The sequence below is a fragment of the Camellia sinensis genome, chromosome 9 (assembly GCF_055761805.1).
Source record: "Camellia sinensis isolate YWXY chromosome 9, ASM5576180v1, whole genome shotgun sequence".
NCBI classification, from domain to species: Eukaryota; Viridiplantae; Streptophyta; class Magnoliopsida; order Ericales; family Theaceae; genus Camellia; species Camellia sinensis.
Window position 1 is genome coordinate 181,285,149 of NC_138969.1, and position 72,089 is coordinate 181,357,237.

Sequence of the window (72,089 nt, forward strand, 5' to 3'; positions counted from 1 at the left end):
ACACTCGAAGACCTATACGGATTCTCCTGCACAGTGGCAGATATGTAAATACGGCATTTACTTACCATTTCTCATGCATTACGGTTCGAACACTCGAACACCTATACGGATTCTTCTGCACAGTGGCAGATATGTAAATACAACGTTTACTTACTATTTCTCATGCATTATGGTTCGAACACTCGAACACCTGTACAGATTCTCCTGCACAGTGGCAGATATGTAAATACATCGTTTCCTTACCATTTCTGACGCATTACGGTTCGAACACTGGAACACCTATACGGATTCTCCTGCACAGCGGCAGATATGTAAATACAACGTTTACTTACTATTTCTCAGGCATTACGGTTTGAACACTCGAACACCTATACGAATTCTCCTGCACAGTGGCAGATATGTAAATACGGCGTTTGCTTACCATTTCGCATGCATTACGGTTCGAACACTCGAACACTTACACGGATTCTCCTACACAGTGGCAGATATGTAAATACATCATTTACATACGATTTCTGACGCATTAGGGTTCGGACACTCGAACACCTATACGGATTCTCCTGCATAGTGGCAGATATATAAATACGATGTTTACTTACCATTTCTCATGGATTACGGTTCGAACACTCGGACACCTATACGGATTCTCCTGCACAGTGGCAGATATGTAAATACGACGTTTACTTACATTTCTCACGCATTACGGTTCGAACACTCGGACACCTATACGGAATCTCCTGTACAGTGGCAGATATGTAAATACGGCGTTTACTTACCATTTCTCATGCATTGCGGTTCGAACACTCGAACACCTATACGGATTCTCCTGCACGGTAGCAGATATGTAAATACGATGTTTACTTACCATTTCCCAGGCATTACGGTTCGAACACTCGAACACCTATACGGATCCTCCTGCACAGTGGCAGATATGTAAATAAGACGTTTATTTACCATTTCTCACGCATTATGGTTCGAACACTCGAACACCTATACGGATTCTCCTGCACAGTGGCAGATATGTAAATACGGCGTTTACTTACCATTTCGCATGCATTACGGTTCGAACACTCGAACACCTACACGGATTCTTCTACACAGTGGCAAATATTTAAATACATCATTTACATACCATTTCTGACGCATTAGGGTTCGGACACTCGAACACCTATACGATTCTCCTGCACAGTGGCAGATATATAAATACGATGTTTACTTACCATTTCTCATGCATTACGGTTCGAACACTCGGACACCTATACGGAATCTCCTGCACAGTGGCAGATATGTAAATACGGCGTTTACTTACCATTTCTCATGCATTACGGTTCGAACACTCGAACACCTATACGGATTCTCCTGCACGGTAACAGATATGTAAATACGATGTTTACTTACCATTTCCCAGGCATTACGGTTCGAACACTCGAACACCTATACGGATTCTCCTGCACAGTGGCAGATATGTAAATACGACGTTTATTTACCATTTCTCACGCATTACGGTTCGAACCCTCGAACACCTATACGGATTCTCCTGCACACTGGCAGATATGTAAATACGGCGTTTACTTACCATTTCTCATGCATTACGGTTCGAACACTCGAACACCTATACGGATTCTCCAGCACAGTGGCAGATATGTAAATACAACGTTTACTTACTCTTTCTTATGCATTATGGTTCGAACACTCGAACACCTGTACGGCTTCACCTGCACAGTGGCAGACATATAAATACGGCGTTTACTTACCATTTCGCATGCATTACGGTTCGAACACTCGAACACCTATACGGATCCTCCTGCACAGTGGCAGATATGTAAATACGGCATTTATTTACCATTTCAAATGCAATACGGTTTGAATACTCGAACACCTATACGGATTCCCCTACACAGTGGCAGATATGTAAATACGGCGTTCACTTATAATTTCTCACGCATTACGGTTCGAACACTCGAGCACCTATACGGATTCTCCTGCACAGTGGCAGATATGTAAATACGGCGTTTACTTACCATTTCTGATGCATTACGGTTCGAACACTCGAACACCTATACGGATTCTCCTGCACAGTGGCAGATATGTAAATACAACATTTACTTACTATTTCTCATGCATTATGGTTCGAACACTCGAACACCTGTACGGATTCTCCTGCACAGTGGCAGATATGTAAATACATCGTTTCCTTACCATTTCTGACGCATTACGGTTCGAACACTGGAACACCTATACGGATTCTCCTGCACAGCGGCAGATATGTAAATACAACGTTTACTTACTATTTCTCAGGCATTACGGTTTGAACACTCGAACACCTATACGGATTCTACTGCACAGCGGCAGATATGTAAATACGGCGTTTACTTACCATTTCGCATGCATTACGGTTCGAACACTCGAACACCTACACGGAATCTCCTACACAGTGGCAGATATGTAAATACATCTTTTACATACCATTTCTGACGCATTAGGGTTCGGACACTCGAACACCTATACGGATTCTCCTGCACAGTGGCAGATATATAAATACGACGTTTACTTACCATTTCTCATGCATTTCGGTTCGAACACTCGGACACCTATACGGATTCTCCTGCACAGTGGCAGATATGTAAATACGACGTTTACTTACCATTTCTCACGCATTACGGTTCGAACACTCGAACACCTATACGGATTCTCCTGCACAGTGGCAGATATGTAAATACGGCGTTTACTTACCATTTCTCTTGCATTACGGTTCGAACACTCGAACACCTATACGGATTGTCCTGCACAGTGGCAGATATGTAAGTACGGCGTTTTCTTACTATTTCTCATGCATTATGGTTCGAGCACTCGAACACCTATACGGATTCTTCTGCACAGTGGCAGATATGTAAATACGGCATTTATTTACAATTTCTCATGCATTACGGTTCGAATACTCGAACACCTATACGGATTCCCCTGCACAGTGGCAGATATGTAAATACGGCGTTCACTTACAATTTCTCACGCATTACGGTTCGAACACTCGAACACCTGTACGGCTTCTCCTGCACAGTGGTAGATATGTAAATATGGCATTTATTTACCATTTCGCATGCATTACGGTTCGAACACTCGAACACCTATACGGATTCTCCTGCACAGTGGCAGATATGTAAATACGGCATTTATTTACCATTTCAAATGCATTACGGTTCGAATACTCGGACACCTATACGGATTCCCCTGCACAGTGGCAGATATGTAAATACGGCGTTCACTTACAATTTCTCACGCATTACGGTTCGAACACTCGAACACCTATACGGATTCTCCTGCACGGTGGCAGATATGTAAATACGGCGTTTACTTACCATTTCTCATGCATTACGGTTCGAAGACTCGAACACCTATACGGATTCTCCTGCACAGTGGCAGATATGTAAATACGACGTTTACTTACCATTTCTCACGCATTACGGTTCGAACCCTCGAACCCCCATACGGATTCTCCTGCACAGTGGCAGATATGTAAATACGGCGTTTACTTACCATTTCTCATGCATTACGGTTCGAACACTCGAACACCTATACGGATTCTCCTGCACAGTGGCAGATATGTAAATACAACGTTTACTTACTATTTCTCAGGCATTACGGTTTGAACACTCGAACACCTATACGGATTCTCCTGCACAGTGGCAGATATGTAAATACGGCGTTTACTTACCATTTCGCATGCATTAAGGTTCGAACACTCGAACACCTACGCGGATTCTCCTACACAGTGGAAGATATGTAAATACATCATTTACATACCATTTCTGACGCATTAGGGTTCGGACACTCGAACACCTATACGGATTCTCCTGCACAGTGACAGATATGAAAATACGGCATTCATTTACCATTTCAAATGCATTACGGTTTGAATACTCGAACACCTATACGGATTCCCCTGCACAGTGGCAGATATGTAAATACGGCGTTCACTTACAATTTCTCACGAATTACGGTTCGAACACTCGAACACCTATACGGATTCTCCTGCACAGTGGCAGATATGTAAATACGGCGTTTACTTACCATTTCTCATGCATTACGGTTCGAACACTCGAACACCTATACGGATTCTCCTGCACAGTGGCAGATATGTAAATACAACGTTTACTTACTATTTCTCATGCATTATGGTTCGAACACTCGAACACCTGTACGGATTCTCCTGCACAGTGGCAGATATGTAAATACATCGTTTCCTTACCATTTCTGACGCATTACGGTTCGAACACTGGAACACCTATACGGATTCTCCTGCACAGTGGCAGATATGTAAATACAACGTTTACTTACTATTTCTCAGGCATTACGGTTTGAACACTCGAACACCTATACGGATTCTTCTGCACAGTGGCAGATATGTAAATACGGCGTTTACTTACCATTTCGCATGCATTACGGTTCGAACACTCGAACACCTACACGGATTCTCCTACACAGTGGTAGATATGTAAATACATCATTTACATACCATTTCTGACGCATTAGGGTTCGGACACTCGAACACCTATACGGATTCTCCTGTACAGTGGCAGATATGTAAATACGATGTTTACTTACCATTTCTCATGCATTACGGTTCGAACACTCGGACACCTATACGGATTCTCCTGCACAGTGGCAGATATGAAAATACGACGTTTACTTACCATTTCTCACGCATTACGGTTCGAACACTCGAACACCTATACGGATTCTCCTGCTCAGTGGCAGATATGTAAGTACGGCGTTTCCTTACCATTTCTCATGCATTACGGTTCGAACACTCGAACACCTATACGGATTCTCCTGCACAGTGGCAGATATGTGAATACAACGTTTACTTACTATTTCTCATGCATTATGGTTTGAACACTCGAACACCTATACGGATTCTCCTGCACAGTGGCAGATATGTAAATACGACATTTATTTACCATTTCCCATGCATTACGGTTCGAATACTCGAACACCTATACGGATTTCCCTGCACAGTGGCAGATATGTAAATACGGCGTTCACATACAATTTCTCACGCATTACGGTTCGAACAATCGAACACCTATACGGATTCTCCTCCACAGTGGCAGATATGTAAATACGGCGTTTACTTACCATTTCTCATGCATTAAGGTTCGAACACTCGAACACCTATACGGATTCTCCTGCACAGTGGCAGATATGTAAATAGAACGTTTACTTACTATTTCTCATGCATTATGGTTCGAACACTCGAACACCTGTACGGATTCTCCTGCACAGTGGCAGATATGTAAATACATCGTTGCCTTACCATTTCTGACACATTGCGGTTCGAACACTGGAACACCTATACGGATTCTCCTGCACAGTGGCAGATATGTAAATACAACGTTTACTTACTATTTTTCAGGCATTACGGTTCGAACACTCGAACACCTATACGGATTCTCCTGCACAGTGGCAGATATGTAAATACGGCGTTTACTTACCATTTCGCATGCATTACGGTTCGAACACTCGAACACCTATACGGATTCTCCTGCACAGTGGCAGATATGTAAATACGGCATTTATTTACCATTTCTCATGCATTACGGTTTGAATACTCGAACACCTATACGGATTCCCCTGCATAGTGGCAGATATGTAAATACGGCGTTCACTTACAATTTCTCACGCATTACGGTTCGAACACTCGAACACCTATACGGATTCTCCTGCACAGTGGCAGATATGTAAATACAACATTTACTTACGATTTCTCAGGCATTACGGTTCGAACACTCGAACACCTATACGGATTCTCCTGCACAGTGGCAGATATGTAAATACGACGTTTACTTACCATTTCTCACGCATTACGGTTCGAACACTCGAACACCTATACGGATTCTCCTGCACAGTGGCAGATATGTAAATACAACGTTTACTTACTATTTCTCATGCATTATGGTTCGAACACTCGAACACCTGTACGGATTCTCCTGCACAGTGGCAGATATGTAAATACATCGTTTCCTTACCATTTCTGACGCATTACGGTTCGAACACTGGAACACCTATACGGATTCTCCTGCACAGTGGCAGATATGTAAATACAACGTTCACTTACTATTTCTAAGGCATTACGGTTTGAACACTCGAACACCTATACGGATTCTTCTGCACAGTGGCAGATATGTAAATACGGCGTTTACTTACCATTTCGCATGCATTACGGTTCGAACACTCGAACACCTACACGGATTCTCCTACACAGTGGTAGATATGTAAATACATCATTTACATACCATTTCTGACGCATTAGGGTTCGGACACTCGAACACCTATACGGATTCTCCTGCACAGTGGCAGATATGTAAATACGATGTTTACTTACCATTTCTCATGCATTACGGTTCGAACACTCGGACACCTATACGGATTCTCCTGCACAGTGGCAGATATGAAAATACGACGTTTACTTACCATTTCTCACGCATTACGGTTCGAACACTCGAACACCTATACGGATTCTCCTGCTCAGTGGCAGATATGTAAGTACGGCGTTTCCTTACCATTTCTCATGCATTACGGTTCGAACACTCGAACACCTATACGGATTCTCCTGCACAGTGGCAGATATGTGAATACAACGTTTACTTACTATTTCTCATGCATTATGGTTTGAACACTCGAACACCTATACGGATTCTCCTGCACAGTGGCAGATATGTAAATACGACATTTGTTTACCATTTCCCATGCATTACGGTTCGAATACTCGAACACCTATACGGATTTCCCTGCACAGTGGCAGATATGTAAATACGGCGTTCACATACAATTTCTTACGCATTACGGTTCGAACAATCGAACACCTATACGGATTCTCCTCCACAGTGGCAGATATGTAAATACGGCGTTTACTTACCATTTCTCATGCATTAAGGTTCGAACACTCGAACACCTATACGGATTCTCCTGCACAGTGGCAGATATGTAAATAGAACGTTTACTTACTATTTCTCATGCATTATGGTTCGAACACTCGAACACCTGTACGGATTCTCCTGCACAGTGGCAGATATGTAAATACATCGTTGCCTTACCATTTCTGACACATTGCGGTTCGAACACTGGAACACCTATACGGATTCTCCTACACAGTGGCAGATATGTAAATACAACGTTTACTTACTATTTTTCAGGCATTACGGTTCGAACACTCGAACACCTATACGGATTCTCCTGCACAGTGGCAGATATGTAAATACGGCGTTTACTTACCATTTCGCATGCATTACGGTTCGAACACTCGAACACCTATACGGATTCTCCTGCACAGTGGCAGATATGTAAATACGGCATTTATTTACCATTTCTCATGCATTACGGTTTGAATACTCGAACACCTATACGGATTCCCCTGCATAGTGGCAGATATGTAAATACGGCGTTCACTTACAATTTCTCACGCATTACGGTTCGAACACTCGAACACCTATACGGATTCTCCTGCACAGTGGCAGATATGTAAATACAACATTTACTTACGATTTCTCAGGCATTACGGTTCGTACACTCGAACACCTATACGGATTCTCCTGCACAGTGGCAGATATGTAAATACGACGTTTACTTACCATTTCTCACGCATTACGGTTCGAACACTCGAACACCTATACGGATTCTCCTGCACAGTGGCAGATATGTAAATACAACGTTTACTTACTATTTCTCATGCATTATGGTTCGAACACTCGAACACCTGTACGGATTCTCCTGCACAGTGGCAGATATGTAAATACATCGTTTCCTTACCATTTCTGACGCATTACGGTTCGAACACTGGAACACCTATACGGATTCTCCTGCACAGTGGCAGATATGTAAATACAACGTTCACTTACTATTTCTAAGGCATTACGGTTTGAACACTCGAACACCTATACGGATTCTCCTGCACAGTGGCAGATATATAAATACGGCGTTTACTTACCATTTCGCATGCATTACGGTTCGAACATTCGAACACCTACACGGATTCTCCTACACAGTGGCAGATATGTAAATACATCATTTTCATACCATTTCTCACGCATTACGGTTCGAACCCTTGAACCCCTATACGGATTCTCCTGCACAGTGGCAGATATGTAAATACGGCGTTTACTTACCATTTCTCATGCATTACGGTTCGAACACTCGAACACCTATACGGATTCTCCTGCACAGTGGCAGATATGTAAATACGGCGTTTACTTACCATTTCGCATGCATTACGGTTCGAACACTCGAACACCTATACGGATTCTCCTGCACAGTGGCAGATATGTAAATACGGCATTTATTTACCATTTCTCATGCATTACGGTTTGAATACTCGAACACCTATACGGATTCCCCTGCATAGTGGCAGATATGTAAATACGGCGTTCACTTACAATTTCTCACGCATTACGGTTCGAACACTCGAACACCTATACGGATTCTCCTGCACAGTGGCAGATATGTAAATACAACATTTACTTACGATTTCTCAGGCATTACGGTTCGAACACTCGAACACCTATACGGATTCTCCTGCACAGTGGCAGATATGTAAATACAACGTTTACTTACTATTTCTCAGGCATTACGGTTCGGACACTCGAACACCTATACGGATTCTCCTGCACAGTGGCAGGCATGTAACTACGATGTTTACTTACCATTTCTCATGCATTACGGTTCGAACACTCGAACACCTATACGGATTCTCCTGCACAGTGGCAGATATGTAAATACGGCGTTTACTTACCATTTAGCATGCATTACGGTTCGAACACTCGAACACCTACACGGATTCTCCTACACAGTGGCAGATATGTAAATACATCATTTACATACCATTTCTGACGCATTAGGGTTTGGACACTCGAACACCTATACGGATTCTCCTGTACAGTGGCAGATATCTAAATGCGATGTTTACTTACCATTTCTCATGCATTACGGTTCGAACACTCGAACACCAATACGGATTCTCCTGCACAGTGGCAGATATGTAAATATGACGTTTACTTACCATTTCTCACGCATTACGGTTCGAACACTCGAACACCTATACGGATTCTCCTGCACAGTGGCAGATATGTGAATACAACGTTTACTTACTATTTCTCATGCATTATCGTTCGAACACTCGAACACCTGTACGGATTCTCCTGCACAGTGGCAGATATGTAAATACATCGTTTCCTTACCATTTCTGACGCATTACGGTTCGAACACTGGAACACCTATACGGATTCTCCTGCACAGTGGCAGATATGTAAATACAACGTTCACTTACTATTTCTAAGGCATTACGGTTTGAACACCCGAACACCTATACGGATTCTCCTGCACAGTGGCAGATATATAAATACGGCGTTTACTTACCATTTCGCATGCATTACGGTTCGAACATTCGAACACCTACACGGATTCTCCTACACAGTGGCAGATATGTAAATACATCATTTTCATACCATTTCTCACGCATTACGGTTCGAACCCTTGAACCCCTATACGGATTCTCCTGCACAGTGGCAGATATGTAAATACGGCGTTTACTTACCATTTCTCATGCATTACGGTTCGAACACTCGAACACCTATACGGATTCTCCTGCACAGTGGCAGATATGTAAATACGGCGTTTACTTACCATTTCGCATGCATTACGGTTCGAACACTCGAACACCTACACGGATTCTCCTACACAGTGGCAGATATGTAAATACATCATTTTCATACCATTTCTGACGCATTAGGGTTCGGACACTCGAACACCTATACGGATTATCCTGCACAGTGGCAGATATGTAAATACGGCGTTTACTTACCATTTCGCATGCATTACGGTTCGAACATTCGAACACCTACACGGATTCTCCTACACAGTGGCAGATATGTAAATACATCATTTTCATACCATTTCTCATGCATTACGGTTCGAACACTCGGACACCTATACGGATTCTCCTGCACAGTGGCAGATATGTAAATACGACGTTTACTTAACATTTCTCACGCATTACGGTTCGAACACTCGAACACCTATACGGATTCTCCTGCATAGTGGCAGATATGTAAATACGGCGTTTACTTACCATTTCTCATGCATTACGGTTCGAACACTCGAACACCGATACGGATTCTCCTGCACAGTCGCAGATATGTAAATACGATGTTTACTTACCATTTCTCATGCATTACGGTTCGAACACTCGGACACCTATACGGATTCTCCTGCACAGTGGCAGATATGTAAATACGGCGTTTACTTACCATTTCTCATGCATTACGGTTCGAACACTCGAACACCTATACGGATTCTCCTGCACAGTGGCAGATATGTAAATACGACGTTTACTTACCATTTCTCATGCATTACGGTTCGAACACTCGGACACCTATACGGATTCTCCTGCACAGTGGCAGATATGTAAATACGGCGTTTACTTACCATTTCTCATGCATTACGGTTCGAACACTCGAACACCTATACGAATTCTCCAGCAGAGTGGCAGATATGTAAATACAACGTTTACTTACTATTTCTTATGCATTATGGTTCGAACACTCGAACACCTGTACGGCTTCTCCTGTACAGTGGCAGATATGTAAACACGGCGTTTACTTTCCATTTCGCATGCATTACGGTTCGAACACTCGAACACCTATACGGATTCTCTTGCATAGTGGCAGATATGTAAATACGGCGTTTACTTACCATTTCTCATGCATTACGGTTCGAACACTCGAACACCTATACGGATTCTCCTGCACAGTGGCAGATATGTAAATACGACGTTTACTTACCATTTCTCATGCATTACGGTTCGAAGACTCGGACACCTATACGGATTCTCCTGCACAGTGGCAGATATTTAAATACGGCGTTTACTTACCATTTCTCATGCATTACGGTTCGAACACTCGAACACCTATACGAATTCTCCAGCACAGTGGCAGATATGTAAATACAACGTTCACTTACTATTTCTTATGCATTATGGTTCGAACACTCGAACACCTGTACGGCTTCTCCTGCACAGTGGCAGATATGTAAACACGGCGTTTACTTTCCATTTCGCATGCATTACGGTTCGAACACTCGAACACCTATACAGATTCTCTTGCACAGTGGCAGATATGTAAATACGGCGTTTACTTACCATTTCTCATGCATTACGGTTCGAACACTCGAACACCTATACGGATTCTCCTGCACAGTGGCAGAAATGTAAATACGGCGTTTACTTACCATTTCTCATGCATTACGGTTCGAACACTCGAACACCTATACGAATTCTCCAGCACAGTGGCAGATATGTAAATACAACGTTTACTTACTATTTCTTATGCATTATGGTTCGAACACTCGAACACCTGTACGGCTTCTCCTGCACAGTGGCAGATATGTAAACAAGGCGTTTATTTTCCATTTCACATGCATTACGGTTCGAACACTCGAACACCTATACGGATTCTCTTGCACAGTGGCAGATATGTAAATACGGCGTTTACTTACCATTTCTCATGCATTACGGTTCGAACATTCGAACACCTATACGGATTCTCCTGCACAGTGGCAGATATGTAAATACGATGTTTACTTACCATTTCTCATGCATTACGGTTCGAAAACTTGGACACCTATACGGATTCTCCTGCACAGTGGCAGATATGTGAATACGACGTTTACTTAACATTTCTCACGCATTACGGTTCGAACACTCGAACATCTATACGGATTCTCCTACACAGTGGCAGATATGTAAATACGGCGTTTACTTACCATTTCTCATGCATTACGGTTCGAACACTCGAACACCTATACGGATTCTCCTGCACAGTCGCAGATATGTAAATACGATGTTTACTTACCATTTCTCATGCATTACGGTTCGAACACTCGGACACCTATACGGATTCTCCTGCACAGTGGCAGATATGTAATTACGACGTTTACTTACCATTTCTCACGCATTACGGTTCGAACACTCGAACACCTATACGGATTCTCCTGCACAGTGGCAGATATGTAAATACGGCGTTTACTTACCATTTCTCATGCATTACGGTTCGAACACTCGAACACCTATACGAATTCTCCAGCACAGTGGCAGATATGTAAATACAACGTTTACTTACTATTTCTTATGCATTATGGTTCGAACACTCGAACACCTGTACGGCTTCTCCTGCACAGTGGCAGATATGTAAACACGGCGTTTACTTTCCATTTCGCATGCATTACGGTTCCAACACTCGAACACCTACACGGATTCTCCTACACAGTGGCAGATATGTAAATACATCATTTTCATACCATTTCTGACGCATTAGGGTTCGGACACTCGAACACCTATACGGATTCTCCTGCACAGTGGCAGATATGTAAATACGGCGTTTACTTACCATTTCGCATGCATTACGGTTCGAACATTCGAACACCTACACGGATTCTCCTACACAGTGGCAGATATGTAAATACATCATTTTCATACCATTTCTCATGCATTAAGGTTCGAACACTCGGACAACTATACGGATTCTCCTGCACAGTGGCAGATATGTAAATACGACGTTTACTTAACATTTCTCACGCATTACGGTTCGAACACTCGAACACCTATACGGATTCTCCTGCATAGTGGCAGATATGTAAATACGACGTTTACTTACCATTTCTCATGCATTACGGTTCGAACACTCGAACACCTATACGGATTCTCCTGCACAGTCGCAGATATGTAAATACGATGTTTACTTACCATTTCTCATGCATTACGGTTCGAACACTCGGACACCTATACGGATTCTCCTGCACAGTGGCAGATATGTAAATACGGCGTTTACTTACCATTTCTCATGCATTACGGTTCGAACACTCGAACACCTATACGGATTCTCCTGCACAGTGGCAGATATGTAAATACGACGTTTACTTACCATTTCTCATGCATTACGGTTCGAACACTCGGACACCTATACGGATTCTCCTGCACAGTGGCAGATATGTAAATACGGCGTTTACTTACCATTTCTCATGCATTACGGTTCGAACACTCGAACACCTATACGAATTCTCCAGCACAGTGGCAGATATGTAAATACAACGTTTACATACTATTTCTTATGCATTATGGTTCGAACACTCGAACACCTGTACGGCTTCTCCTGCACAGTGGCAGATATGTAAACACGGCGTTTACTTTCCATTTCGCATGCATTACGGTTCGAACACTCGAACACCTATACGGATTCTCTTGCATAGTGGCAGATATGTAAATACGGCGTTTACTTACCATTTCTCATCCATTACGGTTCGAACACTCGAACACCTATACGGATTCTCCTGCACAGTGGCAGATATGTAAATACGACGTTTACTTACCATTTCTCATGCATTACGGTTCGAACACTCGGACACCTATACGGATTCTCCTGCACAGTGGCAGATATTTAAATACGGCGTTTACTTACCATTTCTCATGCATTACGGTTCGAACACTCGAACACCTATACGAATTCTCCAGCACAGTGGCAGATATGTAAATACAACGTTCACTTACTATTTCTTATGCATTATGGTTCGAACACTCGAACACCTGTACGGCTTCTCCTGCACAGTGGCAGATATGTAAACACGGCGTTTACTTTCCATTTCGCATGCATTACGGTTCGAACACTCGAACACCTATACGGATTCTCTTGCACAGTGGCAGATATGTAAATACGGCGTTTACTTACCATTTCTCATGCATTACGGTTCGAACACTCGAACACCTATACGGATTCTCCTGCACAGTGGCAGAAATGTAAATACGGCGTTTACTTACCATTTCTCATGCATTACGGTTCGAACACTCGAACACCTATACGAATTCTCCAGCACAGTGGCAGATATGTAAATACAACGTTTACTTACTATTTCTTATGCATTATGGTTCGAACACTCGAACACATGTACGGCTTCTCCTGCACAGTGGCAGATATGTAAACAAGGCGTTTATTTTCCATTTCGCATGCATTACGGTTCGAACACTCGAACACCTATACGGATTCTCTTGCACAGTGGCAGATATGTAAATACGGCGTTTACTTACCATTTCTCATGCATTACGGTTCGAACATTCGAACACCTATACGGATTCTCCTGCACAGTGGCAGATATGTAAATACGATGTTTACTTACCATTTCTCATGCATTACGGTTCGAAAACTTGGACACCTATACGGGTTCTCCTGCACAGTGGCAGATATGTGAATACGACGTTTACTTAACATTTCTCACGCATTACGGTTCGAACACTCGAACATCTATACGGATTCTCCTACACAGTGGCAGATATGTAAATACGGCGTTTACATACCATTTCTCATGCATTACGGTTCGAACACTCGAACACCTATACGGATTCTCCTGCACAGTCGCAGATATGTAAATACGATGTTTACTTACCATTTCTCATGCATTACGGTTCGAACACTCGGACACCTATACGGATTCTCCTGCACAGTGGCAGATATGTAATTACGACGTTTACTTACCATTTCTCACGCATTACGGTTCGAACACTCGAACACCTATACGGATTCTCCTGCACAGTGGCAGATATGTAAATACGGCGTTTACTTACCATTTCTCATGCATTACGGTTCGAACACTCGAACACCTATACGAATTCTCCAGCACAGTGGCAGATATGTAAATACAACGTTTACTTACTATTTCTTATGCATTATGGTTCGAACACTCGAACACCTGTACGGCTTCTCCTGCACAATGGCAGATATGTAAACACGGCGTTTACTTTCCATTTCGCATGCATTACGGTTCCAACACTCGAACACCTATACGGATTCTCTTGCACAGTGGCAGATATGTAAATACGGCATTTATTTACCATTTCAAATGCATTACGGTTCGAATACTCGAACACCTATACGGATTCCCCTGCACAGTGGCAGATATGTAAATACGGCGTTCACTTACAATTTCTCACGCATTACGGTTCGAACACTCGAACACCTATACGGATTCTCCTGCACAGTGGCAGATATGTAAATACGGCGTTTACTTACCAATTCTCATGCATTACGGTTCGAACACTCGAACACCTATACGGATTCTCCTGCACAGTGGCAGATATGTAAATACAATGTTTACTTACTATTTCTCATGCATTATGGTTCGAACACTCGAACACCTGTACGGATTCTCCTGCACAGTGGCAGATATGTAAATACATCGTTTCCTTACCATTTCTGACGCATTACGGTTCGAACACTGGAACACCTATACGGATTCTCCTGCACGGTGGCAGATATGTAAATACAACGTTTACTTACTATTTCTCAGGCATTACGGTTCGAGCACTCGAACACCTATACGGATTCTCCTGCACAGTGGCAGATATGTAAATACGGCGTTTACTTACCATTTCGCATGCATTACTGTTCGAACACTCGAACACCTACACGGATTCTCCTACACAGTGGCAGATATGTAAATACATCATTTATGTACCATTTCTGACGCATTAGGGTTCGGACACTCGAACCCCTATTCGGATTCTCCTGCACAGTGGCAGATATGTAAATACGATGTTTACTTACCATTTCTCATGCATTACGGTTCGAACACTCGAACACCTATACGGATTCTCCTGCACAGTGGCAGATATGTAAATACAACGTTTACTTACTATTTCTCATGCATTATGGTTCGAACACTCGAACACCTGTACAGATTCTCCTGCACAGTGGCAGATATGTAAATACATCGTTTCCTTACCATTTCTGACGCATTAGGGTTCGGACACTCGAACACCTATTCGGATTCTCCTGCACAGTGGCAGATATGTAAATACGATGTTTACTTACCATTTCTCATGCATTACGGTTCGAACACTCGAACACCTATACAGATTCTCCTGCACAGTGGCAGATATGTAAATACGACGTTTACTTACCATTTCTCGCGCATTACGGTTCGAACACACGAACACCTATACGGATTCTCCTGCACAGTGGCAGATATGTAAATACGGCGTTTACTTACCATTTCTCATGCATTACGGTTCGAACACTCGAACACCTATACGGATTCTCCAGCACAATGGCAGATATGTAAATACGATGTTTACTTACCATTTCTCATGCATTACGGTTCGAACACTCAGACACCTATACGGATTCTCCTGCACAGTGGCAGATATGTAAATACGACGTTTACTTACCATTTCTCACGCATTACGGTTCGAACACTCGAACACCTACACGGATTCTCCTGCACGGTGGCAGATATGCAAATACGGCGTTTACTTACCATTTCTCATGCATTACGGTTCAAACACTCGAACACCTATACGGATTCTCCGGCACCGTGGCAGATATGTAAATACGACGTTTACTTACCATTTCTCACGCATTACGGTTCGAACCCTCGAACACCTATACGGATTCTCCTGCACAGTGGCAGATATGTAAATACGACGTTTACTTACCATTTCTCACGCATTACGGTTCGAACACACGAACACCTATACGGATTCTCCTGCACAGTTGCAGATATGTAAATACGACGTTTACTTACCATTTCTCACGCATTACGGTTCGAACACTCGAACACCTATACGGATTCTCCTGCACGGTGGCAGATATGTAAATACAGCGTTTACTTACCATTTCTCATGCATTACGGTTCGAACACTCGAACACCTACACGGATTCTCCTGCACAGTGGCAGATATGTAAATACAACGTTTACTTACTATTTCTCATGCATTATGGTTCGAACACTCGAACACCTATACGGATTCTCCTGCACAGTGGCAGATATGTAAATACGGCATTTATTTACCATTTCTCATGCATTACGGTTCGAATACTCGAACACCTATACGGATTCCCCTGCACAGTGGCAGATATGTAAATACGGCGTTCACTTACAATTTCTCACGCATTACGGTTCGAACACTCGAACACCTATACGAATTCTCCTGCACAGTGGCAGATATGTAAATACGGCGTTTACTTACCATTTCTCATGCATTACGGTTCGAACACTCGAACACCTATACGGATTCTCCTGCACAGTGGCAGATATGTAAATACGATGATTACTTACCATTTCTCATGCATTACGGTTCGAACACTCGGACACCTATACGGATTCTCCTGCACAGTGGCAGATATGTAAATACGACGTTTACTTACCATTTCTCACGCATTACGGTTCGAACACTCGAACACCTATACGGATTCTCCTGCACGGTGGCAGATATGTAAATACGGCGTTTACTTACCATTTCTCATGCATTACGGTTCAAACACTCGAACACCTATACGGATTCTCCTGCACAGTGGCAGATATGTAAATACGACGTTTACTTACCATTTCTCACGCATTACGGTTCAAACCCTCGAACACCTATACGGATTCTCCTGCACAGTGGCAGATATGTAAATACGGCGTTTACTTACCATTTCTCATGCATTGCTGTTCGAACACTCGAACACCTATACGGATTCTCCAGCACAGTGGCAGATATGTAAATACAACGTTTACTTACTCTTTATTATGCATTATGGTTCGAACACTCGAACACCTGTACGACTTCTCCTGCACAGTGGCAGATATGTAAATACGGCGTTTACTTACCATTTCTCATGCATTACGCTTCGAACACTCGAACACCTATACGGATTCTCCTGCACAGTGGCAGATATGTAAATCCAACGTTTACTTACTATTTCTCATGCATTATGGTTCGAACACTCGAACACCTATCCGGATTCTCCTGCACAGTGGAAGATATGTAAATACGACATTTATTTACCATTTCTCATGCATTACGGTTCGAATACTCGAACACCTATACGGATTCCCCTGCACAGTGGCAGATATGTAAATACGGCGTTCACTTACAATTTCTCACGCATTACGGTTCGAACACTCGAACACCTATACGGATTCTCCTGCACAGTGGCAGATATGTGAATAAAACGTTTACTTACTATTTCTCATGCGTTACGGTTCGAACACTCGAACACCTATACGGATTCTCCTGCACAGTGGCAGATATTTAAATACGGCATTTATTTACCATTTCTCATGCATTACGGTTCAAACGCTCGAACACCTACACGGATTCTCCTCCACAGTGGCAGATATGTAAATACGGCGTTTACTTACCATTTCTCATGCATTACGGTTCGAACACTCGAACACCTATACGGATTCTCCAACACAGTGGCAGATATGTAAATACAACGTTTACTTACTCTTTCTTATGCATTATGGTTCGAACACTCGAACACTTATACGGATTCTCCTGCACAGTGGCAGATATGTAAACACGGCGTTTACTTTCCATTTCGCATGCATTACGGTTCGAACACTCGAACACCTATACGGATTCTCTTGCACAGTGGCAGATATGTAAATACGGCATTTATTTACCATTTCAAATGCATTATGGTTCGAACACTCGAACACCTGTACGACTTCTCCTGCACAGTGGCAGATATGTAAATACGGCGTTTACTTACCATTTCTCATGCATTACGCTTCGAACACTCGAACACCTATACGGATTCTCCTGCACAGTGGCAGATATGTAAATCCAACGTTTACTTACTATTTCTCATGCATTATGGTTCGAACACTCGAACACCTATCCGGATTCTCCTGCACAGTGGAAGATATGTAAATACGACATTTATTTACCATTTCTCATGCATTACGGTTCGAATACTCGAACACCTATACGGATTCCCCTGCACAGTGGCAGATATGTAAATACGGCGTTCACTTACAATTTCTCACGCATTACGGTTCGAACACTCGAACACCTATACGGATTCTCCTGCACAGTGGCAGATATGTGAATAAAACGTTTACTTACTATTTCTCATGCGTTACGGTTCGAACACTCGAACACCTATACGGATTCTCCTGCACAGTGGCAGATATTTAAATACGGCATTTATTTACCATTTCTCATGCATTACGGTTCAAACGCTCGAACACCTACACGGATTCTCCTCCACAGTGGCAGATATGTAAATACGGCGTTTACTTACCATTTCTCATGCATTACGGTTCGAACACTCGAACACCTATACGGATTCTCCAACACAGTGGCAGATATGTAAATACAACGTTTACTTACTCTTTCTTATGCATTATGGTTCGAACACTCGAACACTTATACGGATTCTCCTGCACAGTGGCAGATATGTAAACACGGCGTTTACTTTCCATTTCGCATGCATTACGGTTCGAACACTCGAACACCTATACGGATTCTCTTGCACAGTGGCAGATATGTAAATACGGCATTTATTTACCATTTCAAATGCATTACGGTTCGAATACTCGAACACCTATACGGATTCTCCTGCACAGTGGCAGATATGTAAATACGGCGTTTACTTACCAATTCTCATGCATTACGGTTCGAACACTCGAACACCTATACGGATTCTCCTGCACAGTGGCAGATATGTAAATCCAACGTTTACTTACTATTTCTCATGCATTATGGTTCGAACACTCGAACACCTATACGGATTCTCCTGCACAGTGGCAGATATGTAAATACGGCATTTATTTACCATTTCTCATGCATTACGGTTCGAATACTCGAACACCTATACGATTCCCCTGCACAGTGGCAGATATGTAAATACGGCGTTCACTTACAATTTCTCACGCATTACGGTTCGAACACTCGAACACCTATACGGATTCTCCTGCACAGTGGCAGATATGTGAATAAAACGTTTACTTACTATTTCTCATGCGTTACGGTTCGAACACTCGAACACCTATACGGATTCTCCTGCACAGTGGCAGATATGTAAATACGGCATTTATTTACCATTTCTCATGCATTACGGTTCAAACGCTCGAACACCTACACGGATTCTCCTCCACAGTGGCAGATATGTAAATACGGCGTTTACTTACCATTTCTCATGCATTACGGTTCGAACACTCGAACACCTATACGGATTCTCCAGCACAGTGGCAGATATGTAAATACAACGTTCACTTACTCTTTCTTATGCATTATGGTTCGAACACTCGAACACTTATACGGATTCTCCTGCAGAGTGGCAGATATGTAAACACGGCGTTTACTTTCCATTTCGCATGCATTACGGTTCGAACACTCGAACACCTATACGGATTCTCTTGCACAGTGGCAGATATGTAAATACGGCATTTATTTACCATTTCAAATGCATTACGGTTCGAATACTCGAACACCTATACGGATTCCCCTGCACAGTGGCAGATATGTAAATACGGCGTTCACTTACAATTTCTCACGCATTACGGTTCGAACACTCGAACACCTATACGGATTCTCCTGCACAGTGGCAGATATGTAAATACGGCGTTTACTTACCAATTCTCATGCATTACGGTTCGAACACTCGAACACCTATACGGATTCTCCTGCACAGTGGCAGATATGTAAATCCAACGTTTACTTACTATTTCTCATGCATTATGGTTCGAACACTCGAACACCTATACGGATTCTCCTGCACAGTGGCAGATATGTAAATACGGCATTTATTTACCATTTCTCATGCATTACGGTTCGAATACTCGAACACCTATACGGATTCCCCTGCACAGTGGCAGATATGTAAATACGGCGTTCACTTACAATTTCTCACGCATTACGGTTCGAACACTCGAACACCTATACGGATTCTCCTGCACAGTGGCAGATATGTGAATAAAACGTTTACTTACTATTTCTCATGCGTTACGGTTCGAACACTCGCACACCTATACGGATTCTCCTGCACAGTGGCAGATATGTAAATACGGCATTTATTTACCATTTCTCATGCATTACGGTTCAAACGCTCGAACACCTACACGGATTCTCCTCCACAGTGGCAGATATGTAAGTACGGCGTTTACTTACCATTTCTCATGCATTACGGTTCGAACACTCGAACACCTATACGGATTCTCCAGCACAGTGGCAGATATGTAAATACAACGTTTACTTACTCTTTCTTATGCATTATGGTTCGAACACTCGAACACCTATACGGATTCTCCTGCACAGTGGCAGATATGTAAACACGGCGTTTACTTTCCATTTCGCATGCATTACAGTTCGAACACTCGAACTCCTATACGGATTTTCTTGCACAGTGGCAGATATGTAAATACGGCATTTATTTACCATTTCAAATGCATTACGGTTTGAATACTGGAACACCGATACGGATTCCCCTGCACAGTGGCAGATATGTAAATACGGCGTTCACTTACAATTTCTCACGCATTATGGTTCGAACACTCGAACACCTATACGGATTCTCCTGCACAGTGGCAGATATGTAAATACGGCGTTTACTTACCAATTCTCATGCATTACGGTTCGAACACTCAAACACCTATACGGATTCTCCTGCACAGTGGCAGATACGTAAATCCAGCGTTTACTTACTATTTCTCATGCATTATGGTTCGAACACTCGAACACCTATACGGATTCTCTTGCACAGTGGCAGATTTGTAAATACGGCATTTATTTACCATTTCAAATGCATTACGGTTTGAATACTCGAACACCGATACGGATTCCCCTGCACAGTGGCAGATATGTAAATACGGCGTTCACTTACAATTTCTCACGCATTATGGTTCGAAAACTCGAACACCTATACGGATTCTCCTGCACAGTGGCAGATATTTAAATACGGCGTTTACTTACCAATTCTCATGCATTACGGTTCGAACACTCAAACACCTATACGGATTCTCCTGCACAGTGGCAGATACGTAAATCCAGCGTTTACTTACTATTTCTCATGCATTATGGTTCGAACACTCGAACACCTATACGGATTCTCCTGCACAGTGGCAGATATGTAAATACGGCATTTATTTACCATTTCTCATGCATTACGGTTCGAATACTCGAACACCTATACGGATTCCCCTGCACAGTGGCAGATATGTAAATACGGCGTTCACTTACAATTTCTCACGCATTACGGTTCGAACACTCGAACACCTATACGGATTCTCCTGCACAGTGGCAGATATGTGAATAAAACGTTTACTTACTATTTCTCATGCGTTACGGTTCGAACACTCGAACACCTATACGGATTCTCCTGCACAGTGGCAGATATGTAAATACGGCATTTATTTACCATTTCTCATGCATTACGGTCCAAACGCTCGAACACTTACACGGATTCTCCTCCACAGTGGCAGATATGTAAATACGGCGTTTACTTACCATTTCTCATGCATTGCTGTTCGAACACTCGAACACCTATACGGATTCTCCAGCACAGTGGCAGATATGTAAATACAGCGTTTACTTACTCTTCCTTATGCATTATGGTTCGAACACTCGAACACCTATACGGATTCTCCTGCACAGTGGCAGATATGTAAACACGGCGTTTACTTTCCATTTCGCATGCATTACGGTTCGAACACTCGAACACCTATACGGATTCTCCTGCACGGTGGCAGATATGTAAATACGGCGTTTACTTGCCATTTCTCATGCATTACGGTTCCAACACTCGAACACCTATACGGATTCTCCGGCACAGTGGCAGATATGTAAATACGACGTATACTTACCATTTCTCACGCATTACGGTTCGAACCCTCGAACACCTATACGGATTCCCCTGCACAGTGGCAGATATGTAAATACGACGTTTACTTACCATTTCTCTCACATTACGGTTCGAACACACGAACACCTATACGGATTCTCCTGCACAGTGGCAGATATGTAAATACGACGTTTACTTACCAGTTCTCATGCATTACGGTTCGAACACTCGAACACCTATACGGATTCTCCAGTACAGTCGCAGATATGTAAATACGATGTTTACTTACCATTTCTCATGCATTACGGTTCGAACACTCGGACACCTATACGGATTCTCCTGCACAATGGCAGATATGTAAATACGACGTTTACTTACCATTTCTCACGCATTACGGTTCGAACACTCGAACACCTATACGGATTCTCCTGCACGGTGGCAGATATGTAAATACGGCGTTTACTTACCATTTCTCATGCATTACGGTTCAAACACTCGAACACCTATACGGATTCTCCTGCACAGCGGCAGATATGTAAATACGACGTTTACTTACCATTTCTCACGCATTACGGTTCGAACCCTCGAACACCTATACGGATTCTCCTGCACAGTGGCAGATATGTAAATACAGCGTTTACTTACCATTTCTCATGCATTACGGTTCGAACACTCGAACACTTACACGGATTCTGCTGCACAGTGGCAGATATGTAAATACAACGTTTACTTACTATTTCTCATGCATTATGGTTCGAACACTCGAACACCTATACGGATTCTCCTGCACAGTGGCAGATATGTAAATACGGCATTTATTTACCATTTCTCATGCATTACGGTTCGAATACTCGAACACCTATACGGATTCCCCTGCACAGTGGCAGATATGTAAATACGGCGTTCACTTACAATTTCTCACGCATTACGGTTCGAACACTCGAACACCTATACGGATTCTCCTGCACAGTGGCAGATATGTAAATACGGCGTTTACTTACCATTTCTCATGCATTACGGTTCGAACACTCGAACACCTATACGGATTCTCCTGCACAGTGGCAGATATGTAAATACGATGTTTACTTACCATTTCTCATGCATTACGGTTCGAACACTCGAACACCGATACGGATTCTCCTGCACAGTGGCAGATATGTAAATACGACGTTTACTTACCATTTCTCACGCATTACGGTTCGAACACTCGAACAACTATACGGATTCTCCTGCACGGTGGCAGATATGTAAATACGGCGTTTACTTACCATTTCTCATGCATTACGGTTCAAACACTCGAACACCTATACGGATTCTCCTGCACAGTGGCAGATATGTAAATACGACGTTTACTTACCATTTCTCACGCATTACGGTTCAAACCCTCGAACACCTATACGGATTCTCCTGCACAATGGCAGATATGTAAATACGGCGTTTACTTACCATTTCTCATGCATTGCTGTTCGAACACTCGAACACCTATACGGATTCTCCAGCACAGTGGCAGATATGTAAATACAACGTTTACTTACTCTTTCTTATGAATTATGGTTTGAACACTCAAACACCTGTACGGCTTCTCCTGCACAGTGGCAGATATGTAAATACGGCGTTTACTTACCATTTCTCATGCATTACGGTTCGAACACTCGAACACCTATACGAATTCTCCAGCACAGTGGCAGATATGTAAATACAACGTTTACTTACTATTTCTTATGCATTATGGTTCGAACACTCGAACACCTGTACGGCTTCTCCTGCACAGTGGCAGATATGTAAACACGGCGTTTACTTTCCATTTCGCATGCATTACGGTTCGAACACTCGAACACCTATACGGATTCTATTGCATAGTGGCAGATATGTAAATACGGCGTTTACTTACCATTTCCCATCCATTACGGTTCGAACACTCGAACACCTATACGGATTCTCCTGCACAGTGGCAGATATGTAAATACGACGTTTACTTACCATTTCTCATGCATTACGGTTCGAACACTCGGACACCTATACGGATTCTCCTGCACAGTGGCAGATATTTAAATACGGCGTTTACTTACCATTTCTCATGCATTACGGTTCGAACACTCGAACACCTATACGAATTCTCCAGCACAGTGGCAGATATGTAAATACAACGTTCACTTACTATTTCTTATGCATTATGGTTCGAACACTCGAACACCTGTACGGCTTCTCCTGCACAGTGGCAGATATGTAAACACGGCGTTTACTTTCCATTTCGCATGCATTACGGTTCGAACACTCGAACACCTATACGGATTCTCTTGCACAGTGGCAGATATGTAAATACGGCGTTTACTTACCATTTCTCATGCATTACGGTTCGAACACTCGAACACCTATACGAATTCTCCAGCATAGTGGCAGATATGTAAATACAACGTTTACTTACTATTTCTTATGCATTATGGTTCGAACACTCGAACACATGTACGGCTTCTCCTGCACAGTGGCAGATATGTAAACAAGGCGTTTATTTTCCATTTCGCATGCATTACGGTTCGAACACTCGAACACCTATACGGATTCTCTTGCACAGTGGCAGATATGTAAATACGGCGTTTACTTACCATTTCTCATGCATTACGGTTCGAACATTCGAACACCTATACGGATTCTCCTGCACAGTGGCAGATATGTAAATACGATGTTTACTTACCATTTCTCATGCATTACGGTTCGAAAACTTGGACACCTATACGGGTTCTCCTGCACAGTGGCAGATATGTGAATACGACGTTTACTTAACATTTCTCACGCATTACGGTTCGAACACTCGAACATCTATACGGATTCTCCTACACAGTGGCAGATATGTAAATACGGCGTTTACATACCATTTCTCATGCATTACGGTTCGAACACTCGAACACCTATACGGATTCTCCTGCACAGTCGCAGATATGTAAATACGATGTTTACTTACCATTTCTCATGCATTACGGTTCGAACACTCGGACACCTATACGGATTCTCCTGCACAGTGGCAGATATGTAATTACGACGTTTACTTACCATTTCTCACGCATTACGGTTCGAACACTCGAACACCTATACGGATTCTCCTGCACAGTGGCAGATATGTAAATACGGCGTTTACTTACCATTTCTCATGCATTACGGTTCGAACACTCGAACACCTATACGAATTCTCCAGCACAGTGGCAGATATGTAAATACAACGTTTACTTACTATTTCTTATGCATTATGGTTCGAACACTCGAACACCTGTACGGCTTCTCCTGCACAATGGCAGATATGTAAACACGGCGTTTACTTTCCATTTCGCATGCATTACGGTTCCAACACTCGAACACCTATACGGATTCTCTTGCACAGTGGCAGATATGTAAATACGGCATTTATTTACCATTTCAAATGCATTACGGTTCGAATACTCGAACACCTATACGGATTCCCCTGCACAGTGGCAGATATGTAAATACGGCGTTCACTTACAATTTCTCATGCATTACGGTTCGAACACTCGAACACCTATACGGATTCTCCTGCACAGTGGCAGATATGTAAATACGGCGTTTACTTACCAATTCTCATGCATTACGGTTCGAACACTCGAACACCTATACGGATTCTCCTGCACAGTGGCAGATATGTAAATACAATGTTTACTTACTATTTCTCATGCATTATGGTTCGAACACTCGAACACCTGTACGGATTCTCCTGCACAGTGGCAGATATGTAAATACATCGTTTCCTTACCATTTCTGACGCATTACGGTTCGAACACTGGAACACCTATACGGATTCTCCTGCACGGTGACAGATATGTAAATACAACGTTTACTTACTATTTCTCAGGCATTACGGTTCGAGCACTCGAACACCTATACGGATTCTCTTGCACAGTGGCAGATATGTAAATACGGCGTTTACTTACCATTTCGCATGCATTACTGTTCGAACACTCGAACACCTACACGGATTCTCCTACACAGTGGCAGATATGTAAATACATCATTTATGTACCATTTCTGACGCATTAGGGTTCGGACACTCGAACCCCTATTCGGATTCTCCTGCACAGTGGCAGATATGTAAATACGATGTTTACTTACCATTTCTCATGCATTACGGTTCGAACACTCGAACACCTATACGGATTCTCCTGCACAGTGGCAGATATGTAAATACAACGTTTACTTACTATTTCTCATGCATTATGGTTCGAACACTCGAACACCTGTACGGATTCTCCTGCACAGTGGCAGATATGTAAATACATCGTTTCCTTACCATTTCTGACGCATTAGGGTTCGGACACTCGAACACCTATTCGGATTCTCCTGCATAGTGGCAGATATGTAAATACGATGTTTACTTACCATTTCTCATGCATTACGGTTCGAACACTCGAACACCTATACGGATTCTCCTGCACAGTGGCAGATATGTAAATACGACGTTTACTTACCATTTCTCGCGCATTACGGTTCGAACACACGAACACCTATACGGATTCTCCTGCACAGTGGCAGATATGTAAATACGGCGTTTACTTACCATTTCTCATGCATTACGGTTCGAACACTCGAACACCTATACGGATTCTCCAGCACAATGGCAGATATGTAAATACGATGTTTACTTACCATTTCTCATGCATTACGGTTCGAACACTCAGACACCTATACGGATTCTCCTGCACAGTGGCAGATATGTAAATACGACGTTTACTTACCATTTCTCACGCATTACGGTTCGAACACTCGAACACCTACACGGATTCTCCTGCACGGTGGCAGATATGCAAATACGGCGTTTACTTACCATTTCTCATGCATTACGGTTCAAACACTCGAACACCTATACGGATTCTCCGCCACCGTGGCAGATATGTAAATACGACGTTTACTTACCATTTCTCACGCATTACGGTTCGAACCCTCGAACACCTATACGGATTCTCCTGCACAGTGGCAGATATGTAAATACGACGTTTACTTACCATTTCTCACGCATTACGGCTCGAACACACGAACACCTATACGGATTCTCCTGCACAGTTGCAGATATGTAAATACGACGTTTACTTACCATTTCTCACGCATTACGGTTCGAACACTCGAACACCTATACGGATTCTCCTGCACGGTGGCAGATATGTAAATACAGCGTTTACTTACCATTTCTCATGCATTACGGTTCGAACACTCGAACACCTACACGGATTCTCCTGCACAGTGGCAGATATGTAAATACAACGTTTACTTACTATTTCTCATGCATTATGGTTCGAACACTCGAACACCTATACGGATTCTCCTGCACAGTGGCAGATATGTAAATACGGCATTTATTTACCATTTCTCATGCATTACGGTTCGAATACTCGAACACCTATACGGATTCCCCTGCACAGTGGCAGATATGTAAATACGGCGTTCACTTACAATTTCTCACGCATTACGGTTCGAACACTCGAACACCTATACGGATTCTCCTGCACAGTGGCAGATATGTAAATACGGCGTTTACTTACCATTTCTCATGCATTACGGTTCGAACACTCGAACACCTATACGGATTCTCCTGCACAGTGGCAGATATGTAAATACGGCATTTATTTACCATTTCTCATGCATTACGGTCCAAACGCTCGAACACTTACACGGATTCTCCTCCACAGTGGCAGATATGTAAATACGGCGTTTACTTACCATTTCTCATGCATTGCTGTTCGAACACTCGAACACCTATACGGATTCTCCTGCACGGTGGCAGATATGTAAATACGGCGTTTACTTACCATTTCTCATGCATTACGGTTCAAACACTCGAACACCTATACGGATTCTCCTGCACAGTGGCAGATATGTAAATACGACGTTTACTTACCATTTCTCACGCATTACGGTTCAAACCCTCGAACACCTATACGGATTCTCCTGCACAGTGGCAGATATGTAAATACGGCGTTTACTTACCATTTCTCATGCATTGCTGTTCGAACACTCGAACACCTGTACGGATTCTCCAGCACAGTGGCAGATATGTAAATACAACGTTTACATACTCTTTCTTATGCATTATGGTTCGAACACTCGAACACCTGTACGACTTCTCCTGCACAGTGGCAGATATGTAAATACGGCGTTTACTTACCATTTCTCATGCATTACGGTTCGAACACTCGAACACCTATACGGATTCTCCTGCACAGTGGCAGATATGTAAATCCAACGTTTACTTACTATTTCTCATGCATTATGGTTCGAACACTCGAACACCTATCCGGATTCTCCTGCACAGTGGAAGATATGTAAATACGACATTTATTTACCATTTCTCATGCATTACGGTTCGAATACTCGAACACCTATACGGATTCCCCTGCACAGTGGCAGATATGTAAATACGGCGTTCACTTACAATTTCTCACGCATTACGGTTCGAACACTCGAACACCTATACGGATTCTCCTGCACAGTGGCAGATATGTGAATAAAACGTTTACTTACTATTTCTCATGCGTTACGGTTCGAACACTCGAACACCTATACGGATTCTCCTGCACAGTGGCAGATATTTAAATACGGCATTTATTTACCATTTCTCATGCATTACGGTTCAAACGCTCGAACACCTACACGGATTCTCCTCCACAGTGGCAGATATGTAAATACGGCGTTTACTTACCATTTCTCATGCATTACGGTTCGAACACTCGAACACCTATACGGATTCTCCAACACAGTGGCAGATATGTAAATACAACGTTTACTTACTCTTTCTTATGCATTATGGTTCGAACACTCGAACACTTATACGGATTCTCCTGCACAGTGGCAGATATGTAAACACGGCGTTTACTTTCCATTTCGCATGCATTACGGTTCGAACACTCGAACACCTATACGGATTCTCTTGCACAGTGGCAGATATGTAAATACGGCATTTATTTACCATTTCAAATGCATTACGGTTCGAATACTTGAACACCTATACGGATTCTCCTGCACAGTGGCAGATATGTAAATACGGCGTTTACTTACCAATTCTCATGCATTACGGTTCGAACACTCGAACACCTATACGGATTCTCCTGCACAGTGGCAGATATGTAAATCCAACGTTTACTTACTATTTCTCATGCATTATGGTTCGAACACTCGAACACCTATACGGATTCTCCTGCACAGTGGCAGATATGTAAATACGGCATTTATTTACCATTTCTCATGCATTACGGTTCGAATACTCGAACACCTATACGATTCCCCTGCACAGTGGCAGATATGTAAATACGGCGTTCACTTACAATTTCTCACGCATTACGGTTCGAACACTCGAACACCTATACGGATTCTCCTGCACAGTGGCAGATATGTGAATAAAACGTTTACTTACTATTTCTCATGCGTTACGGTTCGAACACTCGAACACCTATACGGATTCTCCTGCACAGTGGCAGATATGTAAATACGGCATTTATTTACCATTTCTCATGCATTACGGTTCAAACGCTCGAACACCTACACGGATTCTCCTCCACAGTGGCAGATATGTAAATACGGCGTTTACTTACCATTTCTCATGCATTACGGTTCGAACACTCGAACACCTATACGGATTCTCCAGCACAGTGGCAGATATGTAAATACAACGTTCACTTACTCTTTCTTATGCATTATGGTTCGAACACTCGAACACTTATACGGATTCTCCTGCAGAGTGGCAGATATGTAAACACGGCGTTTACTTTCCATTTCGCATGCATTACGGTTCGAACACTCGAACACCTATACGGATTCTCTTGCACAGTGGCAGATATGTAAATACGGCATTTATTTACCATTTCAAATGCATTACGGTTCGAATACTCGAACACCTATACGGATTCCCCTGCACAGTGGCAGATATGTAAATACGGCGTTCACTTACAATTTCTCACGCATTACGGTTCGAACACTCGAACACCTATACGGATTCTCCTGCACAGTGGCAGATATGTAAATACGGCGTTTACTTACCAATTCTCATGCATTACGGTTCGAACACTCGAACACCTATACGGATTCTCCTGCACAGTGGCAGATATGTAAATCCAACGTTTACTTACTATTTCTCATGCATTATGGTTCGAACACTCGAACACCTATACGGATTCTCCTGCACAGTGGCAGATATGTAAATACGGCATTTATTTACCATTTCTCATGCATTACGGTTCGAATACTCGAACACCTATACGGATTCCCCTGCACAGTGGCAGATATGTAAATACGGCGTTCACTTACAATTTCTCACGCATTACGGTTCGAACACTCGAACACCTATACGGATTCTCCTGCACAGTGGCAGATATGTGAATAAAACGTTTACTTACTATTTCTCATGCGTTACGGTTCGAACACTCGCACACCTATACGGATTCTCCTGCACAGTGGCAGATATGTAAATACGGCATTTATTTACCATTTCTCATGCATTACGGTTCAAACGCTCGAACACCTACACGGATTCTCCTCCACAGTGGCAGATATGTAAGTACGGCGTTTACTTACCATTTCTCATGCATTACGGTTCGAACACTCGAACACCTATACGGATTCTCCAGCACAGTGGCAGATATGTAAATACAACGTTTACTTACTCTTTCTTATGCATTATGGTTCGAACACTCGAACACCTATACGGATTCTCCTGCACAGTGGCAGATATGTAAACACGGCGTTTACTTTCCATTTCGCATGCATTACAGTTCGAACACTCGAACTCCTATACGGATTTTCTTGCACAGAGGCAGATATGTAAATACGGCATTTATTTACCATTTCAAATGCATTACGGTTTGAATACTCGAACACCGATACGGATTCCCCTGCACAGTGGCAGATATGTAAATACGGCGTTCACTTACAATTTCTCACGCATTATGGTTCGAACACTCGAACACCTATACGGATTCTCCTGCACAGTGGCAGATATGTAAATACGGCGTTTACTTACCAATTCTCATGCATTACGGTTCGAACACTCAAACACCTATACGGATTCTCCTGCACAGTGGCAGATACGTAAATCCAGCGTTTACTTACTATTTCTCATGCATTATGGTTCGAACACTCGAACACCTATACGGATTCTCTTGCACAGTGGCAGATATGTAAATACGGCATTTATTTACCATTTCAAATGCATTACGGTTTGAATACTCGAACACCGATACGGATTCCCCTGCACAGTGGCAGATATGTAAATACGGCGTTCACTTACAATTTCTCACGCATTATGGTTCGAACACTCGAACACCTACACGGATTCTCCTGCACAGTGGCAGATATTTAAATACGGCGTTTACTTACCAATTCTCATGCATTACGGTTCGAACACTCAAACACCTATACGGATTCTCCTGCACAGTGGCAGATACGTAAATCCAGCGTTTACTTACTATTTCTCATGCATTATGGTTCGAACACTCGAACACCTATACGGATTCTCCTGCACAGTGGCAGATATGTAAATACGGCATTTATTTACCATTTCTCATGCATTACGGTTCGAATACTCGAACACCTATACGGATTCCCCTGCACAGTGGCAGATATGTAAATACGGCGTTCACTTACAATTTCTCACGCATTACGGTTCGAACACTCGAACACCTATACGGATTCTCCTGCACAGTGGCAGATATGTGAATAAAACGTTTACTTACTATTTCTCATGCGTTACGGTTCGAACACTCGAACACCTATACGGATTCTCCTGCACAGTGGCAGATATGTAAATACGGCATTTATTTACCATTTCTCATGCATTACGGTCCAAACGCTCGAACACTTACACGGATTCTCCTCCATAGTGGCAGATATGTAAATACGGCGTTTACTTACCATTTCTCATGCATTGCTGTTCGAACACTCGAACACCTATACGGATTCTCCAGCACAGTGGCAGATATGTAAATACAGCGTTTACTTACTCTTCCTTATGCATTATGGTTCGAACACTCGAACACCTATACGGATTCTCCTGCACAGTGGCAGATATGTAAACACGGCGTTTACTTTCCATTTCGCATGCATTACGGTTCGAACACTCGAACACCTATACGGATTCTCCTGCACGGTGGCAGATATGTAAATACGGCGTTTACTTGCCATTTCTCATGCATTACGGTTCAAACACTCGAACACCTATACGGATTCTCCGGCACAGTGGCAGATATGTAAATACGACGTATACTTACCATTTCTCACGCATTACGGTTCGAACCCTCGAACACCTATACGGATTCCCCTGCACAGTGGCAGATATGTAAATACGACGTTTACTTACCATTTCTCTCACATTACGGTTCGAACACACGAACACCTATACGGATTCTCCTGCACAGTGGCAGATATGTAAATACGGCGTTTACTTACCATTTCTCATGCATTACGGTTCGAACACTCGAACACCTATACGGATTCTCCAGTACAGTCGCAGATATGTAAATACGATGTTTACTTACCATTTCTCATGCATTACGGTTCGAACACTCGGACACCTATACGGATTCTCCTGCACAATGGCAGATATGTAAATACGACGTTTACTTACCATTTCTCACGCATTACGGTTCGAACACTCGAACACCTATACGGATTCTCCTGCACGGTGGCAGATATGTAAATACGGCGTTTACTTACCATTTCTCATGCATTACGGTTCAAACACTCGAACACCTATACGGATTCTCCTACACAGCGGCAGATATGTAAATACGACGTTTACTTACCATTTCTCACGCATTACGGTTCGAACCCTCGAACACCTATACGGATTCTCCTGCACAGTGGCAGATATGTAAATACAGCGTTTACTTACCATTTCTCATGCATTACGGTTCGAACACTCGAACACTTACACGGATTCTGCTGCACAGTGGCAGATATGTAAATACAACGTTTACTTACTATTTCTCATGCATTATGGTTCGAACACTCGAACACCTATACGGATTCTCCTGCACAGTGGCAGATATGTAAATACGGCATTTATTTACCATTTCTCATGCATTACGGTTCGAATACTCGAACACCTATACGGATTCCCCTGCACAGTGGCAGATATGTAAATACGGCGTTCACTTACAATTTCTCACGCATTACGGTTCGAACACTCGAACACCTATACGGATTCTCCTGCACAGTGGCAGATATGTAAATACGGCGTTTACTTACCATTTCTCATGCATTACGGTTCGAACACTCGAACACCTATACGGATTCTCCTGCACAGTGGCAGATATGTAAATACGATGTTTACTTACCATTTCTCATGCATTACGGTTCGAACACTCGAACACCGATACGGATTCTCCTGCACAGTGGCAGATATGTAAATACGACGTTTACTTACCATTTCTCACGCATTACGGTTCGAACACTCGAACAACTATACGGATTCTCCTGCACGGTGGCAGATATGTAAATACGGCGTTTACTTACCATTTCTCATGCATTACGGTTCAAACACTCGAACACCTATACGGATTCTCCTGCACAGTGGCAGATATGTAAATACGACGTTTACTTACCATTTCTCACGCATTACGGTTCAAACCCTCGAACACCTATACGGATTCTCCTGCACAATGGCAGATATGTAAATACGGCGTTTACTTACCATTTCTCATGCATTGCTGTTCGAACACTCGAACACCTATACGGATTCTCCAGCACAGTGGCAGATATGTAAATACAACGTTTACTTACTCTTTCTTATGAATTATGGTTCGAACACTCAAACACCTGTACGGCTTCTCCTGCACAGTGGCAGATATGTAAATACGGCGTTTACTTACCATTTCTCATGCATTACGGTTCGAACACTCGAACACCTATACGGATTCTCCTACACAGTGGCAGATATGTAAATGCAACGTTTACTTACTATTTCTCATGCATTATGGTTCGAACACTCGAACACCTATACGGATTCTCCTGCACAGTGGCAGATATGTAAATACGGCATTTATTTACCATTTCTCATGCATTACGGTTCGAATACTCGAACACCTATACGGATTCCCCTGCACAGTGGCAGATATGTAAATACGGCGTTCACTTACAATTTCTCACGCATTACGGTTCGAACACTCGAACACCTATACGGATTCTCCTGCATAGTGGCAGATATGTGAATAAAACATTTACTTACTATTTCTCATGCGTTACGGTTCGAACACTCGAACACCTATACGGATTCTCCTGCACAGTGGCAGATATGTAAATACGGCATTTATTTACCATTTCTCATGCATTACGGTTCAAACGCTCGAACACCTACACGGATTCTCCTCCACAGTGGCAGATATGTAAATACGGCGTTTACTTACCATTTCTCATGCATTACGGTTCGAACACTCGAACACCTATACGGATTCTCCAGCACAGTGGCAGATATGTAAATACAACGTTTACTTACTCTTTCTTATGCATTATGGTTCGAACACTCGAACACCTATACGGATTCTCCTGCACAGTGGCAGATATGTAAACACGGCGTTTACTTTCCATTTCGCATGCATTACGGTTCGAACACTCGAACACCTATACGGATTCTCTTGCACAGTGGCAGATATGTAAATACGGCATTTATTTACCATTTCAAATGCATTACGGTTCGAATACTCGAACACCTATACGGATTCCCCTGCACAGTGGCAGATATGTAAATACGGCGTTCACTTACAATTTCTCACGCATTACGGTTCGAACACTCGAACACCTATACGGATTCTCCTGCACAGTGGCAGACATGTAAATACGGCGTTTACTTACCAATTCTCATGCATTACGGTTCGAACACTCGAACACCTATACGGATTCTCCTGCACAGTGGCAGATATGTAAATACAACGTTTACTTACTATTTCTCATGCATTATGGTTCGAACACTCGAACACCTGTACGGATTCTCCTGTACAGTGGCAGATATGTAAATACATCGTTTCCTTACCATTTCTGACGCATTACGGTTCGAACACTGGAACACCTATACGGATTCTCCTGCATAGTGGCAGATATGTAAATACAACGTTTACTTACTATTTCTCAGGCATTACGGTTCGAGCACTCGAACACCTATACGGATTCTCTTGCACAGTGGCAGATATGTAAATACGGCGTTTACTTACCATTTCGCATGCATTACGGTTCGAACACTCGAACACCTACACGGATTCTCCTACACAGTGGCAGATATGTAAGTACATCATTTATGTACCATTTCTGACGCATTAGGGTTCGGACACTCGAACACCTATTCGGATTCTCCTGCACAGTGGCAGATATGTAAATACGATGTTTACTTACCATTTCTCATGCATTACGGCTCGAACACTCGAACACCTATACGGATTCTCCTGCACAGTGGCAGATATGTAAATACAACGTTTACTTACTATTTCTCATGCATTATGGTTCGAACACTCGAACACCTGTACGGATTCTCCTGCACAGTGGCAGATGTGTAAATACATCGTTTCCTTACCATTTCTGACGCATTAGGGTTCGGACACTCGAACACCTATTCGGATTCTCCTGCACAGTGGCAGAAATGTAAATACGATGTTTACTTACCATTTCTCATGCATTACGGTTCGAACACTCGAACACCTATACGGATTCTCCTGCACAGTGGCAGATATGTAAATACGACGTTTACTTACCATTTCTCACGCATTACGGTTCGAACACACGAACACCTATACGGATTCTCCTGCACAGTGGCAGATATGTAAATACGGCGTTTACTTACCATTTCTCATGCATTACGGTTCGAACACTCGAACACCTATACGGATTCTCCAGCACAATGGCAGATATGTAAATACGATGTTTACTTACCATTTCTCATGCATTACGGTTCGAACACTCAGACACCTATACGGATTCTCCTGCACAGTGGCAGATATGTAAATACGACGTTTACTTACCATTTCTCACGCATTACGGTTCGAACACTCGAACACCTATACGGATTCTCCTGCACGGTGGCAGATATGTAAATACGGCGTTTACTTACCATTTCTCATGCATTACGGTTCAAACACTCGAACACCTATACGGATTCTCCTGCACAGCGGCAGATATGTAAATACGACGTTTACTTACCATTTCTCACGCATTACGGTTCGAACCCTCGAACACCTATACGGATTCTCCTGCACAGTGGCAGATATGTAAATACAGCGTTTACTTACCATTTCTCATGCATTACGGTTCGAACACTCGAACACTTACACGGATTCTGCTGCACAGTGGCAGATATGTAAATACAACGTTTACTTACTATTTCTCATGCATTATGGTTCGAACACTCGAACACCTATACGGATTCTCCTGCACAGTGGCAGATATGTAAATACGGCATTTATTTACCATTTCTCATGCATTACGGTTCGAATACTCGAACACCTATACGGATTCCCCTGCACAGTGGCAGATATGTAAATACGGCGTTCACTTACAATTTCTCACGCATTACGGTTCGAACACTCGAACACCTATACGGATTCTCCTGCACAGTGGCAGATATGTAAATACGGCGTTTACTTACCATTTCTCATGCATTACGGTTCGAACACTCGAACACCTATACGGATTCTCCTGCACAGTGGCAGATATGTAAATACGATGTTTACTTACCATTTCTCATGCATTACGGTTCGAACACTCGAACACCTATACGGATTCTCCTGCACAGTGGCAGATATGTAAATACGACGTTTACTTACCATTTCTCACGCATTACGGTTCGAACACTCGAACAACTATACGGATTCTCCTGCACGGTGGCAGATATGTAAATACGGCGTTTACTTACCATTTCTCATGCATTACGGTTCAAACACTCGAACACCTATACGGATTCTCCTGCACAGTGGCAGATATGTAAATACGACGTTTACTTACCATTTCTCACGCATTACGGTTCAAACCCTCGAACACCTATACGGATTCTCCTGCACAATGGCAGATATGTAAATACGGCGTTTACTTACCATTTCTCATGCATTGCTGTTCGAACACTCGAACACCTATACGGATTCTCCAGCACAGTGGCAGATATGTAAATACAACGTTTACTTACTCTTTCTTATGAATTATGGTTCGAACACTCAAACACCTGTACGGCTTCTCCTGCACAGTGGCAGATATGTAAATACGGCGTTTACTTACCATTTCTCATGCATTACGGTTCGAACACTCGAACACCTATACGGATTCTCCTACACAGTGGCAGATATGTAAATCCAACGTTTACTTACTATTTCTCATGCATTATGGGTCGAACACTCGAACACCTATACGGATTCTCCTGCACAGTGGCAGATATGTAAATACGGCATTTATTTACCATTTCTCATGCATTACGGTTCGAATACTCGAACACCTATACGGATTCCCCTGCACAGTGGTAGATATGTAAATACGGCGTTCACTTACAATTTCTCACGCATTACGGTTCGAACACTCGAACACCTATACGGATTCTCCTGCACAGTGGCAGATATGTAAATACGACGTTTACTTACCATTTCTCACGCATTACGGTTCGAACACACGAACACCTATACGGATTCTCCTGCACAGTGGCAGATATGTAAATACGGCGTTTACTTACCATTTCTCATGCATTACGGTTCGAACACTCGAACACCTATACGGATTCTCCAGCACAATGGCAGATATGTAAATACGATGTTTACTTACCATTTCTCATGCATTACGGTTCGAACACTCAGACACCTATACGGATTCTCCTGCACAGTGGCAGATATGTAAATACGACGTTTACTTACCATTTCTCACGCATTACGGTTCGAACACTCGAACACCTATACGGATTCTCCTGCACGGTGGCAGATATGTAAATACGGCGTTTACTTACCATTTCTCATGCATTACGGTTCAAACACTCGAACACCTATACGGATTCTCCTGCACAGCGGCAGATATGTAAATACGACGTTTACTTACCATTTCTCACGCATTACGGTTCGAACCCTCGAACACCTATACGGATTCTCCTGCACAGTGGCAGATATGTAAATACAGCGTTTACTTACCATTTCTCATGCATTACGGTTCGAACACTCGAACACTTACACGGATTCTGCTGCACAGTGGCAGATATGTAAATACAACGTTTACTTACTATTTCTCATGCATTATGGTTCGAACACTCGAACACCTATACGGATTCTCCTGCACAGTGGCAGATATGTAAATACGGCATTTATTTACCATTTCTCATGCATTACGGTTCGAATACTCGAACACCTATACGGATTCCCCTGCACAGTGGCAGATATGTAAATACGGCGTTCACTTACAATTTCTCACGCATTACGGTTCGAACACTCGAACACCTATACGGATTCTCCTGCACAGTGGCAGATATGTAAATACGGCGTTTACTTACCATTTCTCATGCATTACGGTTCGAACACTCGAACACCTATACGGATTCTCCTGCACAGTGGCAGATATGTAAATACGATGTTTACTTACCATTTCTCATGCATTACAGTTCGAACACTCGAACACCTATACGGATTCTCCTGCACAGTGGCAGATATGTAAATACGACGTTTACTTACCATTTCTCACGCATTACGGTTCGAACACTCGAACAACTATACGGATTCTCCTGCACGGTGGCAGATATGTAAATACGGCGTTTACTTACCATTTCTCATGCATTACGGTTCAAACACTCGAACACCTATACGGATTCTCCTGCACAGTGGCAGATATGTAAATACGACGTTTACTTACCATTTCTCACGAATTACGGTTCAAACCCTCGAACACCTATACGGATTCTCCTGCACAATGGCAGATATGTAAATACGGCGTTTACTTACCATTTCTCATGCATTGCTGTTCGAACACTCGAACACATATACGGATTCTCCAGCACAGTGGCAGATATGTAAATACAACGTTTACTTACTCTTTCTTATGAATTATGGTTCGAACACTCAAACACCTGTACGGCTTCTCCTGCACAGTGGCAGATATGTAAATACGGCGTTTACTTACCATTTCTCATGCATTACGGTTCGAACACTCGAACACCTATACGGATTCTCCTACACAGTGGCAGATATGTAAATCCAACGTTTACTTACTATTTCTCATGCATTATGGTTCGAACACTCGAACACCTATACGGATTCTCCTGCACAGTGGCAGATATGTAAATACGGCATTTATTTACCATTTCTCATGCATTACGGTTCGAATACTCGAACACCTATACGGATTCCCCTGCATAGTGGCAGATATGTAAATACGGCGTTCACTTACAATTTCTCACGCATTACGGTTCGAACACTCGAACACCTATACGGATTCTCCTGCACAGTGGCAGATATGTGAATAAAACATTTACTTACTATTTCTCATGCGTTACGGTTCGAACACTCGAACACCTATACGGATTCTCCTGCACAGTGGCAGATATGTAAATACGGCATTTATTTACCATTTCTCATGCATTACGGTTCAAACGCTCGAACACCTACACGGATTCTCCTCCACAGTGGCAGATATGTAAATACGGCGTTTACTTACCATTTCTCATGCATTACGGTTCGAACACTCGAACACCTATACGGATTCTCCAGCACAGTGGCAGATATGTAAATACAACGTTTACTTACTCTTTCTTATGCATTATGGTTCGAACACTCGAACACCTATACGGATTCTCCTGCACAGTGGCAGATATGTAAACACGGCGTTTACTTTCCATTTCGCATGCATTACGGTTCGAACACTCGAACACCTATACGGATTCTCTTGCACAGTGGCAGATATGTAAATACGGCATTTATTTACCATTTCAAATGCATTACGGTTCGAATACTCGAACACCTATACGGATTCCCCTGCACAGTGGCAGATATGTAAATACGGCGTTCACTTACAATTTCTCACGCATTACGGTTCGAACACTCGAACACCTATACGGATTCTCCTGCACAGTGGCAGACATGTAAATACGGCGTTTACTTACCAATTCTCATGCATTACGGTTCGAACACTCGAACACCTATACGGATTCTCCTGCACAGTGGCAGATATGTAAATACAACGTTTACTTACTATTTCTCATGCATTATGGTTCGAACACTCGAACACCTGTACGGATTCTCCTGTACAGTGGCAGATATGTAAATACATCGTTTCCTTACCATTTCTGACGCATTACGGTTCGAACACTCAGACACCTATACGGATTCTCCTGCACAGTGGCAGATATGTAAATACGACGTTTACTTACCATTTCTCACGCATTACGGTTCGAACACTCGAACACCTACACGGATTCTCCTGCACGGTGGCAGATATGCAAATACGGCGTTTACTTACCATTTATCATGCATTACGGTTCAAACACTCGAACACCTATACGGATTCTCCGGCACCGTGGCAGATATGTAAATACGACGTTTACTTACCATTTCTCACGCATTACGGTTCGAACCCTCGAACACCTATACGGATTCTCCTGCACAGTGGCAGATATGTAAATACGACGTTTACTTACCATTTCTCACGCATTACGGTTCGAACACACGAACACCTATACGGATTCTCCTGCACAGTGGCAGATATGTAAATACGACGTTTACTTACCATTTCTCACGCATTACGGTTCGAACACTCGAACACCTATACGGATTCTCCTGCACAGTGGCAGATATGTAAATGCAGCGTTTACTTACCATTTCTCATGCATTACGGTTCGAACACTTGAACACCTACACGGATTCTCCTGCACAGTGGCAGATATGTAAATACAACGTTTACTTACTATTTCTCATGCATTATGGTTCGAACACTCGAACACCTATACGGATTCTCCTGCACAGTGGCAGATATGTAAATACGGCATTTATTTACCATTTCTCATGCATTACGGTTCGAATACTCGAACACCTATACGGATTCCCCTGCACAGTGGCAGATATGTAAATACGGCGTTCACTTACAATTTCTCACGCATTACGGTTCGAACACTCGAACACCTATACGGATTCTCCTGCACAGTGGCAGATATGTAAATACGACGTTTACTTACCATTTCTCACGCATTACGGTTCGAACACTCGAACACCTATACGGATTCTCCTGCATGGTGGCAGATATGTAAATATGGCGTTTACTTACCATTTCTCATGCATTACGGTTCAAACACTCGAACACCTATACGGATTCTCTTACACAGTGGCAGATATGTAAATACGACGTTTACTTACCATTTCTCACGCATTACGGTTCAAACCCTCGAACACCTATACGGATTCTCCTGAACAATGGCAGATATGTAAATACGGCGTTTACTTACCATTTCTCATGCATTGCTGTTCGAACACTCGAACACCTATACGGATTCTCCAGCACAGTGGCAGATATGTAAATACAACGTTTACTTACTCTTTCTTATGCATTATGGTTCGAACACTCGAACACCTATACGGATTCTCCTGCACAGTGGCAGATATGTAAACACGGCGTTTACTTTCCATTTCGCATGCATTACGGTTCGAACACTCGAACACCTATACGGATTCTCTTGCACAGTGGCAGATATGTAAATACGGCATTTATTTACCATTTCAAATGCATTACGGTTCGAATACTCGAACACCTATACGGATTCCCCTGCACAGTGGCAGATATGTAAATACGGCGTTCACTTACAATTTCTCACGCATTACGGTTCGAACACTCGAACACCTATACGGATTCTCCTGCACAGTGGCAGACATGTAAATACGGCGTTTACTTACCAATTCTCATGCATTACGGTTCGAACACTCGAACACCTATACGGATTCTCCTGCACAGTGGCAGATATGTAAATACAACGTTTACTTACTATTTCTCATGCATTATGGTTCGAACACTCGAACACCTGTACGGATTCTCCTGTACAGTGGCAGATATGTAAATACATCGTTTCCTTACCATTTCTGACGCATTACGGTTCGAACACTCAGACACCTATACGGATTCTCCTGCACAGTGGCAGATATGTAAATACGACGTTTACTTACCATTTCTCACGCATTACGGTTCGAACACTCGAACACCTACACGGATTCTCCTGCACGGTGGCAGATATGCAAATACGGCGTTTACTTACCATTTATCATGCATTACGGTTCAAACACTCGAACACCTATACGGATTCTCCGGCACCGTGGCAGATATGTAAATACGACGTTTACTTACCATTTCTCACGCATTACGGTTCGAACCCTCGAACACCTATACGGATTCTCCAGCACAGTGGCAGATATGTAAATACAACGTTTACTTACTCTTTCTTATGCATTATGGTTCGAACACTAGAACACCTGTACGGCTTCTCCTGCACAGTGGCAGATATGTAAATACGGCGTTTACTTACCATTTCTCACGCATTACGGTTCGAACACTCGAACACCTACACGGATTCTCCTGCACGGTGGCAGATATGCAAATACGGCGTTTACTTACCATTTATCATGCATTACGGTTCAAACACTCGAACACCTATACGGATTCTCCGGCACCGTGGCAGATATGTAAATACGACGTTTACTTACCATTTCTCACGCATTACGGTTCGAACCCTCGAACACCTATACGGATTCTCCTGCACAGTGGCAGATATGTAAATACGACGTTTACTTACCATTTCTCACGCATTACGGTTCGAACACACGAACACCTATACGGATTCTCCTGCACAGTGGCAGATATGTAAATACGACGTTTACTTACCATTTCTCACGCATTACGGTTCGAACACTCGAACACCTATACGGATTCTCCTGCACAGTGGCAGATATGTAAATGCAGCGTTTACTTACCATTTCTCATGCATTACGGTTCGAACACTTGAACACCTACACGGATTCTCCTGCACAGTGGCAGATATGTAAATACAACGTTTACTTACTATTTCTCATGCATTATGGTTCGAACACTCGAACACCTATACGGATTCTCCTGCACAGTGGCAGATATGTAAATACGGCATTTATTTACCATTTCTCATGCATTACGGTTCGAATACTCGAACACCTATACGGATTCCCCTGCACAGTGGCAGATATGTAAATACGGCGTTCACTTACAATTTCTCACGCATTACGGTTCGAACACTCGAACACCTATACGGATTCTCCTGCACAGTGGCAGATATGTAAATACGACGTTTACTTACCATTTCTCACGCATTACGGTTCGAACACTCGAACACCTATACGGATTCTCCTGCATGGTGGCAGATATGTAAATATGGCGTTTACTTACCATTTCTCATGCATTACGGTTCAAACACTCGAACACCTATACGGATTCTCTTACACAGTGGCAGATATGTAAATACGACGTTTACTTACCATTTCTCACGCATTACGGTTCAAACCCTCGAACACCTATACGGATTCTCCTGAACAATGGCAGATATGTAAATACGGCGTTTACTTACCATTTCTCATGCATTGCTGTTCGAACACTCGAACACCTATACGGATTCTCCAGCACAGTGGCAGATATGTAAATACAACGTTTACTTACTCTTTCTTATGCATTATGGTTCGAACACTAGAACACCTGTACGGCTTCTCCTGCACAGTGGCAGATATGTAAATACGGCGTTTACTTACCATTTCTCATGCATTACGGTTCGAACACTCGAACACCTATACGGATTCTCCTGCACAGTGGCAGATATGTAAATCCAACGTATACTTACTATTTCTCATGCATTATGGTTCGAACACTCGAACACCTATCTGGAATCTCCTGCACAGTGGAAGATATGTAAATACGGCATTTATTTACCATTTCTCATGCATTACGGTTCGAATACTCGAACACCTATACGGATTCCCCTGCACAGTGGCAGATATGTAAATACGGCGTTCACTTACAATTTCTAACGCATTACGGTTCGAACACTCGAACACCTATACGGATTCTCCTGCACAGTGGCAGATATGTGAATAAAACGTTTACTTACTATTTCTCATGCATTACGGTTTGAATACTCGAACACCTATACGGATTCTCCTGCACAGTGGCAGATATGTAAATACGGCATTTATTTACCATTTCTCATGCATTACGGTTCAAACGCTCGAACACCTACACGGATTCTCCTCCACAGTGGCAGATATGTAAATACGGCGTTTACTTACCATTTCTCATGCATTACGGTTCGAACACTCGAACACCTGTACGGATTCTCTTGCACAGTGGCAGATATGTAAATACGGCATTTATTTACCATTTCAAATGCATTACGGTTCGAATACTCGAACACCTATACGGATTCCCCTGCACAGTGGCAGATATGTAAATACGGCGTTCACTTACAATTTCTCACGCATTACGGTTCAAACACTCGAACACCTATACGGATTCTCCTGCACAGTGGCAGACATGTAAATACGGCGTTTACTTACCAATTCTCATGCATTACGGTTCGAACACTCGAACACCTATACGGATTCTCCTGCACAGTGGCAGATATGTAAATACAACGTTTACTTACTATTTCTCATGCATTATGGTTCGAACACTCGAACACCTGTACGGATTCTCCTGTACAGTGGCAGATATGTAAATACATCGTTTCCTTACCATTTCTGACGCATTACGGTTCGAACACTGGAACACCTATACGGATTCTCCTGCACAGTGGCAGATATGTAAATACAACGTTTACTTACTATTTCTCAGGCATTACGGTTCGAGCACTCGAACACCTATACGGATTCTCTTGCACAGTGGCAGATATGTAAATACGGCGTTTACTTACCATTTCGCATGCATTACGGTTCGAACACTCGAACACCTACACGGATTCTCCTACACAGTGGCAGATATGTAAGTACATCATTTATGTACCATTTCTGACGCATTAGGGTTCGGACACTCGAACACCTATTCGGATTCTCCTGCACAGTGGCAGATATGTAAATACGATGTTTACTTACCATTTCTCATGCATTACGGCTCGAACACTCGAACACCTATACGGATTCTCCTGCACAGTGGCAGATATGTAAATACAACGTTTACTTACTATTTCTCATGCATTATGGTTCGAACACTCGAACACCTGTACGGATTCTCCTGCACAGTGGCAGATGTGTAAATACATCGTTTCCTTACCATTTCTGACGCATTAGGGTTCGGACACTCGAACACCTATTCGGATTCTCCTGCACAGTGGCAGAAATGTAAATACGATGTTTACTTACCATTTCTCATGCATTACGGTTCGAACACTCGAACACCTATACGGATTCTCCTGCACAGTGGCAGATATGTAAATACGACGTTTACTTACCATTTCTCACGCATTACGGTTCGAACACACGAACACCTATACGGATTCTCCTGCACAGTGGCAGATATGTAAATACGGCGTTTACTTACCATTTCTCATGCATTACGGTTCGAACACTCGAACACCTATACGGATTCTCCAGCACAATGGCAGATATGTAAATACGATGTTTACTTACCATTTCTCATGCATTACGGTTCGAACACTCAGACACCTATACGGATTCTCCTGCACAGTGGCAGATATGTAAATACGACGTTTACTTACCATTTCTCACGCATTACGGTTCGAACACTCGAACACCTACACGGATTCTCCTGCACGGTGGCAGATATGCAAATACGGCGTTTACTTACCATTTATCATGCATTACGGTTCAAACACTCGAACACCTATACGGATTCTCCGGCACCGTGGCAGATATGTAAATACGACGTTTACTTACCATTTCTCACGCATTACGGTTCGAACCCTCGAACACCTATACGGATTCTCCTGCACAGTGGCAGATATGTAAATACGACGTTTACTTACCATTTCTCACGCATTACGGTTCGAACACACGAACACCTATACGGATTCTCCTGCACAGTGGCAGATATGTAAATACGACGTTTACTTACCATTTCTCACGCATTACGGTTCGAACACTCGAACACCTATACGGATTCTCCTGCACAGTGGCAGATATGTAAATACAGCGTTTACTTACCATTTCTCATGCATTACAGTTCGAACACTTGAACACCTACACGGATTCTCCTGCACAGTGGCAGATATGTAAATACAACGTTTACTTACTATTTCTCATGCATTATGGTTCGAACACTCGAACACCTATACGGATTCTCCTGCATAGTGGCAGATATGTAAATACGGCATTTATTTACCATTTCTCATGCATTACGGTTCGAATACTCGAACACCTATACGGATTCCCCTGCACAGTGGCAGATATGTAAATACGGCGTTCACTTACAATTTCTCACGCATTACGGTTCGAACACTCGAACACCTATACGGATTCTCCTGCACAGTGGCAGATATGTAAATACGACGTTTACTTACCATTTCTCACGCATTACGGTTCGAACACTCGAACACCTATACGGATTCTCCTGCTTGGTGGCAGATATGTAAATATGGCGTTTACTTACCATTTCTCATGCATTACGGTTCAAACACTCGAACACCTATACGGATTCTCTTACACAGTGGCAGATATGTAAATACGACGTTTACTTACCATTTCTCACGCATTACGGTTCAAACCCTCGAACACCTATACGGATTCTCCTGAACAATGGCAGATATGTAAATACGGCGTTTACTTACCATTTCTCATGCATTGCTGTTCGAACACTCGAACACCTATACGGATTCTCCAGCACAGTGGCAGATATGTAAATACAACGTTTACTTACTCTTTCTTATGCATTATGGTTCGAACACTCGAACACCTGTACGGCTTCTCCTGCACAGTGGCAGATATGTAAATACGGCGTTTACTTACCATTTCTCATGCATTACGGTTCGAACACTCGAACACCTATACGGATTCTCCTGCACAGTGGCAGATATGTAAATCCAACGTATACTTACTATTTCTCATGCATTATGGTTCGAACACTCGAACACCTATCTGGAATCTCCTGCACAGTGGAAGATATGTAAATACGGAATTTATTTACCATTTCTCATGCATTACGGTTCGAATACTCGAACACCTATACGGATTCCCCTGCACAGTGGCAGATTTGTAAATACGGCGTTCACTTACAATTTCTAACGCATTACGGTTCGAACACTCGAACACCTATACGGATTCTCCTGCACAGTGGCAGATATGTGAATAAAACGTTTACTTACTATTTCTCATGCATTACGGTTTGAACACTCGAACACCTATACGGATTCTCCTGCACAGTGGCAGATATGTAAATACGGCATTTATTTACCATTTCTCATGCATTACGGTTCAAACGCTCGAACACCTACACGGATTCTCCTCCACAGTGGCAGATATGTAAATACGGCGTTTACTTACCATTTCTCATGCATTACGGTTCGAACACTCGAACACCTATACGGATTCTCCAGCACGGTGGCAGATATGTAAATACAATGTTTACTTACTCTTTCTTATGCACTATGGTTCGAACACTCGAACACTTATACGGATTCTCCTGCACAGTGGCAGATATGTAAACATGGCGTTTACTTTCCATTTGGCATGCATTACGGTTCGAACACTCGAACACCTATACGGATTCTCTTGCACAGTGGCAGATATGTAAATACGGCATTTATTTACCATTTCAAATGCATTACGGTTCGAATACTCGAACACCTATACGGATTCCCCTGCACAGTGGCAGATATGTAAATACGGCGTTCAATTACAATTTCTCACGCATTACGGTTCGAACACTCGAACACCTATACGGATTCTCCTGCACAGTGGCAGATATGTAAATACGGCGTTTACTTACCAATTCTCATGCATTACGGTTCGAACACTCGAACACCTATACGGATTCTCCTGCACAGTGGCAGATATGTAAATCCAACGTTTACTTACTATTTGTCATGCATTATGGTTCGAACACTCGAACACCTATACGGATTCTCCTGCACAGTGGCAGATATGTAAATACGGCATTTATTTACCATTTCTCATGCATTACGGTTCGAATACTCGAACACCTATACGGATTCCCCTGCACAGTGGCAGATATGTAAATACGGCGTTCACTTACAATTTCTCACGCATTACGGTTCGAACACTCGAACACCTATACGGATTCTCCTGCACAGTGGCAGATATGTGAATAAAACGTTTACTTACTATTTCTCATGCGTTACGGTTCGAACACTCGAACACCTATACGGATTCTCCTGCACAGTGGCAGATATGTAAATACGGCATTTATTTACCATTTCTCATGCATTACGGTTCAAACGCTCGAACACCAACACGGATTCTCCTCCACAGTGGCAGATATGTAAATACGGCGTTTACTTACCATTTCTCATGCATTACGGTTCGAACACCTATACGGATTCTCCAGCACAGTGGCAGATATGTAAATACAACGTTTACTTACTCTTTCTTATGCATTATGGTTCGAACACTCGAACACCTATACGGATTCTCCTACACAGTGGCAGATATGTAAACACGGCGTTTACTTTCCATTTCGCATGCATTACGGTTCGAACACTCGAACACCTATACGGATTTTCTTGCACAGTGGCAGATATGTAAATACGGCATTTATTTACCATTTCAAATGCATTACGGTTCGAATACTCGAACACCGATACGGATTCCCCTGCACAGTGGCAGATATGTAAATACGGCGTTCACTTACAATTTCTCACGCATTATGGTTCGAACACTCGAACACCTATACGGATTCTCCTGCACAGTGGCAGATATGTAAATCCAACGTTTACTTACTATTTCTCATGCATTATGGTTCGAACACTCGAACACCTATACGGATTCTCCTGCACAGTGGCAGATATGTAAATACGGCATTTATTTACCATTTCTCATGCATTACGGTTCGAATACTCGAACACCTATACGGATTCCCCTGCACAGTGGCAGATATGTAAATACGGCGTTCACTTACAATTTCTCACGCATTACGGTTCGAACACTCGAACACCTATACGGATTCTCCTGCACAGTGGCAGATATGTGAATAAAACGTTTACTTACTATTTCTCATGCGTTACGGTTCGAACACTCGAACACCTATACGGATTCTCCTGCACAGTGGCAGATATGTAAATACGGCATTTATTTACCATTTCTCATGCATTACGGTTCAAACGCTCGAACACTTACACGGATTCTCCTCCACAGTGGCAGATATGTAAATACGGCATTTACTTACCATTTCTCATGCATTGCTGTTCGAACACTCGAACACCTATACGTATTCTCCAGCACAGTGGCAGATACGTAAATACAGCGTTTACTTACTCTTTCTTATGCATTATGGTTCGAACACTCGAACACCTATACGGATTCTCCTGCACAGTGGCAGATATGTAAACACGGCGTTTACTTTCCATTTCGCATGCATTACGGTTCGAACACTCGAACACCTATACGGATTTTCCTGCACGGTGGCAGATATGTAAATACGGCGTTTACTTACCATTTCTCATGCATTACGGTTCAAACACTCGAACACCTATACGGATTCTCCGGCACAGTGGCAGATATGTAAATACGACGTATACTTACCATTTCTCAAGCATTACGGTTCGAACCCTCGAACACCTATACGGATTCTCCTGCACAGTGGCAGATATGTAAATACGACGTTTATTTACCATTTCTCACGCATTACGGTTCGAACACACGAACACCTATACGGATTCTCCTGCACAGTGGCAGATATGTAAATACGGCGTTTACTTACCATTTCTCATGCATTACGGTTCGGACACTCGAACACCTATACGGATTCTCCTGCACAGTGGCAGATATGTAAATACGATGTTTACTTACCATTTCTCATGCATTACGATTCGAACACTCGAACACCTATACGGATTCTACTGCACAGTGGCAGATATGTAAATACGACGTTTACTTACCATTTCTCACACATTACGGTTCGAACACTCGAACACCTATACGGATTCTCCAGCACAGTGGCAGATATGTAAATACGGCGTTTACTTACCATTTCTCATGCATTACGGTTCGAACACTCGAACACCTATACGGATTCTCCTGCACTGTGGCAGATATGTAAATCCAACGTTTACTTACTATTTCTCATGCATTATGGTTCGAACACTCGAACACCTATACGGATTCTCCTGCACAGTGGCAGATATGTAAATACGGCATTTATTTACCATTTCTCATGCATTACGGTTCGAATACTCGAACACCTATACGGATTCCCCTGCACAGTGGCAGATATGTAAATACGGCGTTTACTTACCATTTCTCATGCATTACGGTTCGAACACTCGAACACCTATACGGATTCTCCTGCACAGTGGCAGATATGTAAATACGGCGTTTACTTACCATTTCTCATGCATTACGGTTCGAACACTCGAACACCTATACGGATTGTCCAGCACAGTGGCAGATATGTAAGTACAACGTTTACTTACTATTTCTTATGCATTATGGTTCGAACACTCGAACACCTGCACGGCTTCTCCTGCACAGTGGCAGATATGTAAATACGGCGTTTACTTACCATTTCGCATGCATTACGGTTCGAACACTCGAACACCTATACGGATTCTCCTGCACAGTGGCAGATATGTAAATACGGCGTTTACTTACCATTTCGCATGCATTACGGTTCGAACACTCCAACTCCTATACGGATTCTCCTGCACAGTGGCAGATATGTAAATACGGCGTTTACTTACCATTTCTCATGCATTACGGTTCGAATACTCGAACACCTATACGGATTCCCCTGCACAGTGGCAGATATGTAAATACGGCGTTCACCTACAATTTCTCACGCATTACGGTTCGAACACTCGAACACCTATACGGATTCTCCTGCACAGTGGCAGATATGTAAATACGGCGTTTACTTACCATTTCGCATGCATTACGGTTCGAACACTCGAACACCTACACGGATTCTCCTACACAGTGGCAGATATGTAAATACATCATTTAAATACCATTTCTGACGCATTAGGGTTCGGACACTCGAACACCTATACGGATTCTCCTGCACAGTGGCAGATATGTAAATACGATGTTTACTTACCATTTCTCATGCATTACGGCTCGAACACTCGGACACCTATACGGATTCTCCTGCACAGTGGCAGATATGTAAATACGACGTTTACTTACAATTTCTCACGCATTACGGTTCGAACAGTCGAACACCTATACGGATTCTCCTGCACAGTGGCAGATATGTAAATACGGCGTTTACTTACCATTTCTCATGCATTACGGTTCGAACACTCGAACACCTATACGGATTCTCCTGCACAGTGGCAGATATGTAAATACAACGTTTACTTACTATTTCTCATGCATTATGGTTCGAACACTCGAACACCTGTACGGATTCTCCTGCGCAGTGGCAGATATGTAAATACATCGTTTTCTTACCATTTCTGACGCATTACGGTTCGAACACTGGAACCCCTATACGGATTCTCCTGCACAGTGGCAGATATGTAAATACAACGTTTACTTACTATTTCTCAGGCATTACGGTTTGAACACTCGAACACCTATACGGATTCTCCTGCACAGTGGCATATATGTAAATACAACGTTTACATACTATTTCTCAGGCATTACGGTTTGAACACTCGAACACCTATACGGATTCTCCTGCACAGTGGCAGATATGTAAATACGGCGTTTACTTACCATTTCGCATGCATTACGGTTCGAACACTCGAACACCTACACGGATTCTCCTACACAGTGGCAGATATGTAAATACATCATTTACATACCATTTCTGACGCATTAGGGTTCGGACACTCGAACACCTATACGGATTCTCCTGCACAGTGGCAGATATGTAAATACGATGTTTACTTACCATTTCGCATGCATTACAGTTCGAACACTCGGACACCTATACGGATTCTCCTGCACAGTCGCAGATATGTAAATATGACGTTTACTTACCATTTCTCACGCATTACGGTTCGAACACTCGAACACCTATACAGATTCTCCTGCACTGTGGCAGATATGTAAATACGGCGTTTGCTTACCATTTCTCATGCATTACGGTTCGAACACTCGAACACCTATACAGATTCTCCTGCACAGTGGCAGATATGTAAATACAACATTTACTCACTATTTCTCAAGCATTATGGTTCGAACACTCGAACACCAGTACGGATTTTCCTGCACAGTGGCAGATATGTAAATACATCGTTTCCTTACCATTTCTGACGCATTACGGTTCGAAAACTGGATCACCTATACGGATTCTCCTGCACAGTGGCAGATATGTAAATACGGCGTTTACTTACCATTTCGCATGCATTACGGTTCGAACACTCGAACACCTACACGGATTCTCCTACACCGTGGTAGATATGTAAATACATCGTTTCCTTACCATTTCTTAGGCATTACGGTTCGAACACTCGAACACCTATACGGATTCTCCTGCACAGTGGCAGATATGTAAATACGGCGTTTACTTACCATTTCGCATGCATTACGGTTCGAACACTCGAACACCTACACGGATTCTCCTACACCGTGGCAGTTATGTAAATACATCATTTACATACCATTTCTGACGCATTGGGGTTCGGACACTCGAACACCTATACGGATTCTTCTGCACAGTGCAGATATGCAAATACGATGTTTACTTACCATTTCTCATGAATTACGGTTCGAACACTCGAACACCTATACGGATTCTCCTGCACAGTGGCAGATATGTAAATACGGCGTTTACTTACCATTTCGCATGCATTACGGTTCGAACACTCGAACACCTACACGGATTCTCCTACACAGTGGCAGATATATAAATACATCATTTACATACCATTTCTGACGCATTAGGGTTCGGACACTCGAACACCTATACGGATTCTCATGCACAGTGGCAGATATCTAAATACGATGTTTACTTACCATTTGTCATGCATTACGGTATGAACACTCGGACACCTATACGGATTCTCGTGCACAGTGGCAGATATGTAAATACGACGTTTACTTACCATTTCTCAGGCATTACGGTTCGAACACTCGAACACCTATACAGATTCTCCTGCACAGTGGCAGATATGTAAATACGGCGTTTACTTACCATTTCTCACGCATTACGGTTCGAACACTCGAACACCTATACAGATTCTCCTGCATAGTGGCAGATATGTAAATACGGCGTTTACTTACCATTTCTCAGGCATTACGGTTCGAACACTCGAACACCTATACGGATTGTCCAGCACAGTGGCAGAGATGTAAATACAACGTTTACTTACTATTTCTTGTGCATTATGGTTCGAACACTCGAACACCTGCACGGCTTCTCCTGCACAGTGGCAGATATGTAAATACGGCGTTTACTTACCATTTCGCATGCATTACGGTTCGAACACTCGAACACCTGTACGGATTCTGCTGCACAGTGGCAGATATGTAGATACGGCGTTTACTTACCATTTCGCGTGCATTACGGTTCGAACACTCAAACTCCTATACGGATTCTCCTGCAGAGTGGCAGATATGCAAATACTGAATTTATTTACCATTTCTCATGCATTACTGTTCGAATACTCGAACACCTATACGGATTCCCCTGCACAGTGGCAGATATGTGAATACGGCGTTCACTTACAATTTCTCACGCATTACGGTTCGAACACTCGAACACCTATACGGATTCCCCTGCAGAGTGGCAGATATGTAAATACAACGTTTACTTACTATTTCTCAGGCATTACGGTTTGAACACTCGAACACCTATACGGATTCTCCTGCACAGTGGCAGATATATAAATACGGCGTTTACTTACCATTTCGCATGCATTACGGTTCGAACACTCGAACACCTACACGGATTCCCCTACACCGTGGCAGTTATGTAAATACATCATTTACATACTATTTCTGACGCATTAGGGTTCGGACACTCGAACACCTATACGGATTCTTCTGCACAGTGGCAGATATGTAAATACGATGTTTATTTACCATTTCTCATGCATTACGGTTCGAACACTCGAACACCTATACGGATTCTCCAGCACAGTGGCAGATATGTAAATACGGCGTTTACTTACCATTTCGCATGCATTACGGTTCGAACACTCGAACACCAACACGGATTCTCCTACACAGTGGCAGACATATAAATACATCATTTACATACCATTTCTGACGCATTAGGGTTCGGACACTCGAACACCTTTACGGATTCTCCTGCACAGTGGCAGATATCTAAATACGATGTTTACTTACCATTTCTCATGCATTACGGTTCGAACACTCGGACACCTATACGGATTCTCCTGCACAGTGGCAGATATGTAAATACGACGTTTACTTACCATTTCTCACGCATTACGGTTCGAACACTCGTACACCTATATAGATTCTCCTGCATAGTGGCAGATATGTAAATACGGCGTTTACTTACCATTTCTCACGCATTACGGTTCGAACACTCGAACACCTATACGGATTCTCCTGCACAGTGGCAGAAATGTAAATACGGCGTTTACTTACCATTTCTCATGCATTACGGTTCGAACACTCGAACACCTATACGGATTGTCCAGCACAGTGGCAGATATGTAAATACAACGTTTACTTACTATTTCTTATGCATTATGGTTCGAACACTCGAACACCTGTACGGCTTCTCCTACACAGTGGCAGATATGTAAATACGGCGTTTACTTACCATTTCGCATGCATTACGGTTCGAACACTCGAACACCTATACGGATTCTCCTGCACAATGGAAGATATGTAAATACGGCGTTTACTTAACATTTCGCATGCATTACGGTTCGAACACTAAAACACCTATACGGATTCTCCTGCACAGTGGCAGATATGTAAATGCGGCATTTATTTACCAATTCTCATGCATTACAGTTCGAATACTCGAACACCTATACGGATTCCCCTGCACAGTGGCAAATATGTAAGTACGGCGTTCACTTACAATTTCTCACGCATTACGGTTCGAACACTCGAACACCAATACGGATTCTCCTGCACAGTGGCGGACATGTAAATACGGCGTTTACTTACCATTTCTCATGCATTACGGTTCGAACACTCGAACACCTATACGGATTCTCTTGCACAGTGGCAGATATGTAAATACAACGTTTACTTACTATTTCTCATGCATTATGGTTCGAACATTCGAACACCTGTACGGATTCTCCTGCACAGTGGCAGATATGTAAATACATCGTTTCCTTACCATTTCTGACGCATTACGGTTCGAACACTGGAACACCTATACGGATTCTCCTGCACAGTGGTAGATATGTAAATACAACGTTTACTTACTATTTCTCAGGCATTACGTTCGAACACTCGAACACCTATACGGATTCTCCTGCACAGTGGCAGATATGTAAATACGGCGTTTACTTACCATTTCGCATGCATTACGGTTCGAACACTCGAACACCTACACGGATTCTCCTATACAGTGGCAGATATGTAAATACATCATTTACATACCATTTCTGACGCATTAGGGTTCGGACACTCGAACACCTATACGGATTCTCCTCCACAGTGGCAGATATGTAAATACGATGTTTACTTACCATTTCTCATGCATTACGGTTCGAACACTCGAACACCTATACGGATTCTCCTGCACAGTGGCAAATATGTAAATACGACGTTTACTTACCATTTCTCACGCATTACGGTTCGAACACTCGAACACCTATACGGATTCTCCTGCACAGTGGCAGATATGTAAATACGGCGTTTACTTTCCATTTCTCATGCATTACGGTTCGAACACTCGAACACCTATACGGATTCCCCTGCACAGTGGCAGATATGTAAATCCAACGTTTACTTACAATTTCTCATGCATTATGGTTCGAACACTCGAACACCAATACGGATTCTCCTGCACAGTGGCAGATATGTAAATACGGCATTTATTTACCATTTCTCATGCATTACGGTTCGAATACTCGAACACCTATACGGATTCCCCTGCACAGTGGCAGATATGTAAATACGGCGTTCACTTACAATTTCTCTCGCATTACGGTTCGAACACTCGAACACCTATACGGATTCTCCTGCACAGTGGCAGATATGTAAATACGGCGTTTACTTACCATTTCTCATGCATTACAGTTCGAACACTCGTGTACGGATTCTCCTGCACAGTGGCAGATATGTAAATACAACGTTTACTTACTATTTCTCATGCAATATGGTTCGAACACTCGAACACCTGTACGGATTCTCCTGCACAGTGGCAGATATGTAAATACATCATTTCCTTACCATTTCTGACGCATTACGGTTCGAACACTCAAACACCTATACGGATTCTCCTGCACAGTGGTAGATATGTAAATACAACGTTTACTTACTATTTCTCAGGCATTACGGTTCGAACACTCGAACACCTATACGGATTCTCCTGCACAGTGGCAGATATGTAAATACGGCGTTTACTTACCATTTCGCATGCATTACGGTTCGAACACTCGAACACCTACACGGATTCTCCTATACAGTGGCAGATATGTAAATACATCATTCACATACCGTTTCTGACGCATTAGGGTTCGGACACTCGAACACCTATACGGATTCTCCTGCACAGTGGCAGATATGTAAATACGATGTTTACTTACCATTTCTCATGCATTACGGTTCGAACACTCGAACACCTATACGGATTCTACTGCACAGTGGCAGATATGTAAATACGACGTTTACTTACCATTTCTCACACATTACGGTTCGAACACTCGAACACCTATACGGATTCTGCAGCACAGTGGCAGATATGTAAATACGGCGTTTACTTACCATTTCTCATGCATTACGGTTCGAACACTCGAACACCTATACGGATTCTCCTGCACAGTGGCAGATATGTAAATCCAACGTTTACTTACTATTTCTCATGCATTATGGTTCGAACACTCGAACACCTATACGGATTCTCCTGCACAGTGGCAGATATGAAAATACGGCATTTATTTACCATTTCTCATGCATTACGGTTCGAATACTCCAACACCTATACGGATTCCCCTGCACAGTGGCAGATATGTAAATACGGCGTTTACTTACCATTTCTCATGCATTACGGTTCGAACACTCGAACACCTATACGGATTCTCTTGCACAGTGGCAGATATGTAAATACAACGTTTACTTACTATTTCTCATGCATTATGGTTCGAACATTCGAACACCTGTACGGATTCTCCTGCACAGTGGCAGATATGTAAATACATCGTTTCCTTACCATTTCTGACGCATTACGGTTCGAACACTAGAACACCTATACGGATTCTCCTGCACAGTGGTAGATATGTAAATACAACGTTTACTTACTATTTCTCAGGCATTACGTTCGAACACTCGAACACCTATACGGATTCTCCTGCACAGTGGCAGATATGTAAATACGGCGTTTACTTACCATTTCGCATGCATTACGGTTCGAACACTCGAACACCTACACGGATTCTCCTATACAGTGGCAGATATGTAAATACATCATTTACATACCATTTCTGACGCATTAGGGTTCGGACACTCGAACACCTATACGGATTCTCCTCCACAGTGGCAGATATGTAAATACGATGTTTACTTACCATTTCTCATGCATTACGGTTCGAACACTCGAACACCTATACGGATTCTCCTGCACAGTGGCAAATATGTAAATACGACGTTTACTTACCATTTCTCACGCATTACGGTTCGAACACTCGAACACCTATACGGATTCTCCTGCACAGTGGCAGATATGTAAATACGGCGTTTACTTTCCATTTCTCATGCATTACGGTTCGAACACTCGAACACCTATACGGATTCCCCTGCACAGTGGCAGATATGTAAATCCAACGTTTACTTACAATTTCTCATGCATTATGGTTCGAACACTCGAACACCAATACGGATTCTCCTGCACAGTGGCAGATATGTAAATACGGCATTTATTTACCATTTCTCATGCATTACGGTTCGAATACTCGAACACCTATACGGATTCCCCTGCACAGTGGCAGATATGTAAATACGGCGTTCACTTACAATTTCTCTCGCATTACGGTTCGAACACTCGAACACCTATACGGATTCTCCTGCACAGTGGCAGATATGTAAATACGGCGTTTACTTACCATTTCTCATGCATTACAGTTCGAACACTCGTGTACGGATTCTCCTGCACAGTGGCAGATATGTAAATACAACGTTTACTTACTATTTCTCATGCAATATGGTTCGAACACTCGAACACCTGTACGGATTCTCCTGCACAGTGGCAGATATGTAAATACATCATTTCCTTACCATTTCTGACGCATTACGGTTCGAACACTCAAACACCTATACGGATTCTCCTGCACAGTGGTAGATATGTAAATACAACGTTTACTTACTATTTCTCAGGCATTACGGTTCGAACACTCGAACACCTATACGGATTCTCCTGCACAGTGGCAGATATGTAAATACGGCGTTTACTTACCATTTCGCATGCATTACGGTTCGAACACTCGAACACCTACACGGATTCTCCTATACAGTGGCAGATATGTAAATACATCATTCACATACCGTTTCTGACGCATTAGGGTTCGGACACTCGAACACCTATACGGATTCTCCTGCACAGTGGCAGATATGTAAATACGATGTTTACTTACCATTTCTCATGCATTACGGTTCGAACACTCGAACACCTATACGGATTCTACTGCACAGTGGCAGATATGTAAATACGACGTTTACTTACCATTTCTCACACATTACGGTTCGAACACTCGAACACCTATACGGATTCTGCAGCACAGTGGCAGATATGTAAATACGGCGTTTACTTACCATTTCTCATGCATTACGGTTCGAACACTCGAACACCTATACGGATTCTCCTGCACAGTGGCAGATATGTAAATCCAACGTTTACTTACTATTTCTCATGCATTATGGTTCGAACACTCGAACACCTATACGGATTCTCCTGCACAGTGGCAGATATGAAAATACGGCATTTATTTACCATTTCTCATGCATTACGGTTCGAATACTCCAACACCTATACGGATTCCCCTGCACAGTGGCAGATATGTAAATACGGCGTTTACTTACCATTTCTCATGCATTACGGTTCGAACACTCGAACACCTATACGGATTCTCTTGCACAGTGGCAGATATGTAAATACAACGTTTACTTACTATTTCTCATGCATTATGGTTCGAACATTCGAACACCTGTACGGATTCTCCTGCACAGTGGCAGATATGTAAATACATCGTTTCCTTACCATTTCTGACGCATTACGGTTCGAACACTAGAACACCTATACGGATTCTCCTGCACAGTGGTAGATATGTAAATACAACGTTTACTTACTATTTCTCAGGCATTACGTTCGAACACTCGAACACCTATACGGATTCTCCTGCACAGTGGCAGATATGTAAATACGGCGTTTACTTACCATTTCGCATGCATTACGGTTCGAACACTCGAACACCTACACGGATTCTCCTATACAGTGGCAGATATGTAAATACATCATTTACATACCATTTCTGACGCATTAGGGTTCGGACACTCGAACACCTATACGGATTCTCCTCCACAGTGGCAGATATGTAAATACGATGTTTACTTACCATTTCTCATGCATTACGGTTCGAACACTCGAACACCTATACGGATTCTCCTGCACAGTGGCAAATATGTAAATACGACGTTTACTTACCATTTCTCACGCATTACGGTTCGAACACTCGAACACCTATACGGATTCTCCTGCACAGTGGCAGATATGTAAATACGGCGTTTACTTTCCATTTCTCATGCATTACGGTTCGAACACTCGAACACCTATACGGATTCCCCTGCACAGTGGCAGATATGTAAATCCAACGTTTACTTACAATTTCTCATGCATTATGGTTCGAACACTCGAACACCAATACGGATTCTCCTGCACAGTGGCAGATATGTAAATACGGCATTTATTTACCATTTCTCATGCATTACGGTTCGAATACTCGAACACCTATACGGATTCCCCTGCACAGTGGCAGATATGTAAATACGGCGTTCACTTACAATTTCTCTCGCATTACGGTTCGAACACTCGAACACCTATACGGATTCTCCTGCACAGTGGCAGATATGTAAATACGGCGTTTACTTACCATTTCTCATGCATTACAGTTCGAACACTCGTGTACGGATTCTCCTGCACAGTGGCAGATATGTAAATACAACGTTTACTTACTATTTCTCATGCAATATGGTTCGAACACTCGAACACCTGTACGGATTCTCCTGCACAGTGGCAGATATGTAAATACATCATTTCCTTACCATTTCTGACGCATTACGGTTCGAACACTCAAACACCTATACGGATTCTCCTGCACAGTGGTAGATATGTAAATACAACGTTTACTTACTATTTCTCAGGCATTACGGTTCGAACACTCGAACACCTATACGGATTCTCCTGCACAGTGGCAGATATGTAAATACGGCGTTTACTTACCATTTCGCATGCATTACGGTTCGAACACTCGAACACCTACACGGATTCTCCTATACAGTGGCAGATATGTAAATACATCATTCACATACCGTTTCTGACGCATTAGGGTTCGGACACTCGAACACCTATACGGATTCTCCTGCACAGTGGCAGATATGTAAATACGATGTTTACTTACCATTTCTCATGCATTACGGTTCGAACACTCGAACACCTATACGGATTCTACTGCACAGTGGCAGATATGTAAATACGACGTTTACTTACCATTTCTCACACATTACGGTTCGAACACTCGAACACCTATACGGATTCTGCAGCACAGTGGCAGATATGTAAATACGGCGTTTACTTACCATTTCTCATGCATTACGGTTCGAACACTCGAACACCTATACGGATTCTCCTGCACAGTGGCAGATATGTAAATCCAACGTTTACTTACTATTTCTCATGCATTATGGTTCGAACACTCGAACACCTATACGGATTCTCCTGCACAGTGGCAGATATGAAAATACGGCATTTATTTACCATTTCTCATGCATTACGGTTCGAATACTCCAACACCTATACGGATTCCCCTGCACAGTGGCAGATATGTAAATACGGCGTTTACTTACCATTTCTCATGCATTACGGTTCGAACACTCGAACACCTATACGGATTCTCCTGCACAGTGGCAGATATGTAAATACGGCATTTACTTACCATTTCTCATGCATTACGGTTCGAACACTCGAACACCTATACGGATTGTCCAGCACAGTGGCAGATATGTAAGTACAACGTTTACTTACTATTTCTTATGCATTATGGTTCGAACACTCGAACACCTGCACGGCTTCTCCTGCACAGTGGCAGATATGTAAATACGGCGTTTACTTACCATTTCGCATGCATTACGGTTCGAACACTCGAACACCTATACGGATTCTCCTGCACAGTGGCAGATATGTAAATACGGCGTTTACTTACCATTTCGCATGCATTACGGTTCGAACACTCCAACTCCTATACGGATTCTCCTGCACAGTGGCAGATATGTAAATACGGCGTTTACTTACCATTTCTCATGCATTACGGTTCGAATACTCGAACACCTATACGGATTCCCCTGCACAGTGGCAGATATGTAAATACGGCGTTCACTTACAATTTCTCACGCATTACGGTTCGAACACTCGAACACCTATACGGATTCTCCTGCACAGTGGCAGATATGTAAATACGGCGTTTACTTACCATTTCGCATGCATTACGGTTCGAACAGTCGAACACCTACACGGATTCTCCTACACAGTGGCAGATATGTAAATACATCATTTAAATACCATTTCTGACGCATTAGGGTTCGGACACTCGAACACCTATACGGATTCTCCTGCACAGTGGCAGATATGTAAATACGATGTTTACTTACCATTTCTCATGCATTACGGCTCGAACACTCGGACACCTATACGGATTCTCCTGCACAGTGGCAGATATGTAAATACGACGTTTACTTACAATTTCTCACGCATTACGGTTCGAACAGTCGAACACCTATACGGATTCTCCTGCACAGTGGCAGATATGTAAATACGGCGTTTACTTACCATTTCTCATGCATTACGGTTCGAACACTCGAACACCTATACGGATTCTCCTGCACAGTGGCGGACATGTAAATACGGCGTTTACTTACCATTTCTCATGCATTACGGTTCGAACACTCGAACACCTATACGGATTCTCTTGCACAGTGGCAGATATGTAAATACAACGTTTACTTACTATTTCTCATGCATTATGGTTCGAACATTCGAACACCTGTACGGATTCTCCTGCACAGTGGCAGATATGTAAATACATCGTTTCCTTACCATTTCTGACGCATTACGGTTCGAACACTGGAACACCTATACGGATTCTCCTGCACAGTGGTAGATATGTAAATACAACGTTTACTTACTATTTCTCAGGCATTACGTTCGAACACTCGAACACCTATACGGATTCTCCTGCACAGTGGCAGATATGTAAATACGGCGTTTACTTACCATTTCGCATGCATTACGGTTCGAACACTCGAACACCTACACGGATTCTCCTATACAGTGGCAGATATGTAAATACATCATTTACATACCATTTCTGACGCATTAGGGTTCGGACACTCGAACACCTATACGGATTCTCCTGCACAGTGGCAGATATATAAATACGATGTTTACTTACCATTTCTCATGCATTACGGTTCGAACACTCGAACACCTATACGGATTCTCCTGCACAGTGGCAAATATGTAAATACGACGTTTACTTACCATTTCTCACGTATTACGGTTCGAACACTCGAACACCTATACGGATTCTCCTGCACAGTGGCAGATATGTAAATACGGCGTCTACTTTCCATTTCTCATGCATTACGGTTCGAACACTCGAACACCTATACGGATTCCCCTGCACAGTGGCAGATATGTAAATCCAACGTTTACTTACAATTTCTCATGCATTATGGTTCGAACACTCGAACACCAATACGGATTCTCCTGCACAGTGGCAGATATGTAAATACGGCATTTATTTACCATTTCTCATGCATTACGGTTCGAATACTCGAACACCTATACGGATTCCCCTGCACAGTGGCAGATATGTAAATACGGCGTTCACTTACAATTTCTCTCGCATTACGGTTCGAACACTCGAACACCTATACGGATTCTCCTGCACAGTGGCAGATATGTAAATACGGCGTTTACTTACCATTTCTCATGCATTACAGTTCGAACACTCGTGTACGGATTCTCCTGCACAGTGGCAGATATGTAAATACAACGTTTACTTACTATTTCTCATGCATTATGGTTCGAACACTCGAACACCTGTACGGATTCTCCTGCACAGTGGCAGATATGTAAATACATCATTTCCTTACCATTTCTGACGCATTACGGTTCGAACACTCAAACACCTATACGGATTGTCCAGCACAGTGGCAGATATGTAAGTACAACGTTTACTTACTATTTCTTATGCATTATGGTTCGAACACTCGAACACCTGCACGGCTTCTCCTGCACAGTGGCAGATATGTAAATACGGCGTTTACTTACCATTTCGCATGCATTACGGTTCGAACACTCGAACACCTATACGGATTCTCCTGCACAGTGGCAGATATGTAAATACGGCGTTTACTTACCATTTCGCATGCATTACGGTTCGAACACTCCAACTCCTATACGGATTCTCCTGCACAGTGGCAGATATGTAAATACGGCGTTTACTTACCATTTCTCATGCATTACGGTTCGAATACTCGAACACCTATACGGATTCCCCTGCACAGTGGCAGATATGTAAATACGGCGTTCACTTACAATTTCTCACGCATTACGGTTCGAACACTCGAACACCTATACGGATTCTCCTGCACAGTGGCAGATATGTAAATACGGCGTTTACTTACCATTTCTCATGCATTACGGTTCGAACAGTCGAACACCTACACGGATTCTCCTACACAGTGGCAGATATGTAAATACATCATTTAAATACCATTTCTGACGCATTAGGGTTCGGACACTCGAACACCTATACGGATTCTCCTGCACAGTGGCAGATATGTAAATACGATGTTTACTTACCATTTCTCATGCATTACGGCTCGAACACTCGGACACCTATACGGATTCTCCTGCACAGTGGCAGATATGTAAATACGACGTTTACTTACAATTTCTCACGCATTACGGTTCGAACAGTCGAACACCTATACGGATTCTCCTGCACAGTGGCAGATATGTAAATACGGCGTTTACTTACCATTTCTCATGCATTACGGTTCGAACACTCGAACACCTATACGGATTCTCCTGCACAGTGGCGGACATGTAAATACGGCGTTTACTTACCATTTCTCATGCATTACGGTTCGAACACTCGAACACCTATACGGATTCTCTTGCACAGTGGCAGATATGTAAATACAACGTTTACTTACTATTTCTCATGCATTATGGTTCGAACATTCGAACACCTGTACGGATTCTCCTGCACAGTGGCAGATATGTAAATACATCGTTTCCTTACCATTTCTGACGCATTACGGTTCGAACACTGGAACACCTATACGGATTCTCCTGCACAGTGGTAGATATGTAAATACAACGTTTACTTACTATTTCTCAGGCATTACGTTCGAACACTCGAACACCTATACGGATTCTCCTGCACAGTGGCAGATATGTAATTACGGCGTTTACTTACCATTTCGCATGCATTACGGTTCGAACACTCGAACACCTACACGGATTCTCCTATACAGTGGCAGATATGTAAATACATCATTTACATACCATTTCTGACGCATTAGGGTTCGGACACTCGAACACCTATACGGATTCTCCTGCACAGTGGCAGATATATAAATACGATGTTTACTTACCATTTCTCATGCATTACGGTTCGAACACTCGAACACCTATACGGATTCTCCTGCACAGTGGCAAATATGTAAATACGACGTTTACTTACCATTTCTCACGCATTACGGTTCGAACACTCGAACACCTATACGGATTCTCCTGCACAGTGGCAGATATGTAAATACGGCGTTTACTTTCCATTTCTCATGCATTACGGTTCGAACACTCGAACACCTATACGGATTCCCCTGCACAGTGGCAGATATGTAAATCCAACGTTTACTTACAATTTCTCATGCATTATGGTTCGAACACTCGAACACCAATACGGATTCTCCTGCACAGTGGCAGATATGTAAATACGGCATTTATTTACCATTTCTCATGCATTACGGTTCGAATACTCGAACACCTATACGGATTCCCCTGCACAGTGGCAGATATGTAAATACGGCGTTCACTTACAATTTCTCTCGCATTACGGTTCGAACACTCGAACACCTATACGGATTCTCCTGCACAGTGGCAGATATGTAAATACGGCATTTACTTACCATTTCTCATGCATTACAGTTCGAACACTCGTGTACGGATTCTCCTGCACAGTGGCAGATATGTAAATACAACGTTTACTTACTATTTCTCATGCATTATGGTTCGAACACTCGAACACCTGTACGGATTCTCCTGCACAGTGGCAGATATGTAAATACATCATTTCCTTACCATTTCTGACGCATTACGGTTCGAACACTCAAACACCTATACGGATTGTCCAGCACAGTGGCAGATATGTAAGTACAACGTTTACTTACTATTTCTTATGCATTATGGTTCGAACACTCGAACACCTGCACGGCTTCTCCTGCACAGTGGCAGATATGTAAATACGGCGTTTACTTACCATTTCGCATGCATTACGGTTCGAACACTCGAACACCTATACGGATTCTCCTGCACAGTGGCAGATATGTAAATACGGCGTTTACTTACCATTTCGCATGCATTACGGTTCGAACACTCCAACTCCTATACGGATTCTCCTGCACAGTGGCAGATATGTAAATACGGCGTTTACTTACCATTTCTCATGCATTACGGTTCGAATACTCGAACACCTATACGGATTCCCCTGCACAGTGGCAGATATGTAAATACGGCGTTCACTTACAATTTCTCACGCATTACGGTTCGAACACTCGAACACCTATACGGATTCTCCTGCACAGTGGCAGATATGTAAATATGGCGTTTACTTACCATTTCGCATGCATTACGGTTCGAACACTCGAACACCTACACGGATTCTCCTACACAGTGGCAGATATGTAAATACATCATTTAAATACCATTTCTGACGCATTAGGGTTCGGACACTCGAACACCTATACGGATTCTCCTGCACAGTGGCAGATATGTAAATACGATGTTTACTTACCATTTCTCATGCATTACGGCTCGAACACTCGGACACCTATACGGATTCTCCTGCACAGTGGCAGATATGTAAATACGACGTTTACTTACAATTTCTCACGCATTACGGTTCGAACAGTCGAACACCTATACGGATTCTCCTGCACAGTGGCAGATATGTAAATACGGCGTTTACTTACCATTTCTCATGCATTACGGTTCGAACACTCGAACACCTATACGGATTCTCCTGCACAGTGGCAGATATGTAAATACAACGTTTACTTACTATTTCTCATGCATTATGGTTCGAACACTCGAACACCTGTACGGATTCTCCTGCGCAGTGGCAGATATGTAAATACATCGTTTTCTTACCATTTCTGACGCATTACGGTTCGAACACTGGAACCCCTATACGGATTCTCCTGCACAGTGGCAGATATGTAAATACAACGTTTACTTACTATTTCTCAGGCATTACGGTTTAAACACTCGAACACCTATACGGATTCTCCTGCACAGTGGCAGATATGTAAATACAACGTTTACATACTATTTCTCAGGCATTACGGTTTGAACACTCGAACACCTATACGGATTCTCCTGCACAGTGGCAGATATGTAAATACGGCGTTTACTTACCATTTCGGATGCATTACGGTTCGAACACTCGAACACCTACACGGATTCTCCTACACAGTGGCAGATATGCAAATACATCATTTACATACCATTTCTGACGCATTAGGGTTCGGACACTCGAACACCTATACGGATTCTTCTGCACAGTGGCAGATATGTAAATACGATGTTTACTTACCATTTCGCATGCATTACGGTTCGAACACTCGGACACCTATACGGATTCTCCTGCACAGTGGCAGATATGTAAATACGACGTTTACTTACCATTTCTCACGCATTACGGTTCGAACACTCGAACACCTATACAGATTCTCCTGCACTGTGGCAGATATGTAAATACGGCGTTTGCTTACCATTTCTCATGCATTACGGTTCGAACACTCGAACACCTATACAGATTCTCCTGCACAGTGGCAGATATGTAAATACAACATTTACTCACTATTTCTCAAGCATTATGGTTCGAACACTCGAACACCTGTACGGATTTTCCTGCACAGTGGCAGATATGTAAATACATCGTTTCCTTACCATTTCTGACGCATTACGGTTCGAAAACTGGATCACCTATACGGATTCTCCTGCACAGTGGCAGATATGTAAATACGGCGTTTACTTACCATTTCGCATGCATTACGGTTCGAACACTCGAACACCTACACGGATTCTCCTACACCGTGGTAGATATGTAAATACATCGTTTCCTTACCATTTCTTAGGCATTACGGTTCGAACACTCGAACACCTATACGGATTCTCCTGCACAGTGGCAGATATGTAAATACGGCGTTTACTTACCATTTCGCATGCATTACGGTTCGAACACTCGAACACCTACACGGATTCTCCTACACCGTGGCAGTTATGTAAATACATCATTTACATACCATTTCTGACGCATTGGGGTTCGGACACTCGAACACCTATACGGATTCTTCTGCACAGTGGCAGATATGCAAATACGATGTTTACTTACCATTTCTCATGAATTACGGTTCGAACACTCGAACACCTATACGGATTCTCCTGCACAGTGGCAGATATGTAAATACGGCGTTTACTTACCATTTCGCATGCATTACGGTTCGAACACTCGAACACCTACACGGATTGTCCAGCACAGTGGCAGATATGTAAATACAACGTTTACTTACTATTTCTTATGCATTAGGGTTCGGACACTCGAACACCTATACGGATTCTCATGCACAGTGGCAGATATCTAAATACGATGTTTACTTACCATTTGTCATGCATTACGGTTTGAACACTCGGACACCTATACGGATTCTCGTGCACAGTGGCAGATATGTAAATACGACGTTTACTTACCATTTCTCAGGCATTACGGTTCGAACACTCGAACACCTATACAGATTCTCCTGCACAGTGGCAGATATGTAAATACGGCGTTTACTTACCATTTCTCACGCATTACGGTTCGAACACTCGAACACCTATACAGATTCTCCTGCATAGTGGCAGATATGTAAATACGGCGTTTACTTACCATTTCTCATGCATTACGGTTCGAACACTCGAACACCTATACGGATTGTCCAGCACAGTGGCAGAGATGTAAATACAACGTTTACTTACTATTTCTTGTGCATTATGGTTCGAACACTCAAACACCTGCACGGCTTCTCCTGCACAGTGGCAGATATGTAAATACGGCGTTTACTTACCATTTCGCATGCATTACGGTTCGAACACTCGAACACCTATACGGATTCTGCTGCACAGTGGCAGATATGTAGATACGACGTTTACTTACCATTTCGCGTGCATTACGGTTCGAACACTCAAACTCCTATACGGATTCTCCTGCAGAGTGGCAGATATGCAAATACTGAATTTATTTACCATTTCTCATGCATTACTGTTCGAATACTCGAACACCTATACGGATTCCCCTGCACAGTGGCAGATATGTGAATACGGCGTTCACTTACAATTTCTCACGCATTACGGTTCGAACACTCGAACACCTATACGGATTCCCCTGCAGAGTGGCAGATATGTAAATACAACGTTTACTTACTATTTCTCAGGCATTACGGTTTGAACACTCGAACACCTATACGGATTCTCCTGCACAGTGGCAGATATGTAAATACGGCGTTTACTTACCATTTCGCATGCATTACGGTTCGAACACTCGAACACCAACACGGATTCTCCTACACAGTGGCAGACATATAAATACATCATTTACATACCATTTCTGACGCATTAGGGTTCGGACACTCGAACACCTTTACGGATTCTCCTGCACAGTGGCAGATATCTAAATACGATGTTTACTTACCATTTCTCATGCATTACGGTTCGAACACTCGGACACCTATACGGATTCTCCTGCACAGTGGCAGATATGTAAATACGACGTTTACTTACCATTTCTCACGCATTACGGTTCGAACACTCGAACACCTATATAGATTCTCCTGCATAGTGGCAGATATGTAAATACGGCGTTTACTTACCATTTCTCATGCATTACGGTTCGAACACTCGAACACCTATACGGATTCTCCTGCACAGTGGCAGAAATGTAAATACGGCGTTTACTTACCATTTCTCATGCATTACGGTTCGAACACTCGAACACCTATACGGATTGTCCAGCACAGTGGCAGATATGTAAATACAACGTTTACTTACTATTTCTTATGCATTATGGTTCGAACACTCGAACACCTGTACGGCTTCTCCTACACAGTGGCAGATATGTAAATACGGCGTTTACTTACCATTTCGCATGCATTACGGTTCGAACACTCGAACACCTATACGCATTCTCCTGCACAATAGAAGATATGTAAATACGGCGTTTACTTAACATTTCGCATGCATTACGGTTCGAACACTAAAACACCTATACGGATTCTCCTGCACAGTGGCAGATATGTAAATACGGCATTTATTTACCAATTCTTATGCATTACAGTTCGAATACTCGAACACCTATACGGATTCCCCTGCACAGTGGCAAATATGTAAGTACGGTGTTCACTTACAATTTCTCACGCATTACGGTTCGAACACTCGAACACCAATACGGATTCTCCTGCACAGTGGCGGACATGTAAATACGGCGTTTACTTACCATTTCTCATGCATTACGGTTCGAACACTCGAACACCTATACGGATTCTCTTGCACAGTGGCAGATATGTAAATACAACGTTTACTTACTATTTCTCATGCATTATGGTTCGAACATTCGAACACCTGTACGGATTCTCCTGCACAGTGGCAGATATGTAAATACATCGTTTCCTTACCATTTCTGACGCATTACGGTTCGAACACTGGAACACCTATACGGATTCTCCTGCACAGTGGTAGATATGTAAATACAACGTTTACTTACTATTTCTCAGGCATTACGGTTCGAACACTCGAACACCTATACGGATTCTCCTGCACAGTGGCAGATATGTAAATACGGCGTTTACTTACCATTTCGCATGCATTACGGTTCGAACACTCGAACACCTACACGGATTCTCCTATACAGTGGCAGATATGTAAATACATCATTTACATACCATTTCTGACGCATTAGGGTTCGGACACTCGAACAACTATACGGATTCTCCTGCACAGTGGCAGATATGTAAATACGATGTTTACTTACCATTTCTCATGCATTACGGTTCGAACACTCGAACACCTATACGGATTCTCCTGCACAGTGGCAAATATGTAAATACGACGTTTACTTACCATTTCTCACGCATTACGGTTCGAACACTCGAACACCTATACGGATTCTCCTGCACAGTGGCAGATATGTAAATACGGCGTTTACTTACCATTTCTCATGCATTACGGTTCGAACACTCGAACACCTATACGGATTCCCCTGCACAGTGGCAGATATGTAAATCCAACGTTTACTTACAATTTCTCATGCATTATGGTTCGAACACTCGAACACCAATACGGATTCTCCTGCACAGTGGCAGATATGTAAATACGGCATTTATTTACCATTTCTCATGCATTACGGTTCGAATACTCGAACACCTATACGGATTCCCCTGCACAGTGGCAGATATGTAAATACGGCGTTCACTTACAATTTCTCTCGCATTACGGTTCGAACACTCGAACGCCTATACGGATTCTCCTGCACAGTGGCAGATATGTAAATACGGCGTTTACTTACCATTTCTCATGCATTACAGTTCGAACACTCGTGTACGGATTCTCCTGCACAGTGGCAGATATGTAAATACA